Genomic DNA, 72,089 nt, shown 5'->3' with positions numbered 1-72,089 from the left:
GGTGGTGTTTGGAGAAAAGATGGGGCATGTGGGTTAAGGTATGGGGGTGGGGTATTTTTAGATTCCACATTTTGTTTTTCTCCACAGCCTGTGGGTCTAATACACCACTTTTTACTCTGTTGATTATATGTCCATCCCTCATTTTCTGCTACCCTAGAGACATCAATCAATGCTTGGATCTGATCTATCCATTTCTTGTCTCTGATTATGCCTTTTTTCCTTTCCTGAATTCCTTCCCATAGTTTTCTACTAAAAGCTTCTGCCCTAGTAACTCCAAACTTACTAAAAATCTTTTTCAGCCCCTTAGTGGCATCTTCACCACTTCTCTCCTTTATGATAGTATAGATATCTAATTCTTCTGGTTCCGACTTTGTTTGCTTATTCCCCATTTTCTTATCCTGAGCTTTCTTGCCCTAGGTGGCGTTTGGGTATGAGAATACCTCGTTACCTTCTTCCTAAGGAGCTAGGATGTTTAAACTGTGTTGATGTAAGAAAATCCTGATTCCTACACCTATAGCAAACAACACAAATGCAACCAGACAGAAAAAGAAAAAGAACATACAACGTATCTTGTCCCAGGCTAATTTATCTGTCCTGGGCTTATACTATCACACACAACGTATTCTTGTCCCAGGCTAATTTATCTGTCCTGGGCTCATACTATCATACACTTATCCGTCACCAGGTTTTTGTCAAAGACAGGATCAGAGATTGAACATAGGCGCGGAGGTCTCCCCGAAAGGACGCAACCACGTTGCCCAGTGGGACAGTCACTTCTTCTGTTTCAACCCCCTGGGCGGCTTATAGGGCTATTCCCAACTTCCACACACCTTCTATTCACATTCACTCTCATTCAATGCCGTACTCCGTGAGGTGATCAATTCCTAAATAGTTCAAGAACCCGAGCTATAGGTATCCTCCTCTACTAGAACTACCCGCTAAAGAACACGACACAGAAAATCTTACGGACAGTGCAGGGCAGATATAAGAGATCTAACAGTGTCTCTTACCTGGCCAGGTTTTTGTTTATCTGCCGTCCATTATCCCAGATTCTCTTTTCGTTCGTATTCTGCCGGTGTTCTTGAAGGAATACACAGACCTCGGGTCCCTGTTCAGGCGCCAGGAAATGTCGGGATCACACTCAGTCGGAGCAGCCTTTGGAAGTGGGGAATCACCAGAAATAATACACAAGACACGTCTTGTATAGTGTATTACTGGGAAGTCTCTGAAGCACGCCTGCCTTCAACGGTGCTATCCCTTCTTTATATAGTTGTTTCAGTAGGTTTAGTGGTTATACAAGTTTTGCATGTTTAAACAAAGAGACAAAACAGGAAAGAAAGAAAAGAAAAGAAAACAGTTTCGTGGGCGGCAGTTTCACAACAAACAGTACAAAGGCAATTCCACAGACAAGAAAAACAGGATTTCATACTATAGCTAAAATGTCCTTGAATGGACAGGTCAATATTTATCACAAATTCTTTTTTTTATTTTTGTTCATTGAGGTAATCATTTTTGTTCTGCTCTTCACAAAGGTAACCTTTAACCCCCCTCAGGTGTTACAAAGTACAAGAGCCACACCTTGTGCAGCATTAATGCTGCACAAGTAAAAGGCTGCTCTATGAATTTTTCTACTTGCACACGCTGAATGAAACACATACACAATTTAGCCCATTATATAGTCAAACTGTAGTGGAGGCGTGACTTGTCTTTTTAAGGAGACGCAGCACAGGTGTCCAAAATAACGCCTTGGTGCTGGGCGCAGCCTCCTGAGCGTTGTTATTTGCTGTACAGGAGTCTGTGCTCTTGTGTTATCCCTTGGCCATGCGCTGTGAGCGCTGCCTGTCTTCTCACCTCATTTCATGTCGGCCGGTGCGGTTTGCGATGGCCAGGAATCCCAGACCCGCAGTGTCTTTTCATAAAGTCACACTGCAGGGCTGGGATTCATGGCCTTGCGCAGTAAATATGTACGCCGCTCACTCATGTCCTTACACCTGCTTCTGACTGGGCGGCCTCAGCTGATCCCTTATCACATGCCACGGCCATGAGGCAGAACAGTCTGAAGAAGGCGGAAGGAGATGAGTGAAGACAGGCGAACATATGCACTGCACATGCCCATCAATCACACCCTCGCAGTCAAATTAAATAAGACACCGAAGGGCGTTGTGTCGGGCAGGGCGGACGCACAGGCACAGCCAGCCAACCAATGATGTCAGAAGACAGGCAGCGCTACCAAGGGGGGTGCTGCGTGTCATTAAAAAGGAAAGTCACACCTCAGGGCCAGTGTAATGGTCTCTAATGAGACACATTTTGTACGTGTTGAGTTCCACGTGTGCATGGAGAAAAAGTGAGCCACCTTGTACAAGTGCAGCATTACCACTTTACAAGGTGGCTGTTATACATACAAACGCCTGTGGGGGGGGCAGGGTCCCTTTAATTTCAGTTCAGGTGCCTGCGTGGCGTTTGCAGGACACGTTGCCGGCTACACAGTAGGGGAACAGCTGGCGTTGCTGAACCCCACTGACACAATGGCGGGTGTTTTTCTCTGTGCAGCTAGCACTTCCCGGCAACAACTGGTGGTGTTAGAGCTCAGGGTCAGCAGGAGGAGGAGAGGAGCAGAGTGTAGGCCGAAGCCTGCACTGGTGGCAGCTTTAGGTGTGTTGTGCCAGCGTGGCTTGTGCTGGACACATTGCCAAGAACACAGCAGGGGAACAGCTGGCATTGCGGAACCCCACTGACACATTGGCAGGTGTTTTTCTCTGTGCAGCCAGCACTTCCGGGCACCAACTGGCGGTGTTAGAGCCCAGGGGCAGCAGGAGGAGGATAGTGTAGGCCGAAGCCTAATTGAACCAATTTCAAAGGTAACCTTTATCCCCCCTCAGGTGTTACAAAGTACAAGAGTCACACCTTGTGCAGCATTATTGCTGCACAAGTAAAAGGTTGCTCTATGAATTTTTCTACTTGCACACGCTGAATGAAACACGTACACAATTTAGCCCATTATACAGTCAAACTGTAGTGGAGGCGTGACTTGTCTTTTTAAGGAGACGCAGCACAGGTGTCCAAAATAACGCCTTGGTGCTGGGCGCAGCCTCCTGAGCGTTGTTATTTGCTGTGAGCACTGCCTGTCTTCTCACCTCATTTCTTGTCGGCCGCTGCGTTTAGCGATGCCCATGAATCCTAGACCCACAGTGTGTTTTCAAAAATTCACACTGCGGGGCTTGGATTCTTGGCCTTGCGCAGTAAATATGTTCGCTGCTCACTCATGTCCTTACACCTGCTTCTGACTGGGCGGCCTCCGCTGATCCCTTATCGCATGCCGCGGCCATGAGGCCGCACAGTCTGAAGAAGGCGGAAGGAGATGAGTGAAGACAGGCGAACATATGCACTGCACATGCCCATCAATCACACCCTAGCAGTCAAAATATATCAGACACCGAGGGGTGTTGTGTCGGGCAGGGCGGACGCACAGGCGCAGCCAGCCAACCAATGATGTCAGAAGATGGCCAGCACTACCAAGGAGGGTGCTGCGTGTCATTAAAAAGGAAAGTCACACCTCAGGGACAGTGTAATGGTCTCTAATGAGACACATTTTGTACGTGTTGAGTTCCACGTGGGCAAGGAGAAAAAGTTAGCCACCTTGTACAAATGCAGAATTACTGCTGTACAAGGTGGCTGTTATACATAGAGACACCTGGGGGTGGCAGGTTCCCTTTAATTTCAGTTCCCCTTTAATAGGGGAACAGCTGGCGTTGCGGAACCCCACTGACACATCAGCAAGTGTTTTTTCTGTGTAGACAACACTTCCAGGTGACAACTGACAGTTTTGAAAGCCAGGGAATCAAAGAGGAGCAAAGTGTAGGCCGAAGCCTGCACTGGAGGCAGGAAAATGTCTGTTATTGTGCCAGCGTGGCTTGTGCTGGACACGTTGCCGGCTACACAGCAGAGGAACAGCTGGCGTTGTTGAACCCCACTGACACATTGGCGGGTGTTTATCTCTGTGCAGCTAGCACTTCCGGGCAACAACTGGCGGTGTTAGAGCCCAGGGTCTGCAGTAGGAGCAGAGTGTAGGCCGAAGCCTGCACTGGAGAAAGTTGAAAGGGAACCTTTAACCCCCCCCCCCAGGCATTTGTTGCTGGAAGAGCCATCTTGTACAGCAGTAATACTGCAAATGGAAAAAGGTGGCTCTTTAAATTATGCTCCTTGCAAACGCTGAACTACACACTCATATAATGTGTCCCCTCACACCGTCAAACCGTCCCGGAGGTGGGACTTTCCATTGTAATGTGACACAGCACAGCCGTCATTCCAACCCCCTTGGTGTCGTGCGCAGCCTCCTCAACGTTGTTTGATTCTGTCACGGAGCCCGCGCTGTAATGTTATCCCTTGGCCATGCACACTTAGCGGTGCCCGTCTTCTGACATCATTTAGGTGTCAGGCTGGCAGTGCCTGTGCGTCCAAGCTGCCCGAGATCCAACCTCGCAGTGTCATCTAATGTAATCCCACTGCGGGCCTGGGATCCATGGGCATGCGCAGTGCATATCATCGCCTCTCACTCCCCTCCTTCCTGCTTCTTCAGACTGTGCGGCGTCACGGCCATGGCATGCTATTAGGGATCAGCTGACGCTGCCTAGTCTGAAGAAGCGGGAAGAAGGGGAGTGAGAGGCTAGTATATGCACTGCGCATGGTCATGGATCCCAGGCCCACTGTGGGATCACATTAGACGACACTGCGAGGTGGGATTTCGGGCAGCGTGGACGCACAGGCGCAGGCAGGCCGACAACAAATGATGTCAGAGGACAGGCAGCGCAAACTGTGCATGGCCAAGGGATAACATAATAGCGCAGGGTCCGTGACAGAATCAAACAACGCTAAGGAGGCGGCGCACGGAGCCAAGGGGGTAGGAATGACGGCTGTGCTGCGTCACATTACAAAGGAAAGTCCCACCTCCGGGACGGTTGGACGGTGTGAGGGGACACATTACATGAGTGTGTAGTTCAGCGTTTCCAAGGAGCATAATTTAAAGAGCCACCTTTTCCTTGTGCAGTATTAGTGCTGAACAAGGTGGCTCTTTCAGTAACAAACGCCTAGGGGGGGGACAGGTTCCCTTTCATTTTAGTTGTGGCAGCATGGCGGTCGCATGACACGTTGCCGGATACACAGCTGGGGATCAGCTGACGTTACTGAACCCCAATAACAGAGGAGCGACTGTTGACTGTGCAGACAGCACTTCCAGGCACCAACTGGTGGTGTTAGAGCCCAGGGACAGCAGGAGGAGCAGATTGGAGGTATTGCCGCACACACAGCTGGGGATCAGCTGACTTTACTGAACCCCAATAACAGAGGAGCGACTGTTGACTGTGCAGACAGCACTTCCAGGCACCAACTGGCGGTGTTAGAGCCCAAGGACAGCACGAGTAGCAGAGGAACAGAGTGTAGGCCGAAGCCTGATTGGAGCAAGTTGAAAGAGAACCTTTAACCCCCCCCCAAGGCGTTTGTAGCTGAAAGAGCCATCTTGTGCAGCACTAAGGATGCAAAAGGAAAAGGTTGCTCTTTTAATTATGCTCCTTGCAAACAAAGTAGTAAACACTTATAAAATGTGTCCCCTGATACCGTAAAACCGTCCCGGAGGTGGGAATTTCCTTCGCAATGGGACGCAGCACAGCTGTCATTCCTACCCCCTTGGTGCCGTGCGCTGCCTCATCAGCGTTGTTTTAAGCTGTCATGGAGCCTGCGCTGTTATGTTATCCCTTGGCCATGCACACTTAGCGGTGCCCATCTTCTGACATCATTTAGGTGTCAGGCTGTCAGTGCCTGTGCGTCCACGCTGCCCGAGATCCCACCTTGCAGTGTCGTCTAATGTAATCCCAGTGCGGGCCCTGGATCCATGGGCATGCACAGTGCATATCCTCGCCTCTCACTCCCCTCCTTCCCTCTTCTTCAGACTGTGCGGCGTCACGGCCGTGGCATGCTATTAGGGATCAGCTGACGGCTCACAGTCTGAAGAAGGCGGAGGGAGATGAGCGAGAGCCTGAGGGGAAGATATGCACTGCACATGCCCATGGATCCCAGGCCCGCAGTGTGATTAAATCAGAAGACACTGCGAGGCGGGATCTCGGGCAGCACGGCCGCACAGGCGCAGCCAGCCTGACACCAAATTAAGTCAGAAGACAGGCAGCGCAAATTGGGCATGGCCAAGGGATAACAGAACAGCGCAGGGTCCGTGACAGCTTAAAACAATGCTGAGGAGGCAGCGCACAGCACCAAGGATGTAGGAATGACGGCTGTGCTGCGTCACATTACGAAGGAAAGTCCCACCTCCGGGACGGTATAACGGTATCAGTGAACACATTTTATAAGTGTTAAGTTCTGCGTGTGCAAGGAGCTAAACTAAAAAAGAGCTACCTTTTCCTTGTGCAGCATTACTGCTGCACAAGTTGGCTCTTTCAGAAACAAACGACGGGGGGGGGGGGGGACAGGTTCCCTTACATTTAGGTTGTTGTGCCAGCGTGGCGGTCGCAGGACACATTGCCGGCTACACAGCTGGGGATCAGCTGACGTTACTGAAACCCAATAACACTGGGTCGTATGTTTTGATTGTGCAGCCTGCACTTCTGAGCCGCAACTGGCGGTGTTGGAGCCCAGGAATTGCAGTTGAGGTGGTAGAAAGATGAACACATCAGGAGACCTGGATGACACCCAATTACTTAATCAGGCAGAGGAGTGGCAAATTCCTGCGAGATCCAGGCCTGGTTCATTTTCAGAAAAGTAAGCCGGTCAATGGTATCGGAGGATAGTCGCATGCGACGGTCTGTTAGTACACCACCTGTGGCACTAAAGACACGTTCCGATAAGACACTAGCCGCAGGGCAAGCCAGCACCTCCAATGCATACTGGCTTAGCTCTGGCCATGTATCCAGCTTAGAGAACCAAAACTCGAAAGGGGAAGAGCCGTCTGAAAGTACAGTAAGAGGGCAAGACATGTAGTCTGTCACCATCTGACTGAACCGTTGCCTCCTGCTGACTGGAGCCGCCGGTGATGGTGTAGACATTTGGGGCGGGCACACAAAAGTTTGCCACAGTTGTGCCATACTGGGCTTGCCTTGGGCAGAGGCACTGCTTCTGCTCCCTCTTTGTGCAGAGCCTCCTCCACTGCCTTGACGCACTGAGCTGCTTTGTAAAGCACTAGCAGCACTCCTCTCAGTTGGACTGGAGAAGATGATGGAATTCACCAGTGTGTCGTGGTACTCCCGCATTTTTCGCTCCCGGGTCAATGCTGGGATGAGGTTTTGGACGTTGTCCCGGTAGCGAGGATCGAGGATGGTGAACACCCAATAATCAGGCATGTTGAGAATGTGGTCGATGCGGCGGTCATTTCTCAGGCACTGCAGCATGAAATCAACCATGTGCTGCAGACTGCCAACTGGCCCAGAAACGTTGTCCCCTGCTTGAGACATGATCTCTGCCCGCTCGTCATCACCCCACCCTCGCTGTACACACTGACCACTGGACAATTGTGTAACTCCATCCTCTGGACGGAGCTCTTCCTCCTCCATTGACTCCTCCTCACAAAGTGTCCCCTGCCTACCCCTTTGTGAGGAACCATGTGGCGCTGACAGTCCAGAAGCTGATGGAAAAGGTGACTCCTCATCCTCCACCTCTTCCGCAACATCATCCCTTAACGCTTGCAGTGTTTGTTGAAGCAGGCAGATAAGGGGGACAGTCATGCTGACTAGTGCATCATCTGCACTTGCCATCCGCGTGGAATAATCAAAACCTGGCAGACGTCCTTCATAGTGGCCCACTCTGTGGTTGTGAAGTCTGATCGGCACTGACTGCGACTTCTTTGCGCCTGATGCAGCTGGTACTCCATTACTGCTTGCTGCTGCTCACACAACCACTCCAACATATGTAACGCGGAATTCCACCTGGTAGGTAGGTCACATATGATGCGGTGTTCCGGAAGGCGGAATCGGCGCTGCAGAGCAGCAATGCGCGATCTTGCCAAGCTGGAACGCCGCAAGTGAGCACACTCTAGGCGGGCCTTGTGCAGAAGTGCATCAAGATCCGGATAGTCCCTCAGAAAACTCTGCACAACCAAATTGAGCACATGTGCCAGACATGGGATGTGAGTGAGGTTGCCAATGGCCAAAGCTGCCACCAGATTTCGGCCATTGTCACACACTACCATGCCTGGCTGGAGATTTGCTGGCACAAACCACACATCACTCTCCTGCTTAATGGCATTCCAGAGCTCCTGCGCTGTGTGGCTTTGATTCCCCAAAGAAACTAATTTCAAGACGGCCTGTTGACGTTTGGCCACGGCTGTGCTCATGTCGGTCGTAACAGGTAAACGTTCACGGGTCCATGTGGAGGTGGACTGTGACGGCTCCTGCAGCGATGATTCTGAGGAACTTGTGTATGAGGAGGAGTCAATGCGTACAGACTGGATTCCTGCAATCCTTGGAGTGGGCAGGACACGTCCTGCGCCACTCGCACGACCTGTACCTGGCTCAACAACATTAACCCAATGGGCAGTGAGGGAAAGGTATCGCCCCTGTCCATGTTGACTGGTCCACGCATCAGTGGTGAGGTGGACCTTCCTACTGACGGCGTTCAGTAGCGCATGTTTTATGTGTCCCTCCACATGCTTGTGCAGGGCAGGGACAGCTTGCCTGCTGAAGTAAAAGCGGCTGGGCACCCTGTACTGTGCGACTGCCAATGCCATCAAGTCACGGAAGCTGTCAGTCTCCACCAGCCTGAATGAGAGCATTTCCAGGGACAGAAGTTTGGCAATGCCTGCATTCAGAGCCTGTGCTCGGGGGTGGTGAGAATGCCCGCCTTTTCTCCCATGCCTGTACTACCGATGGCTGTAGACTAGGCTGGGAGTGTGAGGATGACTGGGAACGTGGTGCTGTGAGTGGAATTACACTAGGTCTCTGGACAACAGTGCCAGAGGTTCTTCCATGGCGATCCTGGGAGGAAGCCGAACCAGCTGTATGTGAGCTGGAGGAAGAGGCAACACGAGCTGAAGAGGTGGTAGCTGCCGCTGTTGGTTGGCCTAGGTCTTCAGTGTGTTTTTGTAACTCCACCGCATGCCTGGTCCGCACATGTTTCCACATATTTGTGGTATTGAGGTTGCTGACACTTTTCCCTCTTTTGACTTTCTGATGACACAGCTTGCCTACAGGCTCCGCAGTCTTCCCCCTCCCTCTCCCTCTTTGGCCCGTTCGGGGAATCTCTTCCTCAGAGCTGCTCCCACCACCTTCCTGTTCCTCACGCCACGATGGGTCAAGGACCTCATCTTCTCCACTACCCTCTGCCACCAACTGCTCCTCCTGGGTGGTCTCGGCAGCACAGTACGCACCAGAAAGCGGCACCTGAGTTTCATCATCAGATGCGTACTGTGCTGTGGTCACCGGAGGCACTGGCCCACCCGCCTCTTCAGAGTCAGAGAGACAAAGCTGTTGGACATCACTGCACACTGCCTCTTCTTCCATTTCTCCAATGCTGCTTGGCTGGCCCCCTGTTTCCAAGCCAAGAGATTCAGAGAACAGAAGTAGAGACTAGAGTTGAGCGACCTTGACCTTTTTAGAGTCGAGCCGGGTTTTGCGAAACCCGACTATGTCCAAAGTCGGGTCGAGTGAAATCGGCCGATTATGACGTAAAGTCGGGATCGACCGAAACACGAAACCCAATGCAAGTCAATGGGGCAGCATAGTCGGCAGTGAGTGGGGGCCAGGAAAACACCTAGAGTGCCCATTTTAATGTCAAAACCATCCATTCTTCTTAATGAAGCTTGTCAAGCGTAATTTACCTTAAAATAATTGGAAGGCATTTGAAATTGGGGGTCATTTGGCTAAAGTTGTGGGGGGTAGGGCTGGTTCAAGTAATTAGTGGGCCCAGTAAATCTGGACCACGTCACGGCAGTGGAGCAGGGAGAGGTAAGTATTTCAACTTTGCAAGTGCTGTGATCCTGAGCAAGCAGGGGGGGCCCACTCGTTGGCATTGGCACTGGCACAGGGCCCCTCAAAGTACAGCGGTGTGTTTGCACGGCGGGGGCGCCTCCCACCGGCAGCAACACTTTTGCGTACTATGAGAGGCCCTGTGCCAGTGACGTCGCCAACTAGTATTCCTCCCCCCACCTGATGAAGGAACCTGCACTTTCATCTGCACCTTCCTCTTTGTCCCCGTGTAAGGTGGTATGGTATGCGGGAAGAGCAACCTGACTTTCAGCAGGGTCACAATGTTGTTGTGTAGCGTGCACGGGGAATGTTGCGTTATGGGTCAATGTACCAGCAGACTCATCTATCACTGGCTGGGCAATGGGCACGATGAAGTGGAAACACAGATATAGGCCCAAAGAAGAAAGTGGGCTAAATGCAGTTCAAAATTGGTAACACAGGAATAACCAGGGGGCATTGCAGTGGAGGACAACTGGAATGAGAGGCTGACACAGAGAGTAGGGCCAAATCAGTAAGTAGTCGAAATGCAGTTCAAAATTGGCAACCGTAGTAAACAGGCGGCACAGCTTTGTTCAGTGGAGGAGAACAGCAAGGAGTGGCAGACACCGATAGTAGGCCCCAACCCAACTAGTAGGCCAAATGCAGTCTAACATTAACAACTACTTAACGAGAGGCTGAAAATGGAATTTCAGGACAGGAAACCAGGAGAACAGCAAGGAGTGGCAGACACCGATAGTAGGCCCCAAACCAACTAGTACGCCAAATGCAGTTGTTCCATTTAACCACAATTTAATGAGAGCCTGAAGATAGAAGCTCAGGAAAGGCAACCTGGGGAACACCTTGGAGTGTAACACACCATCTCTCTCCACCCCATACCCATTTTGTAGGCCTAATGCTGTGTACTTTTCTACAACTACTAAACGAGAGTCGGAAGACCGAAGCAATGGCAAGGAAACCTGGGGAACACCTTGGAGTGTAACACACCATCTCTCTCCACCCGATACCCATTTTGTAGGCCTAATGCAGTGTAGTTTTCTACAACTACTAAACGAGAGTCGGAAGATCGAAGCAATGGCGAGGAAACCTGGAGAACACCTTGGAGTGTAACACACCATCTCTCTCCACCCCATTCCCCATTTTTTAGGCCTAATGCAGCCTACTTTCCGACACCTACTAAACGAGAGCATGAAGATCGAAGCTCAGGAAAGGCAACCTGGGGAACACCTTGGAGTGTAACAACAACCTCTCTCTACACCACGGAAGGGCTGATTCTTAGGAAGGAAGGCTGTTGTAAATAAGCATTGCGCGCCCGAGGGTGATTATATTCTTATTCGGTATCTACTCACCCTCGGACGCGCCATGCTTCTTGATTTGTAATTAATGTTTATTTGCAATGTGCTTTTGACTTACTCAATTATTTTTTTAATTATTGATTTTATTAAATTAATAGTTTAACATCTTATTGGAAATAATTTAAAGGAGACGCGACAGGACAACACTCGGTGGATGCCATATCTGTGTTAACAACTCCAAAAAAACCTTTCAGTTAACTTCTTGCAGGAGAAAGTAATTGTAGCTGGTGGACCTTTTAGTACAGTTCCAGATTTTTGTTGTGTGTTTGTTTTTAATGTTAAAATGTCTGCATTTGAGATCTCAACACGATCTTATTTTTTATAATCAAAATAATTATTTTTTTATTTTAAGATGTTGGTTCAAGGGGTACACGGGCAGCAGTAGACAGGTCAGTGGAGGCCTAGTGGAAGGAGGGACCGCAGATGCGCCACTGTTTCACCCATACACAATTTGTAGGCCTAATGCAGCGTAGTTTCCAACAGCTAGTAAACGAGAGCCGGAAGATCGAAGCTCAGGAAAGGCAACCTGGGGAACACCTTGGAGTGTAACAACAACCTCTCTCTACACCACGGAAGGGCTGATTCTTAGGAAGGAAGGCTGTTGTAAATAAGCATTGCGCGCCCGAGGGTGATTATATTCTTATTCGGTATCTACTCACCCTCGGACGCGCCATGCTTCTTGATTTGTAATTAATGTTTATTTGCAATGTGCTTTTGACTTACTCAATTATTTTTTTAATTATTGATTTTATTAAATTAATAGTTTAACATCTTATTGGAAATAATTTAAAGGAGACGCGACAGGACAACACTCGGTGGATGCCATATCTGTGTTAACAACTCCAAAAAAACCTTTCAGTTAACTTCTTGCAGGAGAAAGTAATTGTAGCTGGTGGACCTTTTAGTACAGTTCCAGATTTTTGTTGTGTGTTTGTTTTTAATGTTAAAATGTCTGCATTTGAGATCTCAACACGATCTTATTTTTTATAATCAAAATAATTATTTTTTTATTTTAAGATGTTGGTTCAAGGGGTACACGGGCAGCAGTAGACAGGTCAGTGGAGGCCTAGTGGAAGGAGGGACCGCAGATGCGCCACTGTTTCACCCATACACAATTTGTAGGCCTAATGCAGCGTAGTTTCCAACAGCTAGTAAACGAGAGCCGGAAGATCGAAGCTCAGGAAAGGCAACCTGGGGAACACCTTGGAGTGTAACAACAACCTCTCTCTACACCACGGAAGGGCTGATTCTTAGGAAGGAAGGCTGTTGTAAATAAGCATTGCGCGCCCGAGGGTGATTATATTCTTATTCGGTATCTACTCACCCTCGGACGCGCCATGCTTCTTGATTTGTAATTAATGTTTATTTGCAATGTGCTTTTGACTTACTCAATTATTTTTTTAATTATTGATTTTATTAAATTAATAGTTTAACATCTTATTGGAAATAATTTAAAGGAGACGCGACAGGACAACACTCGGTGGATGCCATATCTGTGTTAACAACTCCAAAAAAACCTTTCAGTTAACTTCTTGCAGGAGAAAGTAATTGTAGCTGGTGGACCTTTTTAGTACAGTTCCAGATTTTTGTTGTGTGTTTGTTTTTAATGTTAAAATGTCTGCATTTGAGATCTCAACACGATCTTATTTTTTATAATCAAATTAATTTTTTAAATATTTTATTAGGTTGGTTCAAGGGGTACACGGGCCGCAGTAGACAGGTCAGTGGAGGCCTAGTGGAAGGAGTGACCGCAGACAGGCATCGAAGGCCTAAAATAATAACACATGGCTGTAGGCAATTTTAAATTGGTTCCAGGGTTACACGGGCAGCAGTGGTGTGGTCAGTGGAGGCCTAGTGGAAGGAGTGACCGCAGACAGGCATCGAAGGCCTAAAATATTAACACATGGCTGTAGGCAATTTTAAATTGGTTCCAGGGGTACTTGGGCAGCAGTGCCCTGGTCAGTGTAGTAGTAGTTGAAAGAATGTACCGCAGACAGGCATCGAAGGCCTAAAATAAAAAAATTGGGCTGGCTGTAGGCAATTTTAAATTGTTTCCAGGGTTACACGGGCAGCAGTGGTGTGGTCAGTGGAGGCCTAGTGGAAGGAGTGACCGCAGACAGGCATCGAAGGCCTAAAATAATAACACATGGCTGTAGGCAATTTTAAATTGGTTCCAGGGTTACACGGGCAGCAGTGGTGTGGTCAGTGGAGGCCTAGTGGAAGGAGTGACCGCAGACAGGCATCGACGGCCTAAAATAATCACACATGGCTGTAGGCAATTTTAAATTGGTTCCAGGGGTACACGGGCAGCAGTGGTGTGGTCAGTGGAGGCCTAGTGGAAGGAGTGACCGCAGACAGGCATCGAAGGCCTAAAATATTAACACATGGCTGTAGGCAATTTTAAATTGGTTCCAGGGGTACTTGGGCAGCAGTGCCCTGGTCAGTGTAGTAGTAGTTGAAAGAATGTACCGCAGACAGGCATCGAAGGCCTAAAATAAAAAAATTGGGCTGGCTGTAGGCAATTTTAAATTGGTTCCAGGGTTACACGGGCAGCAGTGGTGTGGTCAGTGGAGGCCTAGTGGAAGGAGTGACCGCAGACAGGCATCGAAGGCCTAAAATAATAACACATGGCTGTAGGCAATTTTAAATTGGTTCCAGGGTTACACGGGCAGCAGTGGTGTGGTCAGTGGAGGCCTAGTGGAAGGAGTGACCGCAGACAGGCATCGAAGGCCTAAAATATTAACACATGGCTGTAGGCAATTTTAAATTGGTTCCAGGGGTACTTGGGCAGCAGTGCCCTGGTCAGTGTAGTAGTAGTTGAAAGAATGTACCGCAGACAGGCATCGAAGGCCTAAAATAAAAAAATTGGGCTGGCTGTAGGCAATTTTAAATTGGTTCCAGGGTTACACGGGCAGCAGTGGTGTGGTCAGTGGAGGCCTAGTGGAAGGAGTGACCGCAGACAGGCATCGAAGGCCTAAAATAATAACACATGGCTGTAGGCAATTTTAAATTGGTTCCAGGGTTACACGGGCAGCAGTGGTGTGGTCAGTGGAGGCCTAGTGGAAGGAGTGACCGCAGACAGGCATCGAAGGCCTAAAATATTAACACATGGCTGTAGGCAATTTTAAATTGGTTCCAGGGGTACTTGGGCAGCAGTGCCCTGGTCAGTGTAGTAGTAGTTGAAAGAATGTACCGCAGACAGGCATCGAAGGCCTAAAATAAAAAAATTGGGCTGGCTGTAGGCAATTTTAAATTGGTTCCAGGGTTACACGGGCAGCAGTGGTGTGGTCAGTGGAGGCCTAGTGGAAGGAGTGACCGCAGACAGGCATCGAAGGCCTAAAATAATAACACATGGCTGTAGGCAATTTTAAATTGGTTCCAGGGTTACACGGGCAGCAGTGGTGTGGTCAGTGGAGGCCTAGTGGAAGGAGTGACCGCAGACAGGCATCGAAGGCCTAAAATATTAACACATGGCTGTAGGCAATTTTAAATTGGTTCCAGGGGTACTTGGGCAGCAGTGCCCTGGTCAGTGTAGTAGTAGTTGAAAGAATGTACCGCAGACAGGCATCGAAGGCCTAAAATAAAAAAATTGGGCTGGCTGTAGGCAATTTTAAATTGGTTCCAGGGTTACACGGGCAGCAGTGGTGTGGTCAGTGGAGGCCTAGTGGAAGGAGTGACCGCAGACAGGCATCGAAGGCCTAAAATAATAACACATGGCTGTAGGCAATTTTAAATTGGTTCCAGGGTTACACGGGCAGCAGTGGTGTGGTCAGTGGAGGCCTAGTGGAAGGAGTGACCGCAGACAGGCATCGAAGGCCTAAAATATTAACACATGGCTGTAGGCAATTTTAAATTGGTTCCAGGGGTACTTGGGCAGCAGTGCCCTGGTCAGTGTAGTAGTAGTTGAAAGAATGTACCGCAGACAGGCATCGAAGGCCTAAAATAAAAAAATTGGGCTGGCTGTAGGCAATTTTAAATTGGTTCCAGGGTTACACGGGCAGCAGTGGTGTGGTCAGTGGAGGCCTAGTGGAAGGAGTGACCGCAGACAGGCATCGAAGGCCTAAAATAATAACACATGGCTGTAGGCAATTTTAAATTGGTTCCAGGGTTACACGGGCAGCAGTGGTGTGGTCAGTGGAGGCCTAGTGGAAGGAGTGACCGCAGACAGGCATCGACGGCCTAAAATAATCACACATGGCTGTAGGCAATTTTAAATTGGTTCCAGGGGTACACGGGCAGCAGTGGTCTGGTCAGTGGAAGTCTAGTGGAAGGAGTGACCGCAGACAGGCTTCGAAGGCCTAACATAACAAAAATGTCAAAACAATGGTATTGTCAGTGCCAGTCATTGAAGGATGTCAGCGCCTAGACTACACATTGGTGAAGCTGTGAGAGATAATTTTGCTAGTGGTAGAGCACTGTTTGAGCTGGGGGGGGGGGGAACTGGCTTGTGGCCGGCGGTACAGGCACAGGGCCCCTCATATTACAACGGTGAGTCTGACGTTGGGTGCGCACCACCACCGCCAGAGACACTTTATTGTACTATGAGGGACCCAGTGGCAGTGCCGTCGACCAAAAGCGGGCTCACCCACCTCTTCAGACAAACAGCACTCTCAAGGGTCCAAGCGCAAAGTGGCGATAGCACGACCCCGTGTGGGGAGTTTGGCCATTTCGTGAGGTAGAAACATGTCGTATGCTGGACAATCAGGTGAAGAAAATTACGAGATTGGAAAAGTCATTCAGAATAGTCCACAGGCAAGACCTTTTCATAGGAAAGCTAGGTGTCAGCCGGGCAGGGTGGGGCAAAAGATTTTGAAATCCAGTTGTGGTTCATTTTAATGAAGGTTAGATCATCTACATTTTGGGTAGACAGACGAGTCCTTTTTTCTGTTAGTATTGAACCTGCAGCACTGAATACTCTTTCTGATAGGACACTAGCTGCCGGGCAAGCAAGCTCCTGCAATGCATATTCTGCCAATTCTGGCCAGGTGTCTAATTTGGATGCCCAGTAATCAAATGGGAATGACGGTTGAGGGAGAACGTCGATAAGGGATGAAAAATAGTTTGTAACCATACTGGACAAATGTTGTCTCCTGTCACTTTGAATTGATGCTGCAGTACCTGTCCTGTCTGCGGTCCTAGAAAAATCACTCCACAACCTGGTCAGAAAACCCCTCTGGCCAACGCCACTTCTGATTTCTGCCCCTCTAACACCTCTGGTCTGCTGGCCCCTGGAGCTCGTGTGAGAACGATCACGGGCGCTGTGTGCAGGGAATGCCAGAAGCAAACGGTCAACAAGAGTTGATTGTTTTGTTGCTAATATTAGTTCCAAGTTCTCATGTGGCATAATATTTTGCAATTTGCCTTTATAGCGAGGATCAAGGAGGCAGGCCAACCAGTAATCGTCATCGTTCATCATTTTTGTAATGCGTGTGTCCCTTTTGAGGATACGCAAGGCATAATCCGCCATGTGGGCCAAAGTTCCCGTTGTCAAATCTGCGGTTGTGCTTGGTTGAGGGGCAGTTGCAGGCAAATCTACGTCACTTGTGTCCCTCAAAAAACCAGAACCCGGCCTTGCCACGCCACCAATTTCCCGTGCCCCCGGGAAAGCTTCCTCATTAAAAATATACTCATCCCCATCATCCTCCTCATCCTCCACCTCCTCTTCGCCCGGTACCTCGTCATGTACACTGCCCTGACCAGACAATCGCTGACTGTCATCAAGGCTTTCCTCTTCCTCTGGTGCAGACGCCTGATCCTTTATGTGCGTCAAACTTTGCATCAGCAGACGCATTAGGGGGATGCTCATGCTTATTATGGCGTTGTCTGCACTAACCAGCCGTGTGCATTCCTCAAAACACTGAAGGACTTGACACATGTCTTGAATCTTCGACCACTGCACACCTGACAACTCCATGTCTGCCATCCTACTGCCTGCCCGTGTATGTGTATCCTCCCACAAAAACATAACAGCCCGCCTCTGTTCGCACAGTCTCTGAAGCATGTGCAGTGTTGAGTTCCACCTTGTTGCAACGTCTATGATTAGGCGATGCTGGGGAAGGTTCAAAGAACGCTGATAGGTCTGCATACGGCTGGAGTGTACAGGCGAACGGCGGATATGTGCGCAAAGTCCACGCACTTTGAGGAGCAGGTCGGATAACCCCGGATAACTTTTCAGGAAGCACTGCACCACCAGGTTTAAGGTGTGAGCCAGGCAAGGAATGTGTTTCAGTTGGGAAAGGGAGATGGCAGCCATGAAATTCCTTCCGTTATCACTCACTACCTTGCCTGCCTCAAGATCTACAGTGCCCAGCCACGACTGCGTTTCTTGCTGCAAGAACTCGGACAGAACTTCCGCGGTGTGTCTATTGTCGCCCAAACACTTCATAGCCAATACAGCCTGCTGACGTATGCCAGTAGCTGCCCCATAATGGGAGACCTGGTGTGCAACAGTGGCAGGTGCGGATGGAGTGTTTGTGCGACTGCGGTCTGTGGACGAGCTCTTGCTTCTGCAGGAGGACGAGGAGGAGGAGGAGGAGGAGGGGGTGCGAACGGCTACAGACAACTGTTTACTAGACCGTGGGCTAGGCAGAACTGTCCCAAACTTGCTGTCCCCTGTGGACCCTGAATCCACCACATTTACCCAGTGTGCCGTGATGGACACGTAACGTCCCTGGCCATGCCTACTGGTCCATGCATCTGTTGTCAGGTGCACCTTTGTGCTCACAGATTGCCTGAGTGCATGGACGATGCGCTCTTTAACATGCTGGTGGAGGGCTGGGATGGCTTTTCTGGAAAAAAAGTGTCGACTGGGTAGCTCGTAGCGTGGTACAGCGTAGTCCATCAGGTCTTTGAAAGCTTCGCTTTCAACTAACCGGTAGGGCATCATCTCTAACGAGATTAGTCTAGCTATGTGGGCGTTCAAACCCTGTGTACGCGGATGCGAGGCTAAGTACTTCCTTTTTCTAACCATAGTCTCATGTAGGGTGAGCTGGACTGGAGAGATGGAGATCGTGGAACTAGCGGGGGTGCCGGTGGACATGGCAGACTGAGAGACGGTGGGAGATGGTATTGTTGCCGCCGGTGCCCTAGATGCAGTGTTTCCTACTACGAAACTGGTGATTCCCTGACCCTGACTGCTTTGGCCTGGCAAAGATACCTGCACAGATACAGCAGGTGGTGCGCTAAATGGTGGTCCTACACTGCCGGAAGGGATGTTGCGTTGATGACTAGCTTCATTGGCCGAGGGTGCAACAACCTTAAGGGACGTTTGGTAGTTAGTCCAAGCTTTCAAATGCATGGTGGTTAAATGTCTATGCATGCAACTAGTATTGAGACTTTTCAGATTCTGACCTCTGCTTAAGGAAGTAGAACATTTTTGACAGATGACTTTGCGCTGATCAATTGGATGTTGTTTAAAAAAATGCCAGACTGCACTCTTTCTAGCATCGGATACCTTTTCAGGCATTGCAGACTGAGCTTTAACCGGATGGCCACGCTGTCCTCCACCAGGTTTTGGCTTTGCCACGCGTTTTGGGCAAGATACGGGCCCGGCAGATGGAACCTGTGGCGATGTTGATGCCTGCTGCGGCCCCTCCTCCTCCTCTGCTTCAGAACTGCTGCCGCCTGCACCCTGTTCCCCCAATGGCTGCCAATCGGGGTCAAGAACTGGGTCATCTAATAACTCTTCTTGTACCTCCTGCGCAACTTCGTCTGTGTCACCGTGTCGTTCGGTGGTATAGCGTTCGTGATGGGGCAACATAGTCTCATCAGGGTCTGATTCTTGATCAGCACCCTGCGAGGGCAATGTTGTGGTCTGAGTCAAAGGACCAGCATAGTAGTCTGGCTGTGGCTGTGCGTCACTGCACTCCATGTCAGATTCAATTTGTAATGGGCATGGACTGTTAACTGCTTCACTTTCTAAGCCAGGGACGGTATGTGTAAAGAGCTCCATGGAGTAACCCGTTGTGTCGCCTGCTGCATTCTTCTCTGTTGTTGTTTTTGCTGAAGAGGACAAGGAAGTGACTTGTCCCTGACCGTGAACATCCACTAACGACGCGCTGCTTTTACTTTTACCAGTTTCACGAGAGGAGGCAAAAGAGCTAGAGGCTGAGTCAGCAAGATAAGCCAAAACTTGCTCTTGCTGCTCCGGCTTTAAAAGCGGTTTTCCTAATCCCAGAAAAGGGAGCGTTCGAGGCCTTGTGTAGCCGGACGACGAACCTGGCTCCACAGCTCCAGACTTAGGTGCAATATTTTTTTCCCCACGACCACCTGATGCTCCACCACTACCACTACCCTCATTACCAGCTGACAATGAACGCCCCCGGCCACGACCTCTTCCACTAGACTTCCTCATTGTTTTAAAAACGTAACCAAACTAACGTTATTTGTTGCAGTCACACAACTTACACGGTGAGCTATAACTTCAGTATGATTTAGCTACCCCTTTACAGGTTGGTGAGACCACCGCGAAAATCAGGCACAATGTTACACACTCTTTTTTTGGTGGCTGCAAATTAGAGAGATGCCCCACACGCAGGACTGTCACTGAAGCACAAATGTTAATATTAATGTCACACTATTATTTGTTTTTTATTTTTATTTTTTTCAGGAACACTTTAGAAACCCCCCCAAAAAAAAAAGAAATTTGATTTTTGCAGGGAGAATTTAGAAAACAAATGTAACAAACTATATGCTTTCTATGGGCCACTGAGTGAGAGATGACGCACACAGGAATCAGGAGTGGCACACAAGCCCAGAGGCCAATATTTTTCTACCAATGATTGATGGAGTTATTTTCTCTGGTAGATTTTGGAACCCAAATCAAGGAAAAAAAATATAGGCTTTCTATGGACCACAATTGGAGAGAGAGAGAGAGAGAGAGAGAGAGAGAGAGAGAGAGAGAGATGGCACACCCAGGAGTCAAGACTGGCACACAAGCAGAAAGGCCAATATTAATCTCCCACTGTTTTTTTTGGTTGTTTTTTTTTTTTTTTTTCAGGGAGACTTTAGAAAAAAAAATAATAAAAAAAATATGATTTTATCAGGAAGAATTTAGAAACCAAATAAAATAAAATGATTTTTTCAGGGAGAATTTACAAAACAAATAAAAACAAAAATAGGCGTTCTATGGCCCACTGACTGAGAGATGACGCACCCAGGAGTCAAGACTGGCACACAAGCAGAAAGGCCAATATTAATCTCCCACTGTTTTTTTTTTTTTTTTTTCAGGGAGACTTTAGAAAAAAAAATAATAAAAAAAATATGATTTTATCAGGAAGAATTTAGAAACCAAATAAAATAAAATGATTTTTTCAGGGAGAATTTATAAAACAAATAAAAACAAAAATAGGCGTTCTATGGCCCACTGACTGAGAGATGACGCACACAGGAATCAGAAGTGGCACACAAGCCCAGAGGCCAATATTTTTCTACCAATGATTGATGTAGTTATTTTCTCTGGTAGATTTTGGAACCCAAATCAAGGAAAAAAAATATAGGCTTTCTATGGACCACAATTGGAGAGAGAGAGAGAGAGAGAGAGAGAGAGAGAGAGAGAGAGAGATGGCACACCCAGGAGTCAAGACTGGCACACAAGCAGAAAGGCCAATATTAATCTCCCACTGTTTTTTTTGGTTGTTTTTTTTTTTTTTTTTCAGGGAGACTTTAGAAAAAAAAATAATAAAAAAAATATGATTTTATCAGGAAGAATTTAGAAACCAAATAAAATAAAATGATTTTTTCAGGGAGAATTTAGAAAACAAATAAAACCAAAAATAGGCGTTCTATGGCCCACTGACTGAGAGATGACGCACCCAGGAGTCAAGACTGGCACACAAGCAGAAAGGCCAATATTAATCTCCCACTGTTTTTTTTTTTTTTTTTTTTTTTTTCAGGGAGACTTTAGAAAAAAAAATAATAAAAAAAATATGATTTTATCAGGAAGAATTTAGAAACCAAATAAAATAAAATGATTTTTTCAGGGAGAATTTAGAAAACAAATAAAACCAAAAATAGGCGTTCTATGGCCCACTGACTAAGAGAGAGAGAGAGAGATGGAACGCTTAGTACTGGCACACAAGCCCAAAGGGCAATATTAATCTCCCTTTTTTTTTCCAGGGAGAATTTCTAAAACCCCCCCCAAAAAAAAAATAGGCTTTCTATGGCCCACTATTTGTGAGAGAGATGGGACGCTCAGGACTGGCACAGATGGCACGCTCAGGACTGGCACAGAAGCCCAGAGGCCAATATTAATCTCCCTTTTTTTCTGGGAGAATTTATAAAACCAAAAAAAAAATTAAATAGGCTTTCTATGGCCCACTATTTGTGAGAGAGATGGCACGCTCAGGACTGGCACAGATGGCACGCTCACAACTGGCACACAAGCCCAGAGGCCAATATTAATCTCCCTTTTTTCAGGGAAAATTTATAAAACCAAAAAAAAAATTAAATAGGCTTTCTATGGCCCACTATTTGTGAGAGAGATGGGACGCTCAGGACTGGCACAGATGGCACGCTCAGGACTGGCACAGAAGCCCAGAGGCCAATATTAATCTCCCTTTTTTTCTGGGAGAATTTATAAAACCAAAAAAAAAATTAAATAGGCTTTCTATGGCCCACTATTTGTGAGAGAGATGGGACGCTCAGGACTGGCACAGATGGCACGCTCAGGACTGGCACAGAAGCCCAGAGGCCAATATTAATCTCCCTTTTTTTCTGGGAGAATTTATAAAACCAAAAAAATATTTAAATAGGCTTTCTATGGCCCACTATTTGTGAGAGAGATGGCACGCTCAGGACTGGCACAGATGGCACGCTCACAACTGGCACACAAGCCCAGAGGCCAATATTAATCTCCCTTTTTTCAGGGAGAATTTATAAAACCCCAAAAAAAATAAAATAGGCTTTCTATGGCCCACTATTTGTGAGAGAGATGGCACACTCAGGACTGGCACACAAGCCCAAAGGCCAATATTAATCTCCCACTGTATTTTTATCAGGGAGAATTTATACACCCCACAAAAAAAAATACAGAAAAATGAAAAGGCTTTCTATGGCCCACTATGTGAGAGAGATGGCACACACAGGGATGGCACTCTAGCAGAAATGCCAAATTGCCAATCTTAATCTCCCACCAAAAAAAAAAAAAAAAAAAAACAGGGAATGTCCTACAATTACTATCTCCCTGCCTGCAGTAATCTCAGCCAGGTATGGCAGGCAGCTACTATCTCCCTGCCTGCAGTAATCTCAGCCAGGTATGGCAGGCAGCAATAAGGAGTGGACTGATGCACAAATGAAATAAAAAGTGTGGACAAACAAAAAAGATAGCTGTGCAGAAAGGAAGGAACAAGAGGATTTGTGCTTTGAAAAAAGCAGTTGGTTTGCACAGCGGCGTACACACAGCAATGCAGCTATCAGGGAGCCTTCTAGGGCAGCCCAATGAGCTACAGCGCTGAGGGGAAAAAAAAAAACTTCCACTGTCCCTGCACACCGAGGGTGGTGTTGGACAGTGCAAATCGCTGCAGCACAAGCGGTTTTGTGGTTAATGGACCCTGCCTAACGCTATCCCTGCTTCTGACAAAGCGGCAGCAACCTCTCCCTAAGCTCAGATCAGCAGCAGTAAGATGGCGGTCGGCGGGAACGCCTCTTTATAGCCCCTGTGACGTCGCAGACAGCAAGCCAATCACTGCAATGCCCTTCTCTAAGATGGTGGGGACCAGGACCTATGTCATCACGCTGCCCACACTCTGCGTTTACCTTCATTGGCTGAGAAATGGCGCTTTTCGCGTCATTGAAACGCGACTTTGGCGCGAAAGTCGCGTACCGCATGGCCGACCACGCACAGGGGTCGGATCGGGTTTCATGAAACCCCGACTTAGCCAAAAGTCGGCGACTTTTGAAAATGTTCGACCCGTTTCGCTCAACCCTAGTAGAGACGGCTCCTGTCCTGGGCTCTCTGACTGCCTGGCCAATTTGGCAGGTGGTGAAGAGACAGATGGCTGCTCTCCAGCGGTCTGTGCCTGAGAGGATGTGGCACTAATTGAAGTCGATGTCGATGCGTTAGCTGCCATCCATCCGACAACGGCTTCAATTTGATCTTCACGCAGCAGCGGTGCACGGCGCTCTCTGACAAAGCTGCGCATGAAGGACTGTTCCCTGCTGAAACTGGGTGATGATGAGTCACCGGTGCCCGCAGCAGGCACAGAATCACCACGTCCTCTCCCTGCTCCTCTCCCTGCTCCGCGCCCATGCCCACGTGCCTTACTCCCTGCCCTCTTCATCTTGGTTCACAGATAAAGATAAGCAGAAAAGTATTAAGGCCTCAGTGTGCTTATTCCTGAAATGCTCCTCCTAACAGGTGTAAGAAACACTAATTTTCTAAAGTGTGGACTAGACTTTATTAATGATGAAATGTGGCCTACACAAGTGTTAAGCGGTGTTTGGTGAACTTTACTTTTTTTTGGCAGATTGGGCTACAGAGCGAGTTTCACTCACATGGAGACCGTGCAGACAGCCGTAAACGGCGCTGCAAGGCCCAAAAACACTCCTCTAGGTTATCCTATGTAGAGTTTTTCCACAATTTGGGTGGAAAGCCACTAATAGGAAATTTGAGGAAAAATGTGCAGCAGGCTGCACTATGAGGAAAAAAGGACAAGTTTTTTATGGTATGAGACAGTGACGGACCCTGAGCTGAATACAACCGGCTGTGGCTGCACACAGACTGCAGGGCGATCTGCACTCACACGGAGACCGTGCAGACAGCTGTAAACGGCGCTGCAAGGCCCAAAAACCCTCCTCTAGGTTATCCTATGTAGTGTTTTCCACAATTTAGCTGGAGACGGGTGGAAAGCCACTAATAGGAAATTTGAGAAAAAATGTGCAGCAGGCTGCACTATGAGCAAAAAAGGACAATGGATAGAACTGTATGAGGCAGTGTGAACCCCCCCTGAGCTGAATACAACCGGCTATGGCTGTACACAGACTACAGAGTGAGCTGCACACACACACACACACACACACACACAAGAGAGACCTTGCAGAACGCTGTTAAAACAGCGCTGCAAGGCAAGAGCAAGGTGAACAGTGAACACAGCGGTTGCTAAATTAGCCTGGGAAAAGTGCAATGAAGCAATTCGCTATCTCAACTGGCCCTCAGTTAGAACACAGCATCCTGTCCCTAACTGAAATCACAGCAGAGTGAGCGCAAAATGGCGGCAAGCGTTTTTTTAGTGCATCATGACATCATTTCAGCAGCCAATCACAGCCTTGCCAGTAGTTACATGCCCACCATGCTAAACAGGATGTGCCCACACTTCCATTCATTCCTCATTGGCTGCTGCGTGCAGTTTGATTTCTGAGGACTTCCGATTCCGGTATCCGATATGCGGGAAATATCGGAAATCGGTATCGGAATTCCGATACCGCAAATATCGGCCGATACCCGATACTTGCGGTATCTGAATGCTCAACACCAGGGCTGGCTCCAGGTTTTCAAGGGCTCCGGGCGAAAGAGTTTCAGTGGGCCCCCCCTTTAACACATACCCCGATTTATGATGCACAGATACGGCAGAGAAATGTATAGTACAATGCCCGATTTCAATTCTTACATGAGTGACAGCTATTGTAGATTCTGCAGTGTATATATACAGGAGGAAAGGTGCTGTGCAGTGTATATATACAGGAGAGGTGCTGTGCAGTGTATATATACAGGAGGAAAGGTGCTGTGCAGTGTATATATACAGGAGAGGTGCTTTTCTGTTTTGAGTTTTTCTATGAAACAAAGACTTTTCTACATAAACAACGTTGTTTGGTTTTGCGGCCCCAACAGATCTGTGCTACAAAGTAACAGGCGGCTCGGGCATTAATGAGGGACCTGATGCTGAATCCTTTCCACAAACCCTAATGACCCAATTAGTGCCCTGTCATTAGAAGCTCATTAAACGCCTCCCTGTCCCGAGCAGTCATGTACAATATGGGGGGATCCTGCAGCCCACCCCCTGACTGCTCCATACCATACACTGCCCTCTGTCGCTCTCACTATTATCCTGTGCATTTCTCTGTCATCGTTACCCCATGTTACACTTGTCACCCCCCACTACAGAGTAGCAGGGCAGCCAATGTCACCCCCTCCCGGACCCTAATGGCAGCAGGAAATGTCTGCTCCTCTATTGGGTTGGAACCTGATTTAATCAAGGAATAATCTGGATTTGTTGCCAGTGGCCGCAGGGGAAGGGTTAAGTGATGCCATGTCCTTGGTGGGAGCAGTGGCAGCTGCTGGGACCTGGACAGAGACAACCAATGTTGCTGTGACTGCACAGTGTGATGTGGAGGAGAGAAGCTGAGACTCCGGAGCAGAAATCACCCACATGCCAGCACTGGGCAGAGTCCCTCCAGTCACCAGCCTGGGGCCACGGGGCCCCAACGTACAGCCCAAGCTCAGTGTTATCCATGGCAGCAGCTCCCCTTCCTCCTGGCATCTGGTTAACCCCATTTATGCGGGTCGGATTGTTATCTTTAAGGTTTAGCAATAACCTTCATACAGATGGGAAGGGGTTAAGCTTCTTCCTACCCCACTGGTGCAGGTTTGGTGCAGCATTCATATATTCTGGGAGAGCTGGGTGGCTGCAGGTTGCAGGCTGCACCCCACCAGCTGCTCCTCCAGACATCACCCACATTTTTAGGCAGCGGAGAAAGACAGCAGCAGACTGAGCCACAATTGCAACCACTGCTGGATACCTTTGCACTCACTCAGGCACTAGTAGGATGGAGCTCCTCGGAATCTGCCTGATAAACTTCAGCACTGTCTGCAGCCACCCAGGGGGGAGAGCAGAGAACGTGCTCTCTCCGCCCACAATGTCACACTGGCTGCCTTCTGTTAACCCCTATGTGTGCCTGCCTGGCTGCACTGACTGAGTGAGAAGATGCTTGTGTCAGAGCTGGCACATAGGGGTTAAGAGAACGCAGCCAGCGTGACTTTGTGGGGGGAGAGAGCATGTTATTTCCTGCTCTGCTATCCCAGCTGTATCTATGACAGCATGAGTGGGCCCCCCCCCTCTCCCCAGGGCCCTGGCATTTGCCCGCTGTGCCGGGTGCTGACGCCGGCCCTGCTCAACACTACTCATCATATTTCTTTTGAGCAGCATAAAATTATTTAAGTTCAACTGTTTTTATCTCAGGAAGTGATGGATGTAGCAATCTTCTCTAATTACGCTTAACACATCACATGCCGTTGAAATACTTAGCAAATAGTTCATTGTAATAGTCATATATAATTTTTATTTACTTATAGACAATATAGTATGAAATTATGTTATTTATCCTTGCATAAAGTTATATTATTGTTAAGTATCAACTTCAGTCGCTGTTGTGGAGGTAAGGTCAACAATCAGATTTACATATGTTGAAAACCTTAATAGTTTTCAAATACTGTTTATCATTTTAAATCAATCTTCTGGAGTGAAGAACAATGTTTAATTTAGTTACTTCTGAATAAACAAACATGCTTTTCTCATATGGTCTTTGAGATTTAGTTGTCTACAGGGAGCTGTGATTACCATGCAGTGAAGGAAACAATATCTCTTCTTTACTGTTATTTCCTGCATTGTGTAAGTAGTATTTAAATGATTTTAACAAACTTTTGACAAGTCATAGAATTTAACTCTTCTTCCTTTTCAATTTTGAGGGGGTTGTCTTCATTTGAAAGATCAGTAGGAACAGCAAGTGCTCTACTCTTGTTATGTGCAAGCTGAGTCATTCAGGGACAGTCATTATTTAGTGCTTCCTGTAACTCTAATGCTTTTGGAGGTTCTGAATGAGGTACTATTTGTAATGGGTTTTTTGACCAAAGAATCCCTTTAAATTATATCAGAAATGTATACTTGCTTTTCATTTTTTCAAACCATTATTTTCACTTCATAGATGTACATTGCAATATACGTTATATAAAAGAACAGAAAAAAAATCACTATGACGTTTTATATACAGTATAAATGACATGTTTGGATTAAATATAATTTTGCACTGGATTTTTAGTGTCATTTATTTTCTTTTATTTATTGTAGATTTTTATCTCACTTTAATACATACAAATTTACATAATAAAAAAGATGGATTCATGAAAGAAAAGTTGTGTCTAAAGGTACCGTCACTGTTGTGAATTCTGTGGCAGAGTTCACTCCTGTGGTCACAAGTGGTACTTCGGCTGATTCTCTCTGGGATCTTCAGTTTGTGGAGGAAAGTGGTACTGCAGCTTCTGAGTTTCCTCCCTCAGGTGATCTGGTGAGCTCGTTAGCTTCTTCTCTACTTAACTCCACCTGATGCTTTGATCTATGCTTCCTGTCAATGTTTCAGTGTGGGACTTGTTTTTTCCCTGGATCATTCATGTGGCCTGCTGCTCTGCAAAGCTAAGTTTTGCTTATGTTATTTTGTTGCTATTTTTCTGTCCAGCTTGCTTTATTGGTTTTTCTCGCCTGCTGGAAGCTCTGAGACGCAGAGGGACCACCTCCGTACCGTTAGTCGGTGCGGAGGGTCTTTTTGTCCCCTCTGCGTGGTTTTTTATAGGTTTTTGTGCTGACCACAAAGTTATCTTCCCTATCCTCGTTCTGTTCAGCTAGTCGGGCCTCACTTTGCTAAATCTGTTTCATCTCTATGTTTGTGTTTTCATCTTACTCACAGTCATTATATGTGGGGGGCTGCCTTTTCCTTTGGGGAATTTCTCTGAGGCAAGGTAGGCTTATTTTTCTATCTTCAGGATTAGCTAGTTTCTCAGGCTGTGACGAGGCGCCTAGGTTCTGGTCAGGAGCGCTCCACGGCTACCTTTAGTGTGGTTTGATAGGCTTAAGGATTGCGGTCTGCAGAGTTTCCACGTCTCAGAGCTCGTTCTATTATTTTGGGTTATTGTCAGTTCACTGTATGTGCTCTGACCTCCATGTCCATTGTGATTCTGAATTGCCTTTCATAACAGTACAGGAAGCCAAAAGTGCTAATGATTCTCAATAGAGGGAAAAAAGAAGTTCTGAGACCATTTTTTTTTCTTTGCACTGTGTTTTGTCTTTTTTTTCCCCCTAGACATTTGGGTGGTTCAGGACACAGGTGTAGCAATGGACATTATAGGTCTGTCTTCATGTGTGGATCAGCTCACGGCAAGAGTTCAAAATATTCAAGATTTTGTGGTCCAGAATTCTTTGCTTGAACCGAGAATTCCTATTCCAGATTTGTTTTTTGGAGATAGAACTAAATTTCTGAGTTTCAAAAATAATTGTAAACTATTTCTGGCTTTGAAACCTCGCTCTTCTGGTGACCCAATTCAACAGGTTAGGATCGTCATTTCTTTTTTGCGCGGCGACCCTCAGGACTGGGCGTTTTCTCTTGCGTCAGGAGATCCTGCATTGAGTAATATCGATGCATTTTTCCTGGCGCTTGGGTTGCTGTACGATGAGCCTAATTCAGTGGATCAGGCAGAAAAAAATTTGCTGGCTCTTTGTCAGGCTCAGGATGAGATAGAGGTATATTGTCAGAAATTTAGAAAGTGGTCAGTGCTCACTCAATGGAATGAATCTGCGCTGGCAGCAATATTCAGAAAGGGTCTCTCTGAAGCCCTTAAGGATGTCATGGTGGGATTTCCTATGCCTGCTGGTTTGAATGAGTCTATGTCTTTGGCCATTCAGATCGGTCGACGCTTGCGTGAGCGTAAACCTGTGCACCATTTGGCGGTATTACCTGAGCTTAAACCTGAGCCTATGCAGTGTGATAGGACCTTGACCAGAGTTGAACGGCAAGAACACAGACGTCTGAATGGGCTGTGTTTCTACTGTGGTGATTCCACTCATGCTATCTCTGATTGTCCTAAGCGCACTAAGCGGTTCGCTAGGTCTGCCACCATTGGTACTGTACAGTCAAAATTTCTTCTGTCCGTTACCTTGATCTGCTCTTTGTCATCATATTCTGTCATGGCATTTGTGGATTCAGGCGCTGCCCTGAATTTGATAGACTTGGAATATGCTAAGCGTTGTGGGTTTTTCTTGGAGCCCTTGCAGTGTCCTATTCCATTGAGAGGAATTGATGCTACGCCTTTGGCCAAGAATAAGCCTCAATACTGGACCCAGCTGACCATGTGCATGGCTCCTGCACATCAGGAGGTTATTCGCTTTCTGGTGTTGCATAATCTGCATGATGTGGTCGTGTTGGGGTTGCCATGGCTACAAGCCCATAATCCAGTATTAGATTGGAAATCCATGTCGGTGTCCAGCTGGCGTTGTCAGGGGGTACATGGTGATGTTCCATTTCTGTCAATTTCGTCATCCACTCCTTCTGAGGTCCCAGAGTTCTTGTCTGATTACCGGGATGTATTTGATGAGCCCAAGTCCAATACCCTACCTCCGCATAGGGATTGTGATTGTGCTATCAATTTGATTCCTGGTAGTAAATTCCCAAAAGGTCGATTGTTTAATTTGTCCGTGCCTGAGCACACCGCTATGCGCAGTTATGTGAAGGAATCTCTGGAGAAGGGGCATATTCGCCCTTCATCGTCGCCATTAGGAGCAGGGTTCTTTTTTGTAGCCAAGAAGGATGGTTCGCTGAGACCTTATATAGATTACCGCCTTCTTAATAAGATCACGGTTAAATTTCAGTACCCCTTGCCATTGTTATCTGATCTGTTTGCTCGGATTTAGGGGGCTAGTTGGTTCACAAAGATAGATCTTCGTGGTGCGTATAATCTGGTGCGAATTAAGCAAGGTGATGAATGGAAAACTGCATTTAATACGCCCGAGGGTCATTTTGAGTATCTCGTGATGCCGTTCGGACTTGCCAATGCTCCATCAGTGTTTCAGTCCTTTATGCATGACATCTTCCGAGAGTACCTGGATAAATTCCTGATTGTGTACTTGGATGACATTTTGATCTTCTCGGATGATTGGGAGTCTCATGTGAAGCAGGTCAGAACGGTTTTTCAGGTCCTGCGTGCTAATTCTTTGTTTGTGAAGGGATCAAAGTTTCTCTTTGGTGTGCAGAAGCTTTCATTTTTGGGGTTCATCTTTTCCCCTTCTACTATCGAGATGGATCCTGTTAAGGTCCAAGCCATCCATGATTGGACTCAGCCGACATCTCTGAAAAGTCTGCAAAAGTTCCTGGGCTTTGCTAATTTTTATCGTCGCTTCATCTGCAATTTTTCTAGTATTGCTAAACCGTTGACCGATTTGACCAAGAAGGGTGCTGATGTGGTCAATTGGTCTTCTGCTGCTGTGGAAGCTTTTCAAGAGTTGAAGCGTCGTTTTTCTTCTGCCCCTGTGTTATGTCAACCAGATGTTTCTCTTCTGTTCCAGGTCGAGGTTGATGCTTCTGAGATTGTAGCAGGGGCTGTTTTGTCGCCGAGAGGTTCTGGTTGCTCAGTGATGAAACCATGCGCTTTCTTTTCCAGGAAGTTTTCGCCTGCTGAGCGTAATTATGATGTGGGCAACCGAGAGTTGCTGGCCATGAAGTGGGCATTCGAGGAGTGGCGTCATTGGCTTGAAGGAGCTAAGCATCGCGTGGTGGTATTGACTGATCATAAGAACTTGACTTATCTCGAGTCTGCCAAGCGCTTGAATCCTAGACAAGCTCGTTGGTCGTTGTTTTTTGCCCGTTTTGACTTTGTGATTTCGTACCTTCCGGGCTCTAAAAATGTGAAGGCGGATGCTCTGTCTAGGAGTTTTGTACCCGACTCTCCGGGTTTATCTGAGCCGGCGGGTATCCTCAAGGAAGGAGTAATTGTGTCTGCCATCTCCCCTGATTTTTGGCGGGTGCTGCAAAAATTTCAGGCTAATAAACCTGATCGTTGCCCAGCGGAGAAACTGTTTGTCCCTGATAGGTGGACGAATAGAGTTATCTCTGAACTTCATTGTTCGGTGTTGGCTAGTCATCCTGGAATCTTTGGTACCAGAGAGTTGGTGGCTAGATCCTTTTGGTGGCCCTCTCTGTCGCGGGATGTGCGTGCTTTTGTGCAGTCCTGTGGGATTTGTGCTCGGGCTAAGCCCTGCTGTTCTCGTGCCAGTGGGTTGCTTTTGCCCTTGCCAGTCCCGAAGAGGCCTTGGCACATATCTCTATGGATTTTATTTCTGACCTTCCCGTTTCTCAAAAGATGTCAGTCATTTGGGTGGTCTGTGATCGCTTTTCTAAGATGGTCCATCTGGTACCCTTGTCTAAATTGCCTTCCTCCTCTGATTTGGTGCCTTTGTTCTTCCAGCATGTGGTTCGTTTGCATGGCATTCCAGAGAATATTGTTTCTGACAGAGGTTCCCAGTTTGTTTCGAGGTTTTGGCGAGCCTTTTGTGGTAGGATGGGCATTGACTTGTCTTTTTCCTCGGCTTTCCATCCTCAGACTAATGGCCAGACCGAGCGAACCAATCAGACCTTGGAAACATATCTGAGGTGCTTTGTTTCTGCTGATCAGGATGACTGGGTGTCCTTTTTGCCTTTGGCTGAGTTCGCCCTTAATAATCGGGCCAGCTCGGCTACCTTGGTTAAACCGTTTTTCTGCAATTCTGGGTTCCATCCTCGTTTCTCTTCTGGACAGGTTGAGTCTTCGGACTGTCCTGGTGTGGATACTGTGGTGGACAGGTTGCAGCAGATTTGGACTCAGGTAGTGGACAATTTGACCTTGTCCCAGGAGAAGGCTCAACTTTTCGCTAATCGCAGATGCCGTGTGGGTCCCCAACTTCGTGTTGGGGATCTGGTTTGGTTATCTTCTCGTCATATTCCTATGAAGGTTTCCTCTCCTAAGTTTAAACCTCATTTTATTGGTCCGTATAGGATTTCTGAGGTTCTTAATCCTGTGTCTTTTCGTCTGACCCTTCCAGATTCTTTTTCCATACATAACGTATTCCATAGGTCATTGTTGCGGAGATACGTGGCACCTATGATTCCATCTGTTGAGCCTCCTGCCCCGGTTTTGGTGGAGGGGGAATTGGAGTATATTGTGGAGAAGATTTTGGATTCTCGTGTTTCAAGACGGAAACTCCAGTATCTGGTTAAATGGAAGGGTTATGCTCAGGAGGATAATTCCTGGGTTTTTGCCTCTGATGTCCATGCTCCCGATCTTGTTCGTGCCTTTCATGTGGCTCATCCTGGTCGGCCTGGGGGCTCTGGTGAGGGTTCGGTGACCCCTCCTCAAGGGGGGGTACTGTTGTGAATTCTGTGGCAGAGTTCACTCCTGTGGTCACAAGTGGTACTTCGGCTGATTCTCTCTGGGATCTTCCGTTTGTGGAGGAAAGTGGTACTGCAGCTTCTGAGTTTCCTCCCTCAGGTGATCTGGTGAGCTCGTTAGCTTCTTCTCTACTTAACTCCACCTGATGCTTTGATCTATGCTTCCTGTCAATGTTTCAGTGTGGGACTTGTTTTTTCCCTGGATCATTCCTGTGGCCTGCTGCTCTGCAAAGCTAAGTTTTGCTTATGTTATTTTGTTGCTATTTTTCTGTCCAGCTTGCTTTATTGGTTTTTCTCGCCTGCTGGAAGCTCTGAGACGCAGAGGGACCACCTCCGTACCGTTAGTCGGTGCGGAGGGTCTTTTTGTCCCCTCTGCGTGGTTTTTTATAGGTTTTTGTGCTGACCGCAAAGTTATCTTCCCTATCCTCGTTCTGTTCAGCTAGTCGGGCCTCACTTTGCTAAATCTGTTTCATCTCTATGTTTGTGTTTTCATCTTACTCACAGTCATTATATGTGGGGGGCTGCCTTTTCCTTTGGGGAATTTCTCTGAGGCAAGGTAGGCTTATTTTTCTATCTTCAGGATTAGCTAGTTTCTCAGGCTGTGACGAGGCGCCTAGGTTCTGGTCAGGAGCGCTCCACGGCTACCTTTAGTGTGGTTTGATAGGCTTAGGGATTGCGGTCTGCAGAGTTCCCACGTCTCAGAGCTCGTTCTATTATTTTGGGTTATTGTCAGTTCACTGTATGTGCTCTGACCTCCATGTCCATTGTGATTCTGAATTGCCTTTCATAACACGTCACACTCAGCAACTTTGCAACGAGAACGACAATGATCTGTGACGTTGCAGCGTCCTGGATAGCGATCTCGTTGTGTTTGACACACAGCAGCGATCTGGATCTTGCTGTGCCATCGCTGGTCGGAGCTAGAAGTCCAGAACTTTATTTCGTCGTCAGGTCGGCGTGTATCGTCATGTTTGACATCAAAAGCAACGATGCCAGCAACGTTTTACATGGAGCTAACAACCAGCGAAAACGATATGTGAGTCGCCGTTACGTCACTGGATCGCTCCTGCATCGTTCTGGAGTTGCTGTGTTTGACGTCTCTACAGCGACCTAAACAGCGACGCTCCAGCGATCGGCTCGTTGTCTATATCGCTGCAGCATCGCTGAGTGTGATGGTACCTTAACCAACATCTTGGGTTTCTATGAGGAGATAATCTCAAATCTGGATGTTGGTAATGCAGCTAATTTGATTTATTTGGACTTTGCAAAGACAATTGACACAGTACCAAATAACAATCTTATACTGAAGCTCCATACGCAGGGACTGGCGGAAACTATATACAGATGGGTAAGGAATTGCCAACATGACAAGAAATAAAGAGTCATCATTAAAGGTACGTTCTCTAAATGGGATATAGTCAGCAGTGAGGTACCGCAGGGATCTGTGCTAGGACCAATTCTTCATTAATGACCTTGTGGATGGGATTGAGAGAAAAGTGTCATTCTTTGCTGACGACACCAGACTTTGTAGGAAATTAAAATTTGGCCTTGACAATATAATAATAATAATAATTTTTATTTATATAGCGCCAACACATTCCGCAGCACTTTACAAGTAAGCGGGAACATGTACAAACAATAAATTCGGTACCAGTTAAGACAATTTATACAGTGACATTAGGGGTGAGGTCCCTGCTCGCAAGCTTACAATCTACAAGGAATTGGGGGGACACAATAGGTGAAAAGTAATTGTTATTTCAGGTCTGGCAATTATAATAAATAGGGATTGGTTGCGTGGCGGTCACATGGGCGGCACGCGACCAATCAGAAGCTGCGACGTCATTCCGCAGGTCCTAAAGGCGCTCATTTTGAACAAAGAAGCCTGCCGAATGCCGGTTCCTCGCGGTGATGTTCCAGGGGCCGCCGGAGAGGTGAATATAACAATATTTTTTATTTTAATTCTTTATTTTACACCTCACTACGGATCCCAGGGCCTGAAGGAGAGTTTCCTCTCCTTCAGACCCTGGGATCCATCAGGATACCTTCCGATACTTGATGTCCCATTGACTTGTATTGGTTTCGGATATCGGTATCGGCGATATCCGATACTTTTCGGGTATCGGCCGATACTATCCGATACCGATACTTTCAAGTATCGGACGGTATCGCTCAACAACACTATTCATGACCACAGGAGGGAGCCCGACAACAGAATTCACAACAGTACCCCCCCTTGAGGAGGGGTCACCAAACCCTCCCCAGAGCCCCCAGGCCGACCAGGATGAGCCAAATGAAAGGCACGAACCAGATCGGCAGCATGAACATCAGAGGCAAAAACCCAGGAATTATCTTCCTGACCATAACCCTTCCACTTGACCAGGTACTGGAGTTTCCGTCTCGAAATAAGAGAATCCAAAATCTTCTCCACCACATACTCCAACTCCCCCTCAACCAACACCGGGGCAGGAGGATCAACGGATGGAACCACAGGTGCCACGTATCTCCGCAATAACGACCTATGGAACATATTATGGATGGCAAAAGAAGCAGGAAGGGCCAAACGAAATGACACAGGATTGATAACCTCAGAAATCTTATACGGACCAATGAAACGAGGCTTAAACTTAGGAGAGGAAACCTTCATAGGAACATAACAAGACGACAACCAAACCAAATCCCTAACACGAAGTCGGGGACCCACACAGCGCCGGCGGTTAGCGAAACGTTGAGCCTTCTCCTGGGACAATGTCAAATTGTCCACCACATGAGTCCAAATCTGCTGCAACCTATCCACCACAGTATCTACACCAGGACAGTCCGAAGACTCAACCTGCCCTGAAGAGAAACGAGGATGGAAACCAGAATTGCAGAAAAACGGCGAAACCAAAGTAGCCCGATTATTAAGGGCGAACTCAGCCAACGGCAAAAAGGACACCCAATCATCCTGATCAGCAGAAACAAAGCATCTCAGATATGTTTCCAAAGTTTGATTAGTTCGTTCGGTTTGGCCATTTGTCTGAGGATGGAAAGCCGAGGAAAAAGACAAATCAATGCCCATCCTTGCACAAAAGGATCGCCAAAACCTCGAAACAAACTGGGAACCTCTGTCAGAAACTATGTTCTCCGGGATACCATGTAAACGAACCACATGCTGGAAAAATAGTGGCACCAAATCAGAGGAGGAAGGCAATTTAGACAAAGGTACCAAATGGACCATCTTAGAAAAGCGATCACAAACCACCCAAATGACCGACATCTTTTGAGAGACGGGGAGATCCGAAATAAAATCCATAGAAATATGTGTCCAGGGCCTCTTCGGGACCGGCAAGGGCAAAAGCAACCCACTGGCACGAGAACAGCAGGGCTTAGCCCGAGCACAAGTCCCACAGGACTGCACAAAAGAACGCACATCCCGTGACAAAGACGGCCACCAAAAGGATCTAGCCACCAAATCTCTGGTACCAAAGATTCCAGGATGCCCAGCCAACACTGAACAATGAATCTCAGAGATAACTCTACTAGTCCATCTATCAGGGACAAACAGTTTCTCCGCTGGGCAACGGTCAGGTCTATCAGCCTGAAATTTTTGCAGCACCCGCCGCAAATCAGGGGAGATGGCAGACAAAATTACCCCCTCTTTGAGAATACCCGCTGGCTCAGGAACACCCGGAGAGTCAGGCACAAAACTTCTTGACAGGGCATCAGCCTTCACATTCTTAGAGCCCGGAAGGTACGAAACCACAAAATCAAAACGGGAGAAAAATAACGACCATCAAGCCTGTCTCGGATTCAACCGTTTGGCAGACTCAAGATAAGTCAAATTCTTGTGATCTGTCAAGACCACCACGCGATGCTTGGCTCCTTCAAGCCAATGACGCCACTCCTCGAATGCCCACTTCATGGCCAACAACTCACGATTACCAACATCATAATTACGCTCAGCAGGCGAAAACTTTCTAGAAAAGAAAGCACATGGCTTCATCACCGAGCCATCAGAACTTCTTTGCGACAAAACAGCCCCTGCTCCAATCTCTGAAGCATCAACCTCAACCTGAAACGGGAGCAAAACATCTGGCTGGCACAACACAGGGGAGGAAGAAAAACGACGCTTCAACTCCTGAAAAGCCTCTACAGCTGCAGAAGACCAATTGACCACATCAGCACCCTTCTTGGTCAAATCAGTCAACGGTTTAGCAACAGTAGAAATATTAGCGATGAAGCGCCGATAGAAATTAGCAAAGCCCAGGAACTTTTGCAGGCTCTTCACAGATGTCGGCTAAGTCCAATCGTAAATGGCCTGGACTTTAACAGGGTCCATCTCAATAGTAGAAGGGGAAAAAATGAACCCCAAAAATGAAACCTTCTGAACTCCAAAGAGACACTTTGACCCCTTCACAAACAAGGAATTCGCACGAAGGACCTGGAACACCATTCTGACCTGCTTCACATGAGACTCCCAATCATCCGAAAAGATCAAAATATCATCCAAATACACAATCAGGAATTTATCCAGGTACTCTCGGAAGATGTCATGCATAAAGGACTGAAATACTGATGGAGCATTGGAAAGCCCGAATGGCATAACCAGGTACTCAAAATGGCCCTCGGGCGTATTAAATGCTGTTTTCCATTCATCGCCTTGTTTAATACGCACAAGATTATACGCCCCTCGAAGATCTATCTTGGTGAACCAACTAGTCCCTTTAATACGAGCAAACAAATCAGACAGCAACGGCAAAGGATACTGAAATTTGACTGTAATTTTATTAAGAAGGCGGTAATCAATACAAGGTCTCAAAGAACCATCCTTCTTGGCCACAAAAAAGAACCCTGCTCCTAACGGTGATGACGACGGGCGAATATGGCCTTTCTCCAAGGATTCCTTTATATAACTGCGCATAGCGGCGTGTTCTGGCACAGATAAATTGAACAATCGGCCCTTAGGAAACTTACTACCAGGAATCAAATTAATTGCACAATCGCAATCCCTATGAGGAGGTAGGGCACTGGCTTTGGGCTCATCAAATACATCCCGATAATCCAACAAAAACTCTGGAACTTCAGAAGGAGTGGAAGACGAAATAGACAAAAATGGAACATCACCATGTACCCCCTGGCAACCCCAGCTGGACACAGACATAGATTTCTAGTCCAATACTGGATTATGAACCTGTAGCCATGGCAACCCCAAAACGACCACATCATGCAGATTATGCAACACCAGAAAGCGGATATCCTCCTGATGTGCAGGAGCCATGCACATGGTCAATTGGGTCCAGTACTGAGGCATATTCTTGGCCAAAGGCGTAGCATCAATTCCTCTCAATGGAATAGGATACTGCAAGGGCTCCAAGAAAAAACCACAGCGCCTAGCATACTCCAAGTCCATCAAACTCAGGGCAGCGCCTGAATCCACAAATGCCATAACAGAATAGGATGAGAAAGAGCAAATCAGAGTAACGGACAATAGAAATTTAGACTGTACCGTACCAATGGTTTCAGACCTAGCGAACCGCTTAGTGCGCTTAGGACAATCGGAGATAGCATGAGTGGAATCACCACAGTAAAAACATAGCCCATTCCGACGTCTGTGTTCTTGCCGTTCAGCTCTGGTCAAAGTCCTATCACATTGCATAGGCTCAGGCCCATGCTCAGATAGTACCGCCAAAGGGTGCACAGCTTTACGCTCACGCAAGCGTCGATCGATCTGAATGGCCAAGGACATAGACTCATTCAGACCAGCAGGCATGGGAAACCCCACCATGACATCCTTAAGGGCTTCAGAGAGAACATTTCTGAAGATTGCTGCCAGGGCACATTCATTCCACTGAGTGAGCACAGACCACTTTCTAAACTTCTGACAATATATCTCCGCTTCATCCTGACCCTGACACAGAGCCAGCAAGATTTTCTCTGCCTGATCCACTGAATTAGGTTCGTCATAAAGCAATCCAAGCGCCAGGAAAATGGCATCAACATCACGCTATGCCGGATCTCCTGGCGCAAGGGAAAATGCCCAGTCTTGAGGGTCACCACGTAACAAAGAAATAATGATCTTTACTTGTTGAACAGGGTCACCTGAGGAGCGAGGTTTCAAGGCAAGAAACAATTTACAATTATTTTTGAAATTCAAGAACTTAGATCTATCACCAAAAAACAAATCAGGAATTGGAATCCTAGGCTCTGACATCGGATTCTGAACCACAAAATCTTGAATGTTTTGTATCATTGTAGTGAGATTATCCATCCAAGAGGACAGACCTTGAATGTCCATGTTTACACCAGTGTCCTGAACCACCCAGAGGTAAAGGGGAAAATAGAGACATAACACACTGCAAAGAAAAAAAAATGGTCTCAGAACTTCTCTTATCCCTCTATTGAGATGCATTAGTACTTTGGGCCACCTGTACTGTTATGACCTGGTGGTCAGGACAATAATGGACCTGGTGGTTAAGAGCACACGGAATGAACTGATAGTTACTGATAATAAGGACGAGCTCTGGGACGTGGGAACTCTGCTGACCGCAATCCCTAAACCTATCAAACACACTAGAAATAGCCGTGGATTGCGCCTAACGCTCCCTATGCAACTCGGCACAGCCTAAGAAACTAGCTAGCCCTGAAGATAGAAAAATAAAGCCTACCTTGCCTCAGAGAAATTTCCCAAAGGAAAAGGCAGCCCCCCACATATAATGACTGTGAGTAAAGATGAAAATACAAACACAGAGATGAAATAGATTTAGCAAAGTGAGGCCCGACTTACTGAACAGACCGAGGATAGGAAAGGTTACTTTGCGGTCAGCACAAAAACCTACAAAAAGACCACGCAGAGGGCGCAAAAAGACCCTCCGCACCGACTCACGGTGCGGAGGCGCTCCCTCTGCGTCCCAGAGCTTCCAGCAAGCAAGACAACAAATTAAATAGCAAGCTGGACAGAAAAATAGCAAACCAAAGAAATACAAGCTGGAACTTAGCTTCTGATGGGAAGACAGGTCACAAGAACGATCCAGGAGAGAACTAGACCAATACTGGAACATTGACAGGTGGCATGGAGCAAAGATCTAAGTGGAGTTAAATAGAGCAGCAGCTAACGAATTAACCTCGTCACCTGTGAAACTCAGAAACACCCACCAGAGGAAGTCCATGGACAGAACCAGCCAAAGTACCATTCATGACCACAGGAGGGAGCCCGACAACAGAATTCACAACACAGTCTATAATTTTAAGGGTAGGTCAATTTTAACATTGAGAGATAGAATATCAAAAATAAAGTCTAGAAAATTACATTGTATAAATTATATAAATTTATTTCATTTTGCAGTGAGAAATGACTATTTGATCCCCTACCATTCATAAAACGTTCTGGCTCCTACAGACCAGTTAGATGCTCCTAATCTACTCATTATGTGCTTTAAAAACAGCTGTCTTACATTGTCACCTTTATAAAAGACTTCTGTCCACAGATTCAATTAATCAGTCATACTGTAACCTCTACAACATGGGCAAGACCAAAGAGGTTTATATGGATTTCAGAGACAAGGTCATAGACCTACTCAAAGCTGGAATGGGCTACAAAACCATGAGTAAGATGCTGAGTGAGAAAGAGACAACTGTTGGTGCAATAGTAAGAAAATTGAAGACATACAAAATGGAACACAGGTTTGTTTGTGCCTTGTTTCCCCAGCGTTACTCTGCATGTCTGTGCTCTTACTCTTTGCTCCTTTACCCTAATCAGCTGGGATACTGTTGTTTGTTACCTGTGATATAGAAGGGTTAATAGTTTGCCTTTAACTACCTTGCCTTTAAGTGCCTTTTGCCTTTAAGTGTTAGAATTACTAGAATCTGTTGACTCAGTAGTCTGACGGTCTCCTCTTCAAGGAGACTGTAATTCTTATCATGTATGTTCCCAATAGTCAGTCACAACATGCTCCGGGTACGTGAGAGAATAAAGGTCAGTATGACCCTGGGTGATGGTGGGGGCTACATGAATTGCATTGAGAATCACATATGTTGTAAGTGGTATAAAATATTGCTTCTTGCTCTTTTACTTCAGATAAAAGTGACTTGCTCACAGGATATATGTGAGGTGTCTTTTTGTCTCCAAGCGCGCTTGTAAAATGACGGGCGTAACTCCACAATTTGGCCCTCACTGGTGATCTGTCAGCTGACATTTGGGTCAGAACGAAAAACAGCTACGACAGTTTTGGCGCCCAACGTGGGGCCGTGTATCCAGCCTATTCGGAATCCGTATGGGGGAGCTTCTGGGAGATTGGCATGCAAAACACCAGCTGCAGCAAGGTGAGAAATATTATTCTTACAAACCTGTTTTGCACCTGCAATCTCTCATCTGGATCTCTCCATACCTCTGGGTAAAAGACTGCGAGCATGGTTCAAAGAATCCACATCACCAGTGAGTTTTGTGTTATGTCTATTTATGTCCGTATGAGAGTTGAATAATAGAGTTATAAGATGATAATTGTTATCTGTATCATTTGTCAGTATCCTAATTGGTTGTGTATTTGCGTAGTGTGTAATACAGAGCTGGGATAGACTCTGTGCAGTGTTGTTATTTTGGTCATTTTGGATTGGCAGTACATTATATGAAGCTGTATTTTGTATTATGGCCGTGGTTTTTGTTGTTTGGCCTTAAAGTGCTTTCAGAGTGTCAGTGGACACTGCTGCAGTTTTTGTTATATAGAGTTGTGTTAATTCCAAAGTGCAAAATAGGCAGGCTGTGTAAACCTTGTATGTATGTATGTCTATGAGAAACTCTGAATGAGATGAGAGGTGAGTAAGTAAGTATAAGGAATAAACATAAATCCCTGATTGATTAGGGGTTCCGTTAGGTGTGGTCCTCTGTATGTGACAGAAGACATTATTCAGCGCAGTTTGAGCTGAATTAGGTGGAGTGATTGAGATAAGGGATTTTCTTCTTGTAAAAATCAACTGAAAGTGAAAGGAAAAGAAACAACAATCCCTGAATGAGCATGTATGTATGAGTGATCACATAAGTATAATTACTTATCTAACTGTTGTTAATTGTCCAGGATGAATGAGTTGTGGATATTTTTAATGTACATTTAATTTACATCTGAGATTCAGTGAAACCTGTGTTATGTGTAGTTTGACATTGGATAGGTTTGTATATGTGTTTGGGCTGAACGCGGTCAGAATCAGCTTATTCAAGTTGTGCAGTGATCTGCCTGTATAGAGAAACTGTTTTTAATTCCGAGAGAATAAATGTTTTGTAGAGATTAAGTCTGAAAACTGCTGCATTTTTTTTGTGTGTGTGTAAGACAAGCTCTTATCTGTGTTTACCTGATGGGAGGGGCGAACCCCTGTGCGAATTATTTTTGATTTTCTCCTCCTTGTGCTGCGGGCCAGAGAAAGGGGGGTCAATGCAGCTGCGCTGAAGAATATGGAGCTGTGCATATTCTGTCCTTGGTTCAGTACACGCTGAGAGATTTGTGTTTAAAGCAATAGTACTGTATGTATTGAAGTAGAAAGAAATATCGTAACTTCAAGTTGGAATTTGAAAGTGAAAAGAACTGTGCCTAGTTTTAGAGGAAGCTTGTAAGTGATTGAAAAGATTGGTAAAAGATTCACCTGCTTCAAGTTGAGTGATTGATATAGCAAATTGAGGATCAACAGAAGAGGTAGCCAACTGCACGGCTGATGTAATAGGTGGTGTAACCTGCTACTGTCAGCCTACGGAAAATTGGTGGTGTAACCTTGCCGTTCCATGGAGCTGTGCTAGCCAGCTGATCTACCGAGTGGTAGGTGGTGTAACCTGCTCGCTAGAATCCTTTAGGTCTACCGGGAAATAGGTGGTGTAACCTTTCCCGCTAAATCTTGACACTCACTCTGACTTGTCACGTGTTGCAACCCTGGTTTAAGGCAAGGCACACTAAAAAAAAAGGGCATTTTTAGAGGTGAGTGTCTGAGCGGATAAGTTGAAGCCATGGGCGACTTATTCTGTGTGCAGTCAGGGCCCCCAATGGGATCCAAAAACCGCTGTACAGATTGGAAAAAGGAAGCAGTGAAAGATGTGAGACCAATATTGAAACAGGCAAAAATGCCAGTGAGTGGATGGATGTTTGGATGTTCAAAAAGGCACATACAAATGAGGAAAATAGCATGTGAATAAATGGCATCTGAGAGAGTGCAGCGGGACGGAAGTAAGGTGTATTATGAATGTTTTGATGTTTAAAAGTCCGACTATGACCGACACATTACTGCTACGGTCATACCTTTGTATAACCAGAGACCAAGACAAGACAGATGGACTTGTAAACATTGCGGTCAGACAAACCCAGACTGGAGAAATACTTGTATGATCTGTGATGTAATCAGGTAGTGTAAGACAGATACAGGAGTATTATCCCTGGAAGCCCTCTGACTAGCTAGCTACGCTAAAATGATTGGCTGACCCTGAGAACAAACCTTTCCCATTTTACAGACAAAGACAATATGATGGACGTATAAGTGCACCTGAGCAGACCTAGAGAGTTGGTGAGCACCAAAGCAGGTGACGTACTAGGATGCAAATTAAGACTTTTACAGATGTGACTAAAGGAGAGAGAGTAGAGATGTACTCTGGACGGTTACAGCTGAAATGGGCAGACATGGGGTACAGTCCAGTAAACCCACTCAATGTTAAAATATTGGTAAATACATTCATTGACGGTATGACAAAAGGCTTATGAGACGCAGTACAGACAGGCAGACCTAAATGGAGAAATGTAGATCCAAAGACCTCCTAAAGGTTGCTAAAGGAGTTGAAGAAACTAGGACAATAAGACGACGTGTCATGTATGCTGGAAAACGAGGAAAACAGTAGAGACGTAGTAAGGGACCTAAGGACTTAGAAACAGTGAAGTGCTGGAATTGTGGAGAAAATGGACACTCAGACCAATCTTCCACCTACTTCACCTTCAGACTAGGAAACTGACAACCCAGTGACAAATGTGTGCCCTGTTCTTGTCCCCTCCAGACCTGGTCCTGCCTTGATGACCACCATACCAATGCTGGGAGGGAAATAGACAGAATTCTTGACCAACACTGGGGCAGCTGGGACTAGTACACAAAGACTTGATACTGCCAGACATGATTACTGACGAGACTGTGGAATACGTGAGGGTAGGGGGACAAGCGACTGAAGCCCCTATGACTAAACAAGAAAAGACTAGAGTCACGAGACAGCCAAGAGGTGCTTACAAACTTATTGTTAGTGACAATACCCCTATGAATTTGCTGGGAGCAGAGTTGAGTGCTGTCTAGGCACTATACAGTACTCTCCTGAGGGTATTACAGTCACAAGTCCACTTTCATATAAACACTTGGGGCAGATGGACGCCCAGGGTCTTCCATGTGCACATTATACCACAGGTAAATCATGCCCTATTGTAGTTACACTTAATTCCATTCATTTGCCAGTTTTAGTAGTTTCCTAGTATAGTTACTGTGTATTTCTAGGTTGTCTCCATATGATATATAGTTTTTTTTTAGCCATTCATTTTATTGGCTCAAACCATAGTCACTGTTTATTTGTCTTTTCCAGTTCTTATACCTTATCACAAGCAACTGGCATTGATATTTGGCATTTTTCAAATCCCTTCTTTTTGTATTCGGAACTGTTAGTTATGGATTTATATAGGGCTGCTACTTTCTTAGAATAAGCTTGTGCTTTGCTGTGGCCTATGGCATTGTGCTCCCCCGTTTCATGACTCAGTATCTTTCGGAATTATATATATATATATATATATATATATATATATATATATATATATATATATATATATATATATAATTTTCTTTTGGTAACATTTTGTGAATCAAATTTAGTTTTTTTTAAGGGGTACTCTACCCAATCAAATACGGGTATAAATATTTGGACATTAATGTGTGACTTATATAAACACTTGTGTAATATTGCAGAAATGGTGTATATGGCAAGAGTAGTGAAAGTAACACCTGACATCAGAATGTCTGAGGACAGGGAAAAGAGTCAGGTACCAGACACCGTTTGGGCAAGGGGAAAATCTGATATGGGTCGGCTGCCCATTCCCCCTGTCATGATAAATCAAGAGAAGTAATCACTCCTCTTTGGTTAAGGCAATACCCCTTAAGTCTAGTCAAATCAATGGCCCTGAGCAGGGATATTAAAGAGTATGTTAAGGCAGGGGTTCTAGTGCAGAGATATTCCCCCTGCAACACCCCTTTGTATCCCATTAAGAAAAAAAAAAGGACCCAAGGGTTCCCCTGACACTTACAGAATAGTTCATGACTAACGAGCTATTAATGATGTTACAGTGAGTGTGACCTCAACAGTCCCTAATACACACACCGATCCCCGCGACATCAAAATGTTTCACAGTTATTGATTTGGCAAATGCATTTTTCTCTGTACCACTGCACTCTGACTGTCAGTATTTTTTTTCTTTCACTCACGAAGGTAAACAATACTGTTGGACGGTCCTCCCACAAAGGGGGAAAGAACTCCCCAACCATCTATTCAACAGCGATGGCAGGGATTCTTGAGCAGTGGCAACCACCTCATCCACAGATTGTACTATTACAGTACGTGGATGACCTCTTGCTCTGCTGCCCGGACCAGATGTCCGGAAGCTACAGTTTCCTTGCTGTGTTTTTTTTTTTGGCAGAAAAGGGTTGCAGAGTCTCACGTGATTGCAAACAAAAGGTGACATTTTTAGGACATTGTATTGCTGAAGGTACAAGACACCTGACTGAAGACAGAAAACAGGCAATACAAATCTCCCTTTACCCAGGTCACACCAGCATCTACGCACTTTTCTAGGTTTGGTGACCTACTGTAGGCCTTGAATAAGGTCTGCTTCACAAATGATGCACCCACTCTATGACTGTTTGCCATCAGACCCCTACAATCTCACTCAAGAAGCAATTGACTCCTTCCACTCTCTCAAGCTGCTCATTGTGTCAGACATTCCAAACTATGATCAGCCATTTTTCTTATTTTGCACAGAGCAGGGTGGACATGCTACCGCAGTACTGACACTACAACATGAAAAGAAACAGAGACCGATAGCTTACTACTTAGCACAATTAGACCCCATGAGTAGAGGGTCTTCTACATGTGTACATGCTGTAAGAGCTGCTGTATTACTGAAAGACATGTGAGATCACACTGACTTTTTCTTTTTGACAATTTTGTTCCCCACGTGACATTAATGCCATACTCGTACAAGTTCAACCAAAACACCTGTCTATGGATAGACAGATCAGACTTGAATGTGCTCTAATACTAATTCCTGAATATGTCACCCTCAAAAGACATAATGTTCTGAATCCAGCCACTCATCTGCCTGTGGATTCAGAAAAGGGGGAATTGGTGACAGCATTGGCAGGTGGGAAAGAGAACATGACATGACGTTGACATGACGCACAAACATGACTGCATAGGAACTGATGAGTCAGGAGACAGTGGGTTTTACATATGTTCGTGGGAAGAAAAAAAACCTGTTCCTAATGCATATTTTGAGTTTTTTTATTTTTGTAGATGGCTCCAGATACCACCAGAATGAGCGACTCTACATTGGATATGCAGTAGTATCCTCACATGAGGTAATCCGAGCTGAACCACTCGCTCCTCACATGTTGGTGCAGGAGGCAGAGTTGAAGGCACTCACTGAGGCATGTAGAGTTGCTGCAGGTAAAGTCGCTAACAGTTACACAGTTTCAAATTGTGCATGGGGAATATCCCATGAATATTGCCCTATCTGGAGAAGCAGAGCGTTTCTTAAATCAGCCGGTAAAGCCCATTAAAAACGTAGAGCTGGTGAAACAATTAGTGGAGGCATTGACGTTATCAGTCCAGGTTGGCATCGTCAAGGTAAAAAGCACACACGGACGGTGACTTTGTGGAGGAAAAAGGCAACAGAAGGACAGACGAGGCTGCTAAAGTAGCAGCAATGCGGCCTAGGGAGCAGTGGACGGTGGCGGGGAGTCAGCGTATTCCAGCCACACTGAGCCTAGATGTCCTGAAATCCCTCCAGCTGCCCAAACAGAGAAGGAACACTGGGAGAATGGGAGCTGAGCTGAACTCAGAAAGAGTATGGGAGAATCAGGATAAATCGTATATACCAAGATCCCTGCTCCCAATCATGGCGCAAGCAACACAAGATGCCCTCTGGATTGCTCCTGGTTTCAGTTACGCAGCCGCAAAGCTCGTACGGTCATGCCTTATCTGTGCACAGCACAACCCAGGTAAAACAGTAAAAATCCCTAAGAAAGCGACACCCATGCCTCTCTACCCGTTTCAGAGACTGCAGACTGGCTACATACAGCTACCCAAGGTAGGAGTGTGTGAAAAATATCCTAGTATGTGTAGATCTCTTCTCTGGTTGGCTGGAAGCCTATCTGGTAAAATGTGCAAATACTAAAGCGACTGCAGACAAACTGATGAAAAAAACTGATCTGCAGGTATGGTGTCCTAGAAACCATAGACAGCGATAGGGACACACACTTCACGGGAGAAATAACGAGGGAAGTCATGCAGGTCCTGGGAGTACAGCAAGCATATCATGCACCATATAGACCACAAAGTAGTGGGAAAGTGATGAGACTAAATGGGACACTTAAACTGGAAAATCAAAGGCCATGGCAGACAAAGGAAAGAGCGGGGTAGAGTGCTTGTCTCTTGCACTCTTTTCAGTCACACACACTCCAAATAGAAAGACAGGCTTGTGTCCTTTTGAAGTCCTGTTTAGTAGTTTGCCAGAGGCTGGTCTGTACTTCCCACAGGTGCTACAAAAGCAACACAGTGCTATGACAGCCCATGTCCAGGCCTTACAGAAAAGACTTAATGTGGTGCATAAACATGTGTTTTCATCCATTCCAGATACTAATGCCAGCACAGACGTACATCAGCTGAATCCAGGTGATTGGTGGTCATACACAGACGTACATCTGCTGAATGCAGGTGATTGGGTGGTCATACACAGACACGTGAGAAGGAGCCTAGATCCACGGTTTGATGGCCCGTTTTAAAGTCCAGCTGACCACATTCACCTCAGGGAAACTTGAGGGAAAGCCCACCTGGATCCTTGCCAGTCACTGCAAAAAGATCTTTTCACCAGCAGAATGACGGTTCTCCTAATCACCTTCCTGGCTGTGGTAGGATGTTTGCATCTTACAGAGACACTGGATAAACAAACTTATTCAACATCTTGCTTTTCTTATAAAAGACGCGGAAGGACAAAAACTGCTGGACTGTTGGATCTGTGCACACAGCCCAGTATCTGCAAGGACTATGCTGTACTTAGCCTTACCCCAGGAGCCAAGGAAGGTATTAACACCACACTGTATGCACAAGTGAGACTTGGACTCAGATTTTCGTGGTTCCTTAAGGCTCTAAATGAGACTAATACAATATAGAGACTCCTTTTTAAATCCAGCCAATTGGCTTAGCGACCTAGCGGATGGATTATTTTTGGTATTTTACAGACTTGTATGCAAATTTTGTTGCTTTGCTTATTGTTTTATGTAGCCGTAAAAGCGCTAATATATATATTACCTAAGCTATGGAATAATGTAGGTGTAAAAAAAATCTAAGGCTGAACCTTCTGTAGTGTATCATAGGCCCCGTGTAGCCACTGCTGACGGGGGAGGTGAGTGTCCACACTGAGGGTGGATGGGTGAAGCAGGTAGGAAGTCCCCTTGTGGGTACTAGACCCATGAGACAGTAGCTCCTTTGTGGACATCAGCTGACCCCGTAGCAGAGGTTATACCATTTACAAAAGGGGGAAATTGATATAGAAGGGTTAATAGTTTGCCTTTAACTACCTTGCCTTTAAGTGCCTTTTGCCTTTAAGTGTTAGAATTACTAGAATCTGTTGACTCAGTAGTCTGACGGTCTCCTCTTCAAGGAGACTGTAATTCTTATCATGTATGTTCCCAATAGTCAGTCACAACATGCTCCGGGTACGTGAGAGAATAAAGGTCAGTATGACCCTGGGTGATGGTGGGGGCTACATGAATTGCATTGAGAATCACATATGTTGTAAATGGTATAAAATATTGCTTCTTGCTCTTTTACTTCAGATAAAAGTGACTTGCTCACAGGATATGTGTGAGGTGTCTTTTTGTCTCCAAGCGCGCTTGTAAAATGACGGGCGTAACTCCACAATTTGGCCCTCACTGGTGATCTGTCAGCTGACATTTGGGTCAGAACGAAAAACAGCTACGACACCTGTATGGATGCTGCTAAGTTCCCTGGTCTGCTGCGTAGCCATACATGTGTTGTAGAGTCTTTGCTCCGCTGCATGACCATCTGCTTGTTCTGTCCCTGGCTGTCCCTGTGGAACCTATCCAAGGGTTGCGAGGTCCTCTTCATCTAGTGCATGACTTTCCTTGTGTGTCCAGGCTTGCAGCTGCTGCCAGGTTCCATAGGCCTCAGTTCCTGTGCTGGCTATGCTGTACTGGTTTTTGTCTGTGCTTAGGGTCTGCACAGCCACACATTTCCCGCTTTTATTAGGGGCAGTGTGTGCACATGAATTGCTGTCCCCAGCCTATTGCTGACAGCCAGCTCCTATTTAAAGTTCCTCTTCCCTGTTGGGCATGGCCATAGCTTCTAATTAGGTTTTTGAGCCAACCATGTGTGTTTGGTCCTCCATGTCTGCCTGGTCTTCAGATCCTGTTCTGCCTGCTATCAGTTCTATGGAAGCTGATGTCTTTGTCCCTGGACCTGTCCCGTCTATTTGTTGGTACCAAAGTCCTTGCCTTGAATGTGGATTCCTGCTGTGTGATATTATTGAAGTCCTTCTGTGTCTTGAACCATTTACCCAGTGACTGTGAGTGTCTTATAACTAGTGTCTTGAAAATTAAACCTGTGTTCGTCTTTTGAAGATGGAGTCCGGTGTTCCTGCTGACCGTCTACTACACTGTACTCAGCCTGCTATGCGGTTCTAGCTCCATCCAGCTCCAGTGCAATGCTGTGGTGCTTGCACTATACCACTTGAGTTCCTTTCTAGGTCGTGTCCACTCTCCGGAGCCTCACATCCACTGCCTGGTGCCTGGAGCCTGATGACTATCGCCTGGTGCCTGGAGTTTGATAGCCGTTGCCTGATGCATGGAGTCTTCCCTGTCGGTGTCTGTGATGTCTTGCCTGTGTCCTGATGTTCCCTGCCTTTAGCATTGTCTGTTGTCCGGAGTCCAGATCTCCTGCCTTTCTCCTAGATGTCTAGCCTGTGTCAAGAAATCCATTCTGTTGCCCTGGCGGTCCAGCCAGTGTTCCAGAGTCGGTTCCACTTGTGTTTCTGGATAGGCTTCTCCTCTTTGTCTCTTAGGAATCTCCAATCTACTCGTGTTCCTGGACGAGCTCCTCCTCCGTGTTTCTGAGGAGTCTCCAGTCTACTAGTGTTCCTCGGTGACGGCTCTGCCTGTGTGTCCTTTATCTGACCAGCCAATGTCTTGAGTTTCTATGTCGATGTTCCTGGACCTGTGCTGTCTATGTCTTGCCTTTGTCCTGATGTCCTGCCTGTTCCCTGGGGTCCATAATGTTATGACGTCTTTCTGAGGGCAGTGTCTGATGTTCTCCTACTGTGCCAGAGCTACACCTGAGGCCTAATAAAGAGGTTCTCCTGATATGCCCATGCCAGATGACCTTGGACTGCATTAACTCATGATGACCTCTTGCCATCATCTGATGTTTGCTGTCCTGAGATGTTCACCCTTCCTTGATGTTCGGAACTGGGAGCCTGAATTGTTATGTCTTGTGTTCTGTATGATGACTTTGTCTAAGTAAAGTTTATATTTCTTGTTACCTGAAGTTGTGCGGTGTCATCTAGTCCTGCATGTTACCATCTTGACCACATGCTCAGCTGCCACAGACCCCGATCGATGCCTTTCCCTAGTCCCAGTAGGCCTAGGTCCCCCTCTATGGTCCAGTGGGTCTACATTCTATTACCACCTGGGACGCATGCCACACGTCATTGTGGCCTTGCGACATGGGAGCGTAAGCTAAGCAAGCTAAGCCACGTCCCCATCGTGACACAAAATGACAATCGACATTTATCTGGGGCACCATGCAAAAGCTCACTTCTAGGGGTATCCTTGATCATGAGGAAGGTGAGAGATCAGCCTAAAACTAGACGGGGGGAACATGTTAATGATCTCAAGGCAGCTGGGACCACAGTCACCAAAAAAAATTGGTAACACATTATGCTGTAAAGGTTTAAAATCCTGCAGTACCCATAAGGTCCCTCTGCTCAAGAAGCCACATGAGTAGTGTATAATAGCCATGATCCGTCAAACTCAATCTGACAGGTGCCCCGCCCCTATCAAAGTGTATCAAAGTGTCTAACCCCTCCCCTCCCCTTGTCTGACGGCTGGTATCCAGCTGTCCCTCCTTGTTTGATTTCCCCTTTTGATATAGTTTAATATAGTTTAATTTGTTGTAGTTTTGATATTATTCCCGTATTTTGTGGAATAACACATGTTTATAATTATAGCCTAGTCGTGTATTTATTTTACACGTGGTTTATAACACCTTTCTCATTTGTTTTATAATAGATTTTATACGTATCCCCGAGTTTGATTCTGTAAGCTTTTGTTTTATTCACAGTGTATTCATATAGTGGAGAACTTAAAGCTGTTTATATGTGTCTCTACTGAACACTATGGTGAACATTAACTAAATGTTTATTTTTCACAAACAGAGAATCTGCTGTGGGTATTTGCAGTGTATTCATATAGTGGAGAACTTAAAGCTATCTATTTGTTTTTGTAAATGGTGAACACTAACTAAATGGTGAACATTACCTAAATTAGGTTAACTGTGGCTCAGAGGTTTATAGCACCTAGGTCAAGCAATTGTTGTTGTATTTGCGTACCCCATAAATGTTTATTCTCACAAACAGAAAAGTTATTGTGTCCTGAAGATGACATCTGAGGTTATTTGTTTTTTGTATTAGCTTTCTCAGAAAACAGCTGTGTTATCGGAGGGTCAGATATTTTTGTACAAACTCATGCTGTTTGGTGATCTTTGTGAAGCAGAACTTTGTTTTATAACACATTTGTACTTGTATTGTACCTGGATTGATATTTGCTTTCTCTTTTTTGTGTCCTGAAGATGGCATCTGCAAAGTTTTTTGTTATCTACTGAGGCCATTGCAAGTTGTGTTTATTCACATTGTAGCAGGTTTTATCCTTGTGGCTGCCTTATATACACAGAAGAGATATGCACCAATGTCACAACACAAGTTATAATATGACCCAATGTTACAACACAAGTAAGAAGCGGCGTGTTTTATACGAATAAAAACCAAAGACACGATATTGTAAAAAAAAAAAAAAAATTTAAAAGATTTATTTCTCACGATAAAACAGCATCTCAAAGACATTTCAACACTATAAAAAATTCTTACAGAATATAAAAAGTAAAAACATTAAAATAGTACAATGAACAATTACACTTCTTACAAAATAATTAATATAGAGTTACAAGGCGAGTACAGCATTTTAGCCAGTACATTCTTTACATCGTGAGCCACATGGTTTGCAGCATCGGTAGAGACCTTTTTTAGGTAGCAGAGTTCCACGTGTGGTACCTAATGACGGGGAATGTAAAGATTGAATTGTACGGGGAACCGCCGCTAACTTCAGCGGTGTAGATACAGAGCGTGTCTCACTGTTGGTAATTTTTAATTCATCTAAAAGCTTCCTAGTAGCGGTGTTACCCACAACTGTAGACGGCATATTTAGTTCGGCCATAGCCTGCATAAATGAATCCCAACCCGGTGGTAAATTTCTACTGTTCAGAGCATGGCTCTGCGTTGTACTACGTACCAAATCCAGTAAGTTAGACCCTGGTATTACGGATCCTTTGAAAATAAATTCAGCATTATTATTCCATGCTGTGACATTTTTATTCTGCAGCAGCCTGTTTAGTAAAAATTCAGCATTCTTTTTATATCTCTGGTTTATATGGCTGACAATTTCAGCGATCTCATGATTTTTATCAGAGTCGGTATGATTTTTATCAGAGTCGGTATTTGGCAATTGATATATATATATATATATATATAATATGACCCAATGTTACAACACAAGCAAGTAAGAAGCGGTATGTTTTATACGAATAAAAAAACCAAAGACACGATATTGTAAAAATAGAAAAAGATTTATTTCTCACAATAAAACAACAGCTCGAATTTTAACATGAAATAGACATTTAGGACTTATGTTATTATCTTTATGCACGTTGCCTGTGCTGTCTATAATTTGACTCTATCCTTGTTTTGTTGAAAATAACTGGACATACATAAGAAACCGGGCAATATATCTTTATAGAAATAACACTTCTGCACTCTTTGTGCATTTCTATCAGTTTTATTCATGCATTTATAACACACCATGTTTGATATTGGTAATTTGATTCTGGGAACACATTTTAAGTTACTTCTGCACATGTATTACTGTTTTTAGGCCATATAAATAGAAAATTATGTAGAAACCCAAAGTTTTGATAAGTGTATGAAAATACACCAATATTAACTATTTGTGCTATTTTAGGCGTAAATTTGTCCTATATGTATAGCAGTCAGGAGTTGGGGCGATGAAATATGTGTTACAAGCGTAGTGAATTGCAGATATATTCTACAGTGTATGTCATTTTGAGAAATGTGTGGCATAACCAATGTATACAGTAACAGGCGGAATGACTGAGTGTAATACTGCACTCAATACTGTGCAAAGGGTCTGAATACTTATGACCGTGTGATATTTCAGTTTTCTTTTTAATAAATTCGCAAAAAATCTACATTTCTGTTTTGTTCAGGCATGATGGCGTGCAGAGTGTACATTAATATATATATATATCTCAGAATGCAACTGAATAGTATTGCTAATTAGGCCATATAAATAGAAAATTATGTAGAAACGCAAAGTTTTGATAAGTGTATGAAAATACACCAATATTAACTATTTGTGCTATTTTAGGCGTAAATTTGTCCTATATGTATAGCAGTCAGGAGTTGGGGCGATGAAATATGTGTTACAAGTGTAGTGAATTGCAGATATATTCTACAGTGTATGTCATTTTGAGAAATGTGTGGCATAACTAATTACCTATTACGGCCACATTTCTATGCAGTGTATTTTAGAACCAGTGTTTCTGGCTGCAGACTGTAATGTGTAAGGTATTCTCATTTTTATATACTGTATTTTATAACACACCATGCCGTTTATATAATAATCACAGTTGTGTCTCTACAGGACAACGTGGCTTACAAAGACATTTCATTAATATAAGTGTGAAACTGACAGACAAGCACAGCTGTGTCTCTACAGGACATGCTGGTCACTAGACAGCCAGAGTTTCTGTGGGGGAGATATACTAACAGAGGTTCTGTTGACCCAATAAACCGGTGTAGAACGTACACAGAGAGCAACTTGCAATATTTACTAAGGTAGCGGAAATGAGTTTACTGCAGTTATCAGAGCATTGTATTTTATTTGACAGCCACAAGTCACACAGGTCATGATGATAGTGTATCTGCAGCATGTTATTTGGAAATAAAGAAGCCTTTTTTGTATTCGCCCGCATTTTATATAAAATCTGCATAAAAAAATCTTCTTGGCTACACCAAAACACGTAAGAAACAAATGTATAACTTTTAGATCTACCGCATCCACAGATATTATTCCAGCGTTCTTTAATTCTACATTATTTTAGCACATATTAATTTCACAACTTTTATATGATATTTATAACACTCATTTTATATGAGTTTTCTAACACATTCTCACGGGAATATTATATATATATATTTTGTGTTTTGCGCAATTATTTGACACTGTAATTGGCATTTTATATAAAATATGCATAAAAAATCTGCACATTCTCACGGGAATATTATATATATATTTTGTGCTCTGCATCATTATTTGACACTGTAATTCGCATTTTATATAAAATCTGCATAAAAAATCTTCTTGGCTGCACCAAAACACGTAAGAAACAAATGTATAACTTTTAGCGCTGTCGCATCCGCAGATATTATTCCAGCGTTCTTTAATTCTATATTATTTTATCACATATTAATTTCACAACTTTTATATGATATTTATAACACATTCTCATTTATAAGGGATTTATAACACAATATTGTAAAATCATTTATTGGTTCGCGGCCTTACTAATATCCTTTGAAAATAAATTCAGCATTATTATTCCATGCTGTAACATTTCTATTCTGCAGCCTCCTGTTTAGTAAAAATTCAGCATTCTTTTTATATCTTTGGTTTATATTATATTAGCTTTTTGATAATCCCGGGAGTGCCATCTATCTAGCCCTAGTATTTTTGTTATCTCAAAAGGGTGTGACACAGTCCCATATATTATTCCAGCATTCTTTAATTCTACATTATTTTAGCACATATTAATTTCACAACTTTTATATGATATTTATAACACTCATTTTATATGAGTTTTCTAACACATTCTCACGGGGATATTATATATATATATATATATACTGTATATATTTTGTGTTATGCACCATTATTTGACACTGTAATTCGCATTTTATATGCCGCTGCTTTTTCTTGTTTTTGTGTAAAAATCTCTGGCAGACAGGCACAGCTGTATCTCTACAAGACATGCGGGACACACCAGAGACATTGGAAATTGGGGGTTATAATGTCGAATTCAGAAAATAACCATTTTATATTGAATGACTAATGATTTCTATAGGCCTACTTTACTATGAAATTATGCATAAAAAATCTTCTTGGTTAACCCAAAACCGTAAGAAACAAACGCATAACTTTTAGCTCGAACACATCAGCATATATTATTACAGTTTTTTGCTGAATTAAAAATTATACAGTTATTTCATATTTTTGGGGCTTCATGACAGGAGAAATTATTGATAGAAACCCAGAGTTTTGATACGTGTATGAAAATACACCAATATTAACTATTTGTGCTATTTTAGGCACAAATTTGGTCTATATGCATAACAGGCAGGAGTTGGGGCGAAGAAATATGTGTTACATGCGTAGTGAATTGCAAATATATTCTGAAGTGTATGGCATTTTGAGAAATGTGTAGCATAACCAATTACCTATCACGGTCACTAGATGGCAGAATATCATATTAATTATACATTGGGGTTTACTTTTGGAAGCTTATAAAGGCGGTGTGTATGTGCACAGGATGACTTATTTTGTTTTTATAGTCACTAATATCCATATTAAATGACTCTTTAGCTTTATGAGTAAGAGACAACATACAAATAGAATCCTTTTCCCTAGTAGTTTTATATTCTATGTCTGATATATTTCTACACAAAGCTACAAAACTATTTTGTAGTTTATAATGTATCACAGTAGTTTCATGTGAAGTTACATCTTAGGTTCTGTTCAGACTATTGTAATATCTATAGCTTAAAATAGAGCCAAATAGCTACTTTCAAACACGGACATACACCATTGATTTTCGTCACAAATGGATCCAATATACACTATATCTCGTGTCACGGTTTATTTTTACCGCGTTGCGGTTTAAAGTTATAAGCATTTAAATAATAATTTTCTCATTAGATATGTGACTCGCGATATTTATTTGCTTAGGTTAGATCATTTTCAGTTTAACAATACATTTTATCACAAAAATGACCTTATTTGGGGCCCTAGAAACAACATAGCAGCATTAGTAAGCCCCTTTCTTTTTACATTATCAAGAATCCCTGGGTTAAGATAACGTAAGTTTATATGCATAAAGCATTTAATATAGTGCACCAAACATGATATGGTTTTTGATTTCTATGAACTGTCGCGAACAAATCATATAAGGTTAAAAATATGAATATTATTGAATATAATGTTTTACTATTGTTTACAGTATTTTATTTTCCGGGTGTTACTTTTGTTCATGTACTACTGGTTTCTTCCTCAGTTGTGATTTTTACCTTTTCTATATAAATATGGGTAAATGAATTGGCCATTATAGATTTATGGCGCTGTAAAGAGAGAGGAGAATTACAGAAAGGAGATGGCTGCAGGCAAACACACACACACAACAAACACACATAACATACAGAAAACACACAACACATACAACAAACATACATACACAACATACAGAACACACACACACACACAACACAGAACCCACACACCACAAACACACATAACATACAAAACACACACACACAACACATACAACAAACATACATACACAACATACAGAACACACACACACACACAACAAACACACATAACATACAAAACACAACATAACATACAGAAAACACACAACACATACAGCATGTGTTGTATGTGTTCTGTGTGTTGTGTGTGTGTGTGTGTATGTTGTATGTGTTGTGTGTGTTTTGTATGTTATGTGTGTTTGTTGTGTGTGTGTGTGTTCTGTATGTTGTGTATGTATGTTTGTTGTATGTGTTGTGTGTTTTCTGTATGTTATGTTGTGTTTTGTATGTTATGTGTGTTTTTTGTGTGTGTGTGTGTGTTCTGTATGTTGTGTATGTATGTTTGTTGTATGTGTTGTGTGTGTGTGTTTTGTATGTTGTGTGTTTGTGGTGTGTGGGTTCTGTGTTGTGTGTGTGTGTGTGTGTGTGTGTGTGTGTTCTGTATGTTGTGTATGTATGTTTGTTGTATGTGTTGTGTGTTTTCTGTATGTTATGTTGTGTTTTGTATGTTATGTGTGTTTGTTGTGTGTGTGTGTGTGTTCTGTATGTTGTGTATGTATGTTTGTTGTATGTGTTGTGTGTGTGTGTTTTGTATGTTATGTGTGTTTGTGGTGTGTGGGTTCTGTGTTGTGTGTGTGTGTGTGTTCTGTATGTTGTGTATGTATGTTTGTTGTATGTGTTGTGTGTTTTCTGTATGTTATGTGTGTTTGTTGTGTGTGTGTGTTTGCCTGCAGCCATCTCCTTTCTGTAATTCTCCTCTCTCTTTACAGCGCCATAAATCTATAATGGCCAATTCATTTACCCATATTTATATAGAAAAGGTAAAAATCACAACTGAGGAAGAAACCAGTAGTACATGAACAAAAGTAACACCCGGAAAATAAAATACTGTAAACAATAGTAAAACATTATATTCAATAATATTCATATTTTTAACCTTATATGATTTGTTCGCGACAGTTCATAGAAATCAAAAACCATATCATGTTTGGTGCACTATATTAAATGCTTTATGCATATAAACTTACGTTATCTTAACCCAGGGATTCTTGATAATGTAAAAAGAAAGGGGCTTACTAATGCTGCTATGTTGTTTCTAGGGCCCCAAATAAGGTCATTTTTGTGATAAAATGTATTGTTAAACTGAAAATGATCTAACCTAAGCAAATAAATATCGCGAGTCACATATCTAATGAGAAAATTATTATTTAAATGCTTATAACTTTAAACCGCAACGCGGTAAAAATAAACCGTGACACGAGATATATTGGATCCATTTGTGACGAAAATCAATGGTGTATGTCCGTGTTTGAAAGTAGCTATTTGGCTCTATTTTAAGCTATAGATATTACAATAGTCTGAACAGAACCTAAGATGTAACTTCACATGAAACTACTGTGATACATTATAAACTACAAAATAGTTTTGTAGCTTTGTGTAGAAATATATCAGACATAGAATATAAAACTACTAGGGAAAAGGATTCTATTTGTATGTTGTCTCTTACTCATAAAGCTAAAGAGTCATTTAATATGGATATTAGTGACTATAAAAACAAAATAAGTCATCCTGTGCACATACACACCGCCTTTATAAGCTTCCAAAAGTAAACCCCAATGTATAATTAATATGATATTCTGCCATCTAGTGACCGTGATAGGTAATTGGTTATGCTACACATTTCTCAAAATGCCATACACTTCAGAATATATTTGCAATTCACTACGCATGTAACACATATTTCTTCGCCCCAACTCCTGCCTGTTATGCATATAGACCAAATTTGTGCCTAAAATAGCACAAATAGTTAATATTGGTGTATTTTCATACACGTATCAAAACTCTGGGTTTCTATCAATAATTTCTCCTGTCATGAAGCCCCAAAAATATGAAATAACTGTATAATTTTTAATTCAGCAAAAAACTGTAATAATATATGCTGATGTGTTCGAGCTAAAAGTTATGCGTTTGTTTCTTACGGTTTTGGGTTAACCAAGAAGATTTTTTATGCATAATTTCATAGTAAAGTAGGCCTATAGAAATCATTAGTCATTCAATATAAAATGGTTATTTTCTGAATTCGACATTATAACCCCCAATTTCCAATGTCTCTGGTGTGTCCCGCATGTCTTGTAGAGATACAGCTGTGCCTGTCTGCCAGAGATTTTTACACAAAAACAAGAAAAAGCAGCGGCATATAAAATGCGAATTACAGTGTCAAATAATGGTGCATAACACAAAATATATACAGTATATATATATATATATATAATATCCCCGTGAGAATGTGTTAGAAAACTCATATAAAATGAGTGTTATAAATATCATATAAAAGTTGTGAAATTAATATGTGCTAAAATAATGTAGAATTAAAGAATGCTGGAATAATATATGGGACTGTGTCACACCCTTTTGAGATAACAAAAATACTAGGGCTAGATAGATGGCACTCCCGGGATTATCAAAAAGCTAATATAATATAAACCAAAGATATAAAAAGAATGCTGAATTTTTACTAAACAGGAGGCTGCAGAATAGAAATGTTACAGCATGGAATAATAATGCTGAATTTATTTTCAAAGGATATTAGTAAGGCCGCGAACCAATAAATGATTTTACAATATTGTGTTATAAATCCCTTATAAATGAGAATGTGTTATAAATATCATATAAAAGTTGTGAAATTAATATGTGATAAAATAATATAGAATTAAAGAACGCTGGAATAATATCTGCGGATGCGACAGCGCTAAAAGTTATACATTTGTTTCTTACGTGTTTTGGTGCAGCCAAGAAGATTTTTTATGCAGATTTTATATAAAATGCGAATTACAGTGTCAAATAATGATGCAGAGCACAAAATATATATATAATATTCCCGTGAGAATGTGCAGATTTTTTATGCATATTTTATATAAAATGCCAATTACAGTGTCAAATAATTGCGCAAAACACAAAATATATATATATAATATTCCCGTGAGAATGTGTTAGAAAACTCATATAAAATGAGTGTTATAAATATCATATAAAAGTTGTGAAATTAATATGTGCTAAAATAATGTAGAATTAAAGAACGCTGGAATAATATCTGTGGATGCGGTAGATCTAAAAGTTATACATTTGTTTCTTACGTGTTTTGGTGTAGCCAAGAAGATTTTTTTATGCAGATTTTATATAAAATGCGGGCGAATACAAAAAAGGCTTCTTTATTTCCAAATAACATGCTGCAGATACACTATCATCATGACCTGTGTGACTTGTGGCTGTCAAATAAAATACAATGCTCTGATAACTGCAGTAAACTCATTTCCGCTACCTTAGTAAATATTGCAAGTTGCTCTCTGTGTACGTTCTACACCGGTTTATTGGGTCAACAGAACCTCTGTTAGTATATCTCCCCCACAGAAACTCTGGCTGTCTAGTGACCAGCATGTCCTGTAGAGACACAGCTGTGCTTGTCTGTCAGTTTCACACTTATATTAATGAAATGTCTTTGTAAGCCACGTTGTCCTGTAGAGACACAACTGTGATTATTATATAAACGGCATGGTGTGTTATAAAATACAGTATATAAAAATGAGAATACCTTACACATTACAGTCTGCAGCCAGAAACACTGGTTCTAAAATACACTGCATAGAAATGTGGCCGTAATAGGTAATTAGTTATGCCACACATTTCTCAAAATGACATACACTGTAGAATATATCTGCAATTCACTACACTTGTAACACATATTTCATCGCCCCAACTCCTGACTGCTATACATATAGGACAAATTTACGCCTAAAATAGCACAAATAGTTAATATTGGTGTATTTTCATACACTTATCAAAACTTTGCGTTTCTACATAATTTTCTATTTATATGGCCTAATTAGCAATACTATTCAGTTGCATTCTGAGATATATATATATATTAATGTACACTCTGCACGCCATCATGCCTGAACAAAACAGAAATGTAGATTTTTTGCGAATTTATTAAAAAGAAAACTGAAATATCACACGGTCATAAGTATTCAGACCCTTTGCACAGTATTGAGTGCAGTATTACACTCAGTCATTCCGCCTGTTACTGTATACATTGGTTATGCCACACATTTCTCAAAATGACATACACTGTAGAATATATCTGCAATTCACTACGCTTGTAACACATATTTCATCGCCCCAACTCCTGACTGCTATACATATAGGACAAATTTACGCCTAAAATAGCACAAATAGTTAATATTGGTGTATTTTCATACACTTATCAAAACTTTGGGTTTCTACATAATTTTCTATTTATATGGCCTAAAAACAGTAATACATGTGCAGAAGTAACTTAAAATGTGTTCCCAGAATCAAATTACCAATATCAAACATGGTGTGTTATAAATGCATGAATAAAACTGATAGAAATGCACAAAGAGTGCAGAAGTGTTATTTCTATAAAGATATATTGCCCGGTTTCTTATGTATGTCCAGTTATTTTCAACAAAACAAGGATAGAGTCAAATTATAGACAGCACAGGCAACGTGCATAAAGATAATAACATAAGTCCTAAATGTCTATTTCATGTTAAAATTCGAGCTGTTGTTTTATTGTGAGAAATAAATCTTTTTCTATTTTTACAATATCGTGTCTTTGGTTTTTTTATTCGTATAAAACATACCGCTTCTTACTTGCTTGTGTTGTAACATTGGGTCATATTATATATATATATATATATATCAATTGCCAAATACCGACTCTGATAAAAATCATACCGACTCTGATAAAAATCATGAGATCGCTGAAATTGTCAGCCATATAAACCAGAGATATAAAAAGAATGCTGAATTTTTACTAAACAGGCTGCTGCAGAATAAAAATGTCACAGCATGGAATAATAATGCTGAATTTATTTTCAAAGGATCCGTAATACCAGGGTCTAACTTACTGGATTTGGTACGTAGTACAACGCAGAGCCATGCTCTGAACAGTAGAAATTTACCACCGGGTTGGGATTCATTTATGCAGGCTATGGCCGAACTAAATATGCCGTCTACAGTTGTGGGTAACACCGCTACTAGGAAGCTTTTAGATGAATTAAAAATTACCAACAGTGAGACACGCTCTGTATCTACACCGCTGAAGTTAGCGGCGGTTCCCCGTACAATTCAATCTTTACATTCCCCGTCATTAGGTACCACACGTGGAACTCTGCTACCTAAAAAAGGTCTCTACCGATGCTGCAAACCATGTGGCTCACGATGTAAAGAATGTACTGGCTAAAATGCTGTACTCGCCTTGTAACTCTATATTAATTATTTTGTAAGAAGTGTAATTGTTCATTGTACTATTTTAATGTTTTTACTTTTTATATTCTGTAAGAATTTTTTATAGTGTTGAAATGTCTTTGAGATGCTGTTTTATCGTGAGAAATAAATCTTTTAAATTTTTTTTTTTTTTTTACAATATCGTGTCTTTGGTTTTTATTCGTATAAAACACGCCGCTTCTTACTTGTGTTGTAACATTGGGTCATATTATAACTTGTGTTGTGACATTGGTGCATATCTCTTCTGTGTATATAAGGCAGCCACAAGGATAAAACCTGCTACAATGTGAATAAACACAACTTGCAATGGCCTCAGTAGATAACAAAAAACTTTGCAGATGCCATCTTCAGGACACAAAAAAGAGAAAGCAAATATCAATCCAGGTACAATACAAGTACAAATGTGTTATAAAACAAAGTTCTGCTTCACAAAGATCACCAAACAGCATGAGTTTGTACAAAAATATCTGACCCTCCGATAACACAGCTGTTTTCTGAGAAAGCTAATACAAAAAACAAATAACCTCAGATGTCATCTTCAGGACACAATAACTTTTCTGTTTGTGAGAATAAACATTTATGGGGTACGCAAATACAACAACAATTGCTTGACCTAGGTGCTATAAACCTCTGAGCCACAGTTAACCTAATTTAGGTAATGTTCACCATTTAGTTAGTGTTCACCATTTACAAAAACAAATAGATAGCTTTAAGTTCTCCACTATATGAATACACTGCAAATACCCACAGCAGATTCTCTGTTTGTGAAAAATAAACATTTAGTTAATGTTCACCATAGTGTTCAGTAGAGACACATATAAACAGCTTTAAGTTCTCCACTATATGAATACACTGTGAATAAAACAAAAGCTTACAGAATCAAACTCGGGGATACGTATAAAATCTATTATAAAACAAATGAGAAAGGTGTTATAAACCACGTGTAAAATAAATACACGACTAGGCTATAATTATAAACATGTGTTATTCCACAAAATACGGGAATAATATCAAAACTACAACAAATTAAACTATATTAAACTATATCAAAAGGGGAAATCAAACAAGGAGGGACAGCTGGATACCAGCCGTCAGACAAGGGGAGGGGAGGGGTTAGACACTTTGATACACTTTGATAGGGGCGGGGCACCTGTCAGATTGAGTTTGACGGATCATGGCTATTATACACTACTCACATGTGCAGGCCCACCTGAAGTTTGGCAATGAACACCTGGATGATTCTGTAAGTGATTGGGAGAAGGTGCTCTGGTCAGATGAGACCAAAATTGAGCTCTTTGGCATTAACACCCTGTTGTTATGTTGATTCAAAAACGACCAATATTGAACTTTAATATTTTTTTAAATATTCAAGATGCGGTTCTGAAACTTGTGATTGATTGACTTTTCCTCATTTGAGGGGTTCTTACTATGGGTACTTTTTTGTTTGCTTACTTTTTGCTCCACAATTTTTTATACACTTGTACTGTTTGGTCAAAAATGACTGATAGCCTTTTATAGTGATCTCCATCCATTTTATGAGTAAAATAAAGGAACTATAATCTCATTTTGGACTATATGTTACATCTACTACTATTTATCAATTTATTTAGGTCCTTTTGGTCCATGCAGATTTACACATACATACAGTACATTTTCTCATTACAATGCTGCTGATGGATTACCTTCCAGTATAGTTATGTGCCAAATATTTTTACCCTGCTGTTCATGTAAAATAGTTCAATTCAGGTCATATTGTAAATGAACATATTCTCTTTTTTACTTGTGTTCCCTGATATAATTTCTGTGAAATGCTGACCTGAAAGAGTACTAATAAATTCTGTCTGAAAAGAGTGTTTGCTTAACTCTGAGCTCTTATCCTAAAGGGTGGGGGTGTTATATTTTATCTTATCAGTAGACAATTGCCATAGTAGTCTATCCAGTTTCATTTTCAGTCCAGCTAGAGAGAGCAGAGAGGACATATACAGACAACAGAGTTCCGAAGGATCATCTTTACAGGTACAGTATGTAGCAGATAAACAATTTTTTTATTGTCAAAGAATTTAATTCTTTTGATTAAATGGTATAGTGTAAAGCAGCAATTGATAGAATGAGTGCATGCTTATATGGATGGTTTTGTTTGCGACGCTCCAGCATCACAATCGCAGTGGATTTCTCAATGTGTGATGGGGCGCTAATTGTGTTTATTGTTGTAAAACTGGTAATAGTTTGTTCTCTCATTGTATTATTATTGTTTATGTATATATTTTATTTTTTCATTCCAGAGTGTTACCTGTTTGCATAATGAGAAAGCGTATATTGACTGAAGGAGAGTTGGAGGACTTTGTAAACGCCTCTAATTCTGATGATGATGCCCCGCTTGAGAATGTGTCCCAAGAGGAGGACCACATAAGTGATGGGGAATTCAATGCACAGCAATCAGATTCTGAAGTGGAATCTGATGAGGAAACCCAGACAACTAGTGGGATGCAAGAAATCCTTTCAAAGAACAAAGATGTCATTTGGAAGCTGCAGCCTTTTACTCAGTCTGGTAGACCCTCTTCTAAAGATGTCATAAAAGGTACGCCTGGTCCTACCAGGTATGCTATCTCAAGAACTGATGACATACAATCTGCATTCAAATTGTTTATAAATATTACCATACAAAACATCATAATCCAAATGTCCAACATTGAGGGACAACAAGTTTATAGCACAAAATGGAAGACTTTAGATTTGACAGCTCTAAATGCTTAAATAGGATTACTACTGTTAGCAGGAGTCTACAGATCATCTGGTGAGTCAACCAGTAGTTTATGGCATTCAGGAACTGGTCACCACATATTTAGGGCCACAATGTCTGTGGAAAGATTTCATCAAATTTCAATAGTCCTTTGTTTTGATAATAAAAGCAATCGAATTGAAAGAAGAGCCAACAACAAACTTGCCCCTATTGGAGATTTGTGGAACAAATGGGTAGAAATTCTACCAATATTTTATAATCCTGGTGACAATGTGACTGTAGACGAGCAATTGGTCTCGTTCAGAGGTAGGTGTCCATTCAGGCAGTATATTCCAAGTAAGCCTGGAAAGTATGGCATCAAAATATGGACTATGTGCGACAGCAAAAGTGCGTACGCTCTAAATGCTCAGGTATCCATAGGAAAACGAGCTGGAGTAAGAGCCGAAGAAAATCAAGGTATGCGAGTAGTCTTGGATTTGACCCAGGGACTCAAAAGACAAAATGTCACATGTAACAATTTTTTTTACATCATATCAATTAGGGCAGATGTTGATGAAAATAAATATGACCATGTTGGGTACTGTTAGAAAAAATAAGCCAGAAATGCCGCAATGTATTTTCAGTAAGAGAGACATTTATAGTTCTGTTTTATTTTACTTAGGATACCACAGTAGTTACTTACGTCCCAAAGAAACACAAGCAGGTAATTCTGATGAGCACAATTCATCATGATAGTGAAATCAGTAATAGAGACGACAGAAAACCGGACATCATTTTACATTATAATGCTACAATAGTGGCTATTCATACTCTAGATCAACTGATAGGCACTTACACCTGTAAGCGCAAAACAAATCGGTGGCCAATCGTGATTTTTAACAATATGCTTGATGTGTCAGCATACAATGCATTCGTGCTATGGAAGGAAATACACCCAAATTGGAACAAAAATAAACTATATAAGAGAAGACTTTTTATAGAGGAGTTGGGAAAATCACTGGTTAGGCCATATATTGAAGAACGAAAGGTAACACCGAGAGTTGATGGAGCGGCAGTCATTGTCCACCGGATCCAACAGCAAGACAAAGAAAGTGAACTAACAGCTTCCACCAGCACTGCTACAATACACACGGACGCCACCAGCAACGCAACCAGTCTAAAACGGAAACGATGCGACTTGTGTCCAACATCAAGCAATCGCAAATCAAATGTGATATGTTACAGATGTGAAAAATATTTATGCAAAAGACATGTCAATTGCAAAGAGTAAATTTTGCACCCTGTGACTTATTTATCATTTTACATAAAACAAAAATGAACTGTAAATTTTTTTTTTGTTTTTGTTGGAAAATAATATAATTAAATTTAGTTTATTGTTATTAGTTATAGTTTACAGTTGGATAAATAATTATTTTTGTATGTGCAAATATGCAGTATGCATAAATATTCCAATAAAGCCATGTTAAATGTTTTGACACAAAAAAAAAGTAAGTTTTTCTTTCCATTTTTCATTTGTTTATAAACAACCAGGTTCACATACAATATAATACTGCAAAAATTATTCAATTAAAACACTTAAATTAGCTAAAATAAAGACTTTATTAGGTCCAGTCAAAAATGACGAACATAACAAGTGTATAGTGGTAACGAACAGAATAGCAGGGTTCAACTTGTCATGTTATGAGGATGATAAAAGCTGCCTATAACCCAAAGAACACCATATGTTTTGGGGCTGTTCCTCTGCTAAGGGCAAAGGACTACTTCATCACATCAATAGGAGAATGAATGTATCCAATCCTGAGTAATAACCTCCTTTCATCCACCAGGACATTAAAAATGGGTTGTGGCTGGGTATTCCAGCAAGACAATGACCCAAAACATACAGGCAAAGAAACAAGGGAGTGGCTCAAAAAGAAGCACATTAAAGTCATAGAGTGGCCTAGCCAGTCTCCAGACCTTAATCCCATAGAAAACTTATGAAAGGAGTTGAAGCTCTGAATTGCCAAGGTACATCCTCAAAATCTTAATGATTTAGAGATGATCTGCAAAGAGGAGTGGACCAAAATTCATACTGACATGTGCACAAACCTCATCATCAACTACAAAAATCATCTGAGTGCTGTGCTTGCTGACAAAGGTTTTTCCACCAAGTATTAAGTCTTGTTTGCCAGAAGGATCAAATACTTATTTCCCACTGCAAAATGCAAATAAATTTATATAATTTATTCAATGTGATTTTCTTTATTTTACTTTTGATATTCTATCTCCCAATGTTAAAATTAACCTACCCTTAAAATTATAGAGTGTTTATGCCCTTGTCAATGGGCAAACTTACAAAATCAGCGAGGGATCAAAAACGTATTTACCCCACTGTATTGCCACCACATAGAGACCGAATAGTACCACATACATGGAACATATACCGCCACACCATGACCAGATGACATATTACCACTACATGCTGACCAAATAATACCACATACAAAGGACTAACAATGTCCCACTATTACTAGAACACATATTATTACTAGGGTTGAGTGACTTTTCTTTTTTAGGATCAGGTCGGGTTTCACGAAACCTGACTTTCTCAAAAGTCGGGTCGAGTGAAATCGGCCGATCCTATAGGAAAGTCGGGGTCGGGGTCGGCCGAAACATGAAACCTAATGCAGTGCAATGGGATACTATTGGTTCCCAGGGTCTGAAGGAGAGGAAACTCTCCTTCAGGCCCTGGGATCCATATTAATGTGTAAAATAAAGAATAAAAATAAAAAATAGGGATATACTCACCCTCGGACGCGTCCTGGTTCTAACCGGCAGCCTGCGTTCCTAAAAATGAGCAAATGAAGGACCTTCGATGACGTCGCGGCTTGTGATTGGTCGCGTGAGCGGTCACATGAGCGGTCACATGAGCGGTCATGCGACCAATCACAAGCTGCGACGTCATCGAAGGTCCTTCACTTGCTCATTCTTAGGAAGGCTGCCGGTTAGAACCAGGGTGCGTCCGAGGGTGAGTATATCCCTAATAGAAATATACTCATCCTCGGACGCGCCCTGGTTCTAACTGGCAGCCTTCCTTCCTAAGAATGAGCGCGTGAAGGACCTTAGATGATGTCGCGGCTTGTGATTGGTCGCGTGACCGCCTATGTGACCGCTCACGCGACCAATCACAAGCCGCGACGTCATCAAAGGTCCTACACTTGCTCATTTTTAGGAACGCAGACTGCCGGTTAGAACCAGGGCGCGTCCGAAGGTGAGTATATCAATATTTTTTATTTTTATTCTTTATTTTACACTTAAATATGCATTCCGATACCGATTCCCGATATCTTAAACATATCGGAACTCAGTATCCGAATTCCAATTCCAGATCAGAAGATCACCGACCTCATGGCCGACCCCACACAGGGGTCGGGTCGGGTTTCATGAAACGGCCAACCCGTTTCGCTCAACCCTAATTATTACCAAATAGTGACTAAATGATTCTTAAATAGTGTTGAGCATTCCGATACCGCAAGTATTGGGTATCGGCCGATACTTGCGGTATCGGAATTCCGATACCGAGATCCGATACTTTTGTGGTATCGGGTATCGGTACCGGATCAATAGGGATGTGTAAAATAAAGAATTAAAATTAAAAATATTGATATGCTCACCTCTCCGGCGGCCCCTGGACATCACGCTGGTAACCGGCCGGCTTCTTTGTTTAAAATGAGCGCCTTCAGGACCTGCGAATGACGTCGCGGCTTCTGATTGGTCGCGTGCCGCCCATGTGACCGACACGCGACCAATCAGAAGCCGCGACGTCATTCTCATTCACAAAACTCCTAATTCTAGGAATTAAGGACCTGCGAATGACATCGCGGCTTCTGATTGGTCGCGTGCCCGTCACATGGGCGGCACGCGACCAATCAGAAGCCGCGACGTCATTCCCAGGTCCTGAAGGCGCTCATTTTAAACAAATAAGCCGGCCGGTTACCAGCGTGATGTCCAGGGGCCGCCGGAGAGGTGAGCATATCAATATTTTTTATTTTAATTCTTTATTTTACACATCCCTATGGATCCCAGGGCCTGAAGGAGAGTTTCCTCTCCTTCAGACCCTGGGAACCATGAGAATACCTTCCGATACTTGATGTCCCATTGACTTGTATTGGTATCGGATATCGGTATCGGCGATATCCGATATTTTTCGGGTATCGGCCGATACTATCCGATACCGATACTTTCAAGTATCGGATGGTATCGCTCAACACTATTCTTAAATAATGATCATGAATAAAAACCACAATAGTTTAGTATTATATAGTATATACAAATATTACCACTGGTGACGTTATACACAGCAGCTCTGTACATAGCAAACAGTGTGCATCTAATACAGTGATCACTGGTGACATTATACACAGGAGCTCTATATAGTATACAAATAATACAGTGATCACTGGTGACATTACACGCAGCAGCTGTGTATATAGCATATAATGTACAAATAATACAGTGATCTCCAGAGACATTATGCAAAGGAGGTCTGTATATAGTGTCAATGTATAATGTACATGTACTACACTGACTGCGGAAAATAACACACAGCTATATGTTGCTGATTGCTTCTATAGCACATAACCCACTTTTTAATCAATTTCTACACTACGTCAGATGAAGAAAAAAAGCAACTTAATGCCACCCTCCACAGGAACAGGACCTCCCTTTTGTTCCCTCATGCAAGACAATATTCACAAAAGTAAATTATATTACTGCAGTGATGTCCCCTAATAGGCATCTACAGTGTTAGGGCTAGCGGAACGCACCAAATAATAAGATAGATTAAGGTGCGTTCGCAGCCCGGGGTCCACCGTGCAGAGATGGAACCTGCTGCCAAGTAATGACGGACTATATGGCGGTACAATGTGAATACACACACGGGTTAACTTCACCCTGGGTGAAGAAAGGAAGCGAACCCTGTTAAGTCACAGGGCCGCGGTACCGCACACAAGAGCGCAAGCAAGGAGTCACCAAGCTCAGTCCCAAGACTTGGAATCCGAGTCCGACTAGACTACTTGCGCTCGACACCGCTAATGGGGTGTCAGCGTAACCAAAGTAAGAATAAAGATGCACGAGAGTGCATGCGGTGCCGCACTGGCGGACGCCACTAACCACCCAGGCTTGGGTCAGGAAAGCGCTGTGAAAGGGCACGGCGCCACACTGGCGGTCACAGCAATTAGATGCCGTGTGTTGTGTAACAAGCTGGTAGCAAGTCGGGCGCTAGATAGCAATCACCCACCTTCCGCGAACAGTCATCCGATAGGGAGGGGATTTTAATGAACGACTTTCACTCACAACACACACACGTTTACAAATGTACACTAGCGCATGGCCGTGCGGTCATGCGCAGCTTATATAGCTGCAGCACGTTCAGGACCTTCCAATAAAGGACCAATGGGAACCGCTGCAGCATCTGAGCATGTGACCCTTGATCTCCAATGGGAGATCTCACCCTGGGCATGTTCAGAAGGGAAAAAGCAGGACTTAGATCCCAAAAGCGTCTGCTCGCCGCTGCCCAGCACTGGCTTCAATGGCAGAAGCAGGCAAAGCAGCAGTAATCCTATGCACAGAGTGAGACTGAGCAAGATGCTGGGAACGACGTCTCTGCTGAGCAGACTCCACTGCGACTGCAGAAGAATGGGAGACTGCAGCAGAGATGGTTCGAGATTCCCCCTGTGCAGAGGCAGGAACTCGACACCTAACATTACCCCCCTCCTAGGGCCCCCCCTCCTTTGACCTCGCTACACTCAAAGGCAGCAATGAACTGTGGAGTAGGGTTGAGCGAAACGGGTTGGCCATTTTCAGAAGTCGCCAACTTTTGGCAAAGTCGGGTTTCATGAAACCCGACCCGACCCCTGTGTGGGGTCGGCCATGAGGTCGGCGATCTTCTGAATCTGGTATCGGAATTCCGATATGTTTGCAATATCGGAAATCGGTATCGGAATCCATATTTAAGTGTAAAATAAAGAATTAAAATAAAAAATATTGCTATACTCACCCTCTGACGCGCCCTGGTACTAACTGGCAGCCTTCCTTCCTTAGAATCAGCGCGTGAAGGGCCTTAGATGACGTCGCGGCTTGTGATTGGTCGCGCGACCGCCCATGTGACCGCTCGCGCGACCAATCACAAGCCGCGACGTCACCGAAGGTCCTTCAAGAGCTGATTCTTAGGAAGGAAGGCTGCCGGAAAGAAGCAGGGCGCTTCCGAAGGTGAGTATATACCTAATAGGAATATACCTAATAGGAATATACTCACCCTCGGACGCTCCCTGCTTCTTTCCGGCAGCCTTCCTTCCTAAGAATCAGCGCTTGAAGGACCTTCGGTGACGTCGCGGCTTGTGATTGGTCGCGCGAGCGGTCACATGGGCGGTCGCGCGACCAATCACAAGCCGCGACATCATCTAAGGCCCTTCACGCGCTGATTCTAAGGAAGGAAGGCTGCCGGTTAGTACCAGGGCGCGTCAGAGGGTGAGTATAGCAATATTTTTTATTTTAATTCTTTATTTTACACTTAAATATGGATCCCAGGGCCTGAAGGAGAGTTTCCTCTCCTTCAGACCCTGGGAACCATTGGAAACCCAATGCACTGCATTGGGTTTCGTGTTTCGCCGACCCCGACCCCGACTTTTTTATAGAATCGGCCGATTTCACTCACCTCGACTTTTGAAAAAGTCGGGTTTCGTGAAACCCGACCCGATCCTATAAAAGTAAAAGTCGCTCAACCCTACTGTGGAGCTTGAATGTGTTCAGCAGGCTCCCAGGACCTGTCCTCTGGGCCATAACCCTTCCAATCCACCAAATAGAATTTTTTGCCACATATCACCTTGCACCCCAAAATAGCATTCACCTCGTAATCGTCCGTAGACGAACCCAATGTCCCGGCAGATGACTTGGAAAACCGGGACATGTATACGGGTTTCAAGAGGGACACATGAAAGGTGTCAGTGATACCCGAGCGTGGAGAAAGGGCCAGACCGTAGACCACAGGGTTAACCTGTTCGAGGACCTTGAAGGGACCCAAGTAGCGAGGTGCAAACTTAGTGGACTCAACACGCAGCCTGATGTTACGGGCGGAGAGCCACACTAAGTCGCCAGGAGCAAAGGTCGGAGCGGGGCACCGATGAGCATCAGCGGAGGACCTCATTCTCTCCTTGGAGGCCCGAATGGCATCCTGAGTGCGGTCCCAAATGTCCCGTGCCTCCACAGGCCAGTCTGCCACCCTGGAATCGGCGGAAGATACAGGCATGGGCACAGGGACACGCGGATGCTGGCCATAATTTAGGAGGAATGGAGTCTGACCGGTGGAGTCGGCTACGGC

The sequence above is a fragment of the Ranitomeya imitator genome, chromosome 5 (genome assembly GCF_032444005.1).
Source record: "Ranitomeya imitator isolate aRanImi1 chromosome 5, aRanImi1.pri, whole genome shotgun sequence".
Lineage (NCBI taxonomy): Eukaryota > Metazoa > Chordata > Amphibia > Anura > Dendrobatidae > Ranitomeya > Ranitomeya imitator.
This window is presented reverse-complemented; position numbering follows the sequence as displayed.